The sequence below is a fragment of the Cupressus sempervirens genome, chromosome 10 (assembly GCF_028749045.1).
Source record: "Cupressus sempervirens isolate cs-2001-9-10 chromosome 10, ASM2874904v1, whole genome shotgun sequence".
In the NCBI taxonomy this organism is placed as follows: Eukaryota; Viridiplantae; Streptophyta; class Pinopsida; order Cupressales; family Cupressaceae; genus Cupressus; species Cupressus sempervirens.
In genome coordinates this window covers 518,031,356-518,103,444 of record NC_143127.1, presented here as the reverse complement: position 1 = coordinate 518,103,444, position 72,089 = coordinate 518,031,356, and positions in this window count along the sequence as shown.

Here is a 72,089-nt window from a genome sequence, read left to right as displayed (position 1 = left end):
TATAGTCCAACATTCTAAGTATTGGAAATCATGGAACAAATTTTCAAATACAATTCTACTTTTCTCAATATTTATTATATTCTAATAGTTTTTTTAATAGGAAGATATGGATGCTTACTTGAGGGATATAAAAAGGATTTAGAAATATTCTTTAGAGAAAACAATCAAAATTATTACAAAGAAAGATCAAAACTACTATATTTGTACTTATTTTATGTGGATCTTGTATTTGCACCAACTATAAATAAAATGAAACCCTAATCAAAACAATTGAACAAAGTAAAATTCATACTGATCTAGTCACCATTATTGTCATTTGATTACTGCTAACAACCACATCCTATATGTAAAATTGTTGTTTTAGTGTTAGCCCTAGATCTAGCTGCAAGACCCAAAATGAGGCAAGTGGTAAAGCTTTTGAATGAAATTGATTAATTAATAAAGGTATGTTAGTTTGAGCTTCACTTGGTTTTAAGAATACTTTAATATTCTCTACTTAACAAGGCCAACCACGTGAAGGTGGAAGCTCATATGGCCTCACTCCCTCCCCCTAACATCAATTTAAATTCCCCACTATCATCTAATTGTTGTTTAGTGTGGAGCCTGATCAATCCCCAAGTGGGAGATTGTTAGATTGTGGTGACTGATCAAGAAAGTATTGTACATACTTCATAAAAAAAAAATTTGGGCAATGGCCGACATATTATGGCCAACATATGGTCGAAATGTTATAACCCTAAAGCGGTTTAATACTTGTATAAAAGGGCTTAGGGTTGGGTATTTTTTATAATGTTGTGATATGAAATTGGTTCTTGTAGTGGTATTGAGCTGTAAGTGATTACGGATTATAATCAGGTTGTAATCACTAGATTGTAATAAGATCGGACTTTCTGTTTGGTGGACGTAGCCCAGGGATTGGGTGAACCACGCTAAATCTTGGTGCCTTGTGTTCATTTCTATGTGATCTATTATTTTTCTGTTATTGGTTATATTTGCATGTAGTTTTTATTTCTATCCGTAGTTTATCCTAACAAGTGGTATCAGAGCAAGGTTGTCTTTTAGTTATCCTTTGCAGGAAAGTCTCATGGTTAAGTGGGAGTCTCATAGTTGAGTGGGAGTGATGGCAGATGAGTGTAAGCTGAGGGTTGACAGGTTTAATGGGCAGAACTTCCAATTCTGGAAGATGAAAATGGAAGACTATCTATATCAGAAGGATTTATGGAAGCCGTTGGAAGGCAAAGCCAAGAATCAGGGAACTATGTCAGAGGCTGAATGGGATCTCTTGGACAGAAAGGCACTTGGAAGCATTTGGTTATGCTTGGCACCATCAGTGGCATTTAATATTACAAAAGCAAAGACGATAGAAGATTTGATGAAAACCCTAGCGACACTGTATGAAAAGCCCTCCGCTTCAAATAAGGTATTTCTCATGAAGCATTTATTTAATATGAAAATGGCAGAAGGAGGATCTGTTGCAGATCATTTAAATGAGTTTAATACTATTACTAGTCAATTATCTTCTGTGGGTATCAATTTTGATGAAAAAATTAGGGCTCTCTTGATTTTGTGTTCTTTGCCTGAAAGCTGGAATGGCTTGGTAATGGCGGTGAGTAATTCTATTCCTGGATCTAGTACCCTAAAATATGATGATGTGATCAATGTTATTTTAAGTGAGGAAACTCGTAGAAAATCCTCAGGCGGATCTACATCAGGAAGTGCTTTAAATGCACAAAGCAGGGGCAGAACGACTGAAAGAGGAAGTAACTCTGGAAATCATGGGAAATCAAGAGGAAAGTCAAAGGGGAGGAGATCTCAATTGAGAGGACCAAATGATTGCTGGTACTGTGGGAAACCAGGGCACAAAAAGAAAGATTGTTGGAATCAAAAGAAAAATGAAGGAGATAAATTAGATGGAGACAAGGAGGCAAATGTGGTAAGTAAAAAATTCGAAGAGGATGCTTTGCTTCTATCTTTAGAGAGTGTTGATGATTCATGGGTTTTAGATTCTGGTGCTTCATTTCATGCTACACCTCATAGAGGTTATTTCATTGATTATGTCCAAGGGGATTTTGGGCTTGTTTATTTAGGGGATAATGAACCCTGTCAGATTGTTGGAAAGGGAAAAATTAAGATTAAGTTGCAGAATGGGAATCATTGGCTACTACATGAGGTAAGACATGTTCCAAAACTAAGTAGGAATTTAATTTCAGCAGGGCAACTCGGTGATGAGGGTTGTGTAGTTATTTTTAATGATAAAAATTGGAAGGTTTCAAAAGGTTCTCTTGTAGTAGAAAAAGGTGGGAAAGTAGGCACCTTATATCTTTGTACAAGTCATATTGTTCCTTCTACTTTGATTTTTTCAGAGAAAAATGAATATTCAGGAACAATTACTGCAGTTGAGCAGGGAGAACAAATAGCTGCTGTAGATTCTGATACAGCGTTGTGGTACAATAGACTTGGGCACATGAGTGAGAAAGGTATGAAAGTACTTCATTCAAGGAAAGTTTTACCAGGTCTAAAATGTGTGAATATGGATTTTTGTGAAAGTTGTGTGTATGGAAAACAAAAGAGAGTGAGTTTTGTAAAGACAGGGAAGGAAAACAAAAAGGAGAAATTAGAGCTTGTGCATACAGATGTATGGGGACTGGCTCAGGTATCTTCCCTTGGTGGCTCTCATTATTATGTTACATTTATTGATGATGCAACTAGAAAAGTATGGGTTTATTTCCTTACACAGAAATTTGATGTATTTCAAACTTTTAAGAAATGAAAATGCTTGGTTGAAAATGAGACTGGTAAGAAATTAAAATGTCTCATATCTGATAATGGTGGTGAGTATTGCAGTCATGAATTTGAAGATTATTGCTCCACTAATGGTATTCATAGACAAAAAACTATTCCAAGGACTCCACAGGAAAATGGAGTGGTTGAACGCATGAACATGACTATAATGGAGCGTGCAAGGAGCATGAGGTTGCATGTTGGGTTGCCCTTACACATGTGGGTGGAGGTTGTTAATACTACAGTATATTTGATTAATAGAGGTCCCTCTACTCCTTTGGGCTATGGTATTCTAGAGGAAGCATGGACTAGGAAGAAGGTGAGTTATTCTTTTCTCAAGACCTTTGGTTGTGAAGCTTTTGCTCATATAGACTCTAAAAATAGAACCAAGCTTGAAGCTAAATCAAAGAAATGTGTCTTTGTTGGATATGGCATTAATGAATTTGGTTATAGGCTTTGGGATTTTGAAAATCATAAAATTATAAGAAGCCAGGATGTCATATTCAATGAAAAAGTGTTGTACAAAGATCTGTTGTAGCAACATGAGAAGAAAGAAGATGATTATGTAGTGCTGGATGATACTCTAAAAGCTGATGTTCCAGCCATTCCTCATGATGTGCAACAACAAATACCACACACACCAGTAAATGTTAGATGGTCAACAAGGAAAATTAGACCTCCACAAAGGTTTTCTCCCTCTTTGTATTCTATTTTACTTACTGATGTTGGTGAACCTGAAAGTTATGATGAAGCTGTGTAGGTGGATACTAAGATTCAGTGGGAGTTTGCAATGAAAGATGAAATGGACTCTTTGCTGAAAAATAAGACATGGGATTTGTGCAAGTTGCCTGCAGGTAAAAAGGCTTTACAGAATAAGTGGGTTTACAGGTTGAAAGAAGAGGAAGGAGGTAAGAAAAGATTTAAGGCCAGGTTAGTTGTAAAAGGATTTGCACAGAAAAAGAGAATTGATTTTGATAAGATATTTTCTCCTATTGTTAAAATGACTTCTATTCGTACTATTTTAAGTCTTGTGGCTACTAAAGATTTGCATTTAGAGTAGATGGATGTTAAAATAGCCTTTCTTCATGGTGATTTGGATGAAGAAATATATATGGCTCAGCCACAGGGTTTTGAGGTCAAAGGTAAGGAGAACTTAGTGTGCAAATTGAAGAAAAGTTTATATGGCTTGAAGCAAGCACCTCGGCAATGGTATCTGAAATTTGACAGTTTTATGCATGAGCATGGATATAACAAGTGTCATTCAGATTACTGTGTTTATTTTAAGAGGTTGGATGATGATAGCTACATTATTTTATGTCTATATGTTGATGATATGCTTATAGCTGGGTCTAACATGCATCATATTAAGGGGCTAAAACGTCAGTTAGCACATGCATTTTCTATAAAGGATTTGGGGGCAGCAAAACAAATCCTTGGTATGAAGATTTGTAGAGATAGGAAGAACAGAACCTTGACGCTATCTCAGGCTGATTATGTTGAGAAGGTGTTGCAACGTTTCTGTATGGAGAATGCTAAGTCTATCAGCACACCTTTACCTAGTCATTTGAAATTGACTAAGGAGATGTGTCCCAAGACACAGGAAGAGGAGGATAAGATGTCCAAGGTACCCTATGCTTCAGCTATAGGAAGTTTGATGTATGCTATGGTATGCACTAGGCCAGATATTGCACATGCAGTGGGATTCGTTAGCAGGTATATGAGTCATTCCGGATTTGAGCATTGGAATGCTCTCAAGTGGATTCTCAGATATTTGAGAGGGACATCCAATAAGTGTTTACACTTTGGGGGCTCTACTACTTATTTATAGGGCTATGTTGATTCAGATTTGGCAGGGGATATTGATACCAGGTGGAGTACTACAGGTTATGTCTTTACTGTTGGTGGGGCAGCCGTGAGCTGGGTTTCTACCTTACAGAAGATTAATGCTTTATCCACTACAGAGGCAGAGTATGTTGCTGCTACAGAGGCATCCAAGGAGATAATATGGCTTCAGTTCTTCTTGGAAGAATTGGGACATCCTCAGAAGGATAGTTATTTGTTTACAGATAGTCAAAGTGCCATTCATCTTGCTAAGGATTCAACTCTGCATTCTAAGACCAAACACATACAGTTGTGGTACCATTTCATTCGGTCAGTTTTGGAGGATGGATAGTTAAAGCTGGAGAAGATACATACCAATGACAATCCAGCAGATATGTTGACAAAGGTTGTAACAAGGGAGAAGCTAAACTCCTCTTCTGCTTCGGTTGGTCTTTTAGACTGAACATGAATAAAAGAATAGTAGAGTCCAGGATGGTTTGATCCGGTGGGAGCCCCATGTGGTAGTGGTATTGCTACAGGATCAGTCTCCAAGTGGGAGATTGTTGTTTAGTGTGGAGCCTGATCAGTCCCCAAGTGGGAGATTGTTAGATTGTGGCCGACATGGTAGCCGACATATTATGGCTGACATATGGCCGACATGTTATAACCCTAAAGCGGTTTAATACTTGTATAAAAGGGCTTAGGGTTGGGTATTTTTTATAATGTTGTGATACAAAATTGGTTCTTGCAACGGTATTGAGCTGTAAGGGATTACGGATTGTAATCAGGTTGTAATCACTAGATTTTAATAAGATCGAACTTTCTCTTTGGTGGACGTAGCCCAAGGATTGGGTGAACCACATTAAATCTTGGTGCCTTGTGTTCATTTCTGTGTGATCTATTATTTTTCTATTATTGGTTATATTTGCATGTAGTTTTTATTTCTGTCCATAGTTTATCCTAACACTAATTACATACTTCATTCATTCATTCATCCATTTATGAACTATAACATTCAATCAAGACAATCACATAACATTCATTAATATGAAATAAAACTCATTTACACACAATACTAATAAAGACTTCATTAATGCATAACAATATTCATTAAAATGACATAAAAATCAATATTAATATGCAACATTCATAGATAATTACTTAAAACATTGTTCTTTCATCATCCAACAAAGTTTATCGAACAAGGTTTATCAAAGAGCATTTTTTTAAAATCATTTCTTCTTTTTGTTTTTCTTAGCTTTCTTAAGGTAGAGGTTGATAGGAGCATCAACATCTTCCTCATTCTCCTCCTCTTGTGGTACATGTAATGTCAAATTATGATGCCTCCTCCTATTTTGAGGAGCAGGAGGTTATTGCTCTAAAGGGGGCTCTGTTGCAATAACAAGTAAATGGGCTAAATTGGCATACTCGTTTTCTTTTTTAGCTATTACAATTATTTGATTAACCACTAGAACATAACATGCATTTTTCTTACCTAACAATTCTACATCATGTACAATAACATTTTGATCTGCTGCCACCTCAACATGAGGAACACTTGGAACATGCTCCACTCCTTCACCATGCTCTAAAATATTCAAAAAAAGGTTACACATCAAATTATAATTGAATATATTAAATTGTATTTATAATTGTGTACTTAATTTCTAATAGAAAATTAATAGCTCCACCACTATGATGCACATCATGGCCTTCATCACACACAGGTTATGTGATAGGATATGCAAGTTGTAGTGAAATCTTATACGCATTGTTATGCAGTCAATTTATGTTGGAAACTAAAACCAAAATTTTTTTCCTCAACTATTCAATTTATTTAGTTTTTATTTAACCAATTTACATGTGTCTCATTTGATGCACTAGATTCTTGGTGTAGGTGTGCAACCACGACTTTATAGCCTTCCTTCAAGGCAAATTTTTTATCTTCATCTGTGAGCTCTACATTGAATTTTGTGCCCTATATTTTTTTCTTAATATTGCCAATTTTGCATGTATGATTTGATTAAACAAAATTATTTACAAAATTATATATATATATATATATATATATATATGAAATTCCATTGGTACTACTTATAAGTCAAGACTAAAGATTCATATAGACACCAAAGCCAAGTTTGTGGTGGCCAACCTTTTGTAGTCTCGCTTTTGTAGCCTTTGATGTGTCCTGTAGTCTATGAAAAGTTTGAAACATGTTAGATTATATATTTACAAAGATCACTAATTAGTACATAATTACATTCTACTTAATAGTATTACAACATACCTTATTTTGCCCTTTTCTAGTTCATTTCCTTTATCATGTAGCTTTATCTCTTTTGCATCTTCTATTATTTCATTATACTCCATCAATTGAATCATAGGAGGATTGTTGTACTTTGGGTTATCCTTTAGACCCCTTATGTATTGGTCCCTTACAGTCTTTACATGTTTGTATGCTCTTTTGAGAAGTAAGGTAGTGTCAAAAATGTGTTTTCCAAAAAGGTCCTCAAAAGATATAATGAGTTGATTTTTTAATTCAGGACCCTGTTCATTCCAGTTTTTTAAATTAAAAAATTGTTAGATCAATAACTTTAATATAGTACAATAAATGGAAAAAAAGAAAAATATTGTAGCAATGATATGAAACTATGTACCTTTTACATATGGTGGGTCCAAATAGCTTCAATGTCATATAAAAAAGATGATCAAAGAATACATCATTTCCTACAAAAAAATCATGGGATTATTAGTCCAAAATGAGTTATATATAAGTAAACTACAATTACACTATAAATAATAACAATTTTAAAGCACCTGGAAGATTTCATAATTTTAATGGAAACATAGTTTTCTTGTTCAACAATAATGTCCTTGTAAATGAACTAGTACTAGTCACACGTGCTGCTCCAGGAAATGTTGTTCTTTGTTGTTCTATCAACTAAAGGTCTATCTATTAGTGCACAAAATAGGTCTATGAGTATAAAATCCACCCAAAAAAAATAATAATGCATGATTAGCACATTACAAAATATAGAAAACCAATATTTTACTAGTTGTGCTTGACATAGTTGAAGGTATTTGCAAGCTCCTTGTTGCCAACAATGAACTTAGCAATATCGAAGAGATGACTAAAGGAAGCATCCACACTTCATCATGAGCTAAAGAATACATTGTTAGAAAAGACATTTGCAATGGATAAAGATCAAATGGGATACTAGCTAGAAGCATCTGCAAATAAAAGTTAAATGATATAATGTTGATGAAAATAAATAATGTTGCACTAGTAGGGCCACAATCTTATGTTATTGCTCATATCATTTCATAATGTGTACAACTATTGCATTCTTTCTTCTCATAGGAATACAAGAAAGTATTAATTAAAGAGAGTGTAATAATACTATAATTTTCAATAATATTGAATATATGGATTAAATATATATATTGAGTTGGCATAGATCTGACTAGTTCAAACAGAGGCCCAAGTATGGAATAACACTTAGTCATAACTAAATCTGCCTTAAATAAAATCACTGGAGTAATAATATTGTAATTTTCAGTGATTTTGTAAAGAGAAAGTGTTACTTACATGAAGGTTTACACTACAACCCTCACCATGTTGACCACACAGTCTCACAAGTGTCACAAAATCCTGTAGAAGAACACATAATATTTTAGATCATGATCCATAAGATTAATTACTGCTTACCTCCAAAGAATTGACTCTAAGTATAAATTCTTCTTTCAATTCCTTTTTCTCCTCGATTATGTTTCTCTCGAGGATAATTTTAAGAATTTCATCACTATATTTTTGTGTGAGTTGATGGGCCATGAATATGGAGTCAAAACTATGGGTAATGTCATCTAGAAATGACGCCTATGTTTCAGATCATATTTAATCTTCTATTTGCTTTCCTTATCAATTAGTATCAAGTTGTGACAAAATATCAGTAAAATTTCATCAAAATAACCCCAAAGCCATAAAGAAAAGAACATAATAATACGACATTTGTTTCTATATAATTTGTACAATTACAATAATTAAGGTTTTCCTTTGCTGAAGAAGGGTGTGAGCTAGTACATCCTCACCTATGCATTGTGGTGTATCCATGTTGTCCTATGAAAAAGATTAGTAATTCTTAGCAATTAGTAGCAAAATGAAAGTAATAGACTTGCCAAAAAAAATTATTAATAAAATAGTAGATTGTATATTTGAGTCAATATTAATTGGAGGCAATTGGTTTAAATGTTATATAATACTTGTGAGTTTATTCACATAGTATGTCACATATCATACTATATAATATGTATTACCCTACAATATAAAATTTATCTTAATATCATATACTATTATGTTTAATAGATACTAAACTAAATTATATACTACTATTATGTATCATAAATTTAAATTATTCTATTATACATTTTATTTAATATTACCACTCCCATGAGAGGGAATATTTTTGTATCTACACAATTCAAATTGTAATCTATTAGAAGCTCTTCCCTTGCACTTACTAATTTTATAGTACATACAAAAACATGATTTCTCTCATGTGCCTCAAATATACAATTCAACCACTTATTAGTTGATACAAGTCGAGAACTATTTATAAATCATGCAATATTCTCTATTGCTTTTGGTCTTCAATCAATATACTACATAGAAGAGAAAAATTACATGATGCATTCATCAAAATCATTGTATATTTTTTAATTCCTTACCTCTACTTTATGTGTGGTAGCTATGCAATATCATTGTATATATCATGATAGTAGAGTTCAAAACATAATAACTTAGTTATAAAAACATACAAGTCAAACAAATTTCTATACATAAATCATGATCTCATCATACTTGACATTGATCATATGTCAACAAACATTTCATTGATCATGTCATTGATTATCATCTCCATCCATGTCATCATCATCATTACCATCATCTTACTTGTCACTTTGATCATCATCATCACCACCACCATCATCATCACCATCATCATCATCATCTTCATTAGCATGATCATGATTGTCATTATCATCATCATCACCATCGTTAGCATCACCAGAATCATCATCATCATCATTGTGTAATAGTCATTTATGATCATTATTTAATTCCTCTTTTGATTCTTCAATATTACTAAAAAATATCTTGCCAACCTGGTTTATGTGGAAACCCAAAGTAAAACACTTGCTCACATTGGCTTGGAAGAACATAGGGTCATCTCCAACTGGCTCAAATGACCTTGTATTAATTATTATATATCCACTATCATGTTCAATAACAACCCTATTAGGATCATTTTGATTTAGCTATAGCCTGTACAATTTGACAAAAAATAGAACTAATTCAAGAATGAATTAAAGTCACACTCAAGTATAGTATCCAAAATTCCATAGTATCAATTTTTAAATTTTTGAGGATGTATGTCATTTCTAGACAAAATATTGGTGACTTGAAAGACTTCACTTATTCTAGAATCACAATTTTCTTTGTTTCATCTAACTTTTTAATACAAAATTTGTGGTTGTAGTAGTACATACCTCTGTGGTACTCCCCTTCAAATTTGTTAATAGAGTTGGGATCTCAAATGTAATCTACATGAATATTTGCTACAAACTTTGGAAGATATTCACTAATGTACACCATAGTTTGATATACCATATATCCATCCCTCTACCATAGAACCCTCAAAACATGTTCTTTGTCAAACCAAACCCTTCATTAATTTCAAATGCCTGACTAGTTTGTACAGGTCGACACAATTCAATATCCTCAACTTGATGTATGAGGTAATGTTCTTGAGCATTGACAAAAGTTGAAGGTAAACACTTTTGCATTTCACACATTAGCTATGAAATTTTTCTCTTCCAATATGTTATATCTTTTATATCAATTCCTTTAGATGATAACCACCTAAAAGAGATTCAACACACAAGAACATATAAAAGAGATTTCAAATAAAGATATACAATAGATTACATAAAAAGTAAAGCAAGTCATAAATATAATATATGTACAACAAATCTAAGAAATAACACTTATAACCTCATGTATTTTTCAAGATCATATATAACTTGTTTAATACTATTGTCAAACCAGCGTGAGAGGGATAGAGGTAGGACATTCTAAAATCATTAAAAAATGATCTTTTCAATATATTATGAGATAATAAATAGGTAATACATGCAATTTTACAAATATATTGTAAATAGATTAAATGACTTACCTTAACGAAGGTATGCCAAACATGTGTTTTCAACCCTGGCCTAAAATCACCTTTCTTTGATATAAGACTACTTATATTTGTACCAAATCTTATGCATTTTTTTTTTTTTTTATGAATTCTTTTAATGCATGACTTTGTTGCTTCGTTAATAACCAAGGAAGGATACTCATATTTATGTGATCTCCATTACTATTTGATTCAATAAAATATTTTAGCGTATGATTCGATTCCTGAATGTCATTATAAATTTTGATAATTTTTTCTTTATCACGTCCTTCATCAAATATTTTTCATAGTGCCTTTGTTACATTCTTTCTAATATCCATAACATCAAACAAATGCACGATTGAAGAATCCTTGTAGTATGGTAACATACTAAATTGAGTAGGATAACTTTTTATTCCTTTAGGAAGTTGGTCATTGATGCCTTGATGACCTTCATGAGCATCAATACCATCATTACTAAATAAAAGACTATCAAAATATAAATTTTAAACTTTAGACCACAAACTGGACATTACCTTGATGATTTTGTCGATCGTATTCCAACTTCCATAGATGAGGTGTCATTCTTCATACTCTTAATGTTGTCTCTTCTTTTCCATTAAAAAGATATTTTTTAGTAATTCAATACTTATTATTATAGTGGAGAAAATGCCTAAACTCATCGAACACCTTCTTTCATAAACTTCTTGAATGACAAGATTTCATCTTCGGACCACAAACTGGATATGCAATTTTTTCTTTGGTCTAAACACTTAAAAGATAATGTACAGTTATCATGCGCAACTTAAGTATACAAAAATAATATGTAAGAACTATAATAGGCTAAAAATATGTGACCTTAACAATATAACATACTACAAAAATGAGTTAGCCCAGGAGCATCATGTATTATCCATACAGACATTACATGGAATTGAAATTGTCTTTGTCCTATTGGTCTAGAGATGTCATACATAGTGACCTCATTCAATAACTTCAACAATTCATCAATAATGGTCTCAATATACATGTTCATATCTTTAACTTGGTGCTTACCTAGTAATTGAATGAAAATAAACATTACATAATTAATATGACCATTTTGATGCATTTTTTATAAATTAATTTCAATAACTACTAAATAAAAAATACCTAGTACAATCATTGGTAACATTATGTGCTCCCTCTTTATGGACATCCAAGGAGGAATATTATTGTTAATAACAAAAACAAGCCACACTGAGTAAATAGATCTTATATCTCCAAATGGATTGACATCATCCACTGCCAATGCAAGCTTGAGATTACGAGGTTCTTCTTTAAAGTGTGGCCATATTTCTTCTATCTCTTTAAATGCAAAACCATCTATAAGGATTTACATAATGTCATCTTGACTTCTATTGCATGCATGGTAATCCATAAATTGTGTCAAGCTAGTACACCTAAATAATTTTTCATGATGTGGAATAATGGGAATGTATCAAAGAATCTTGTGAGGCACCTTTTTTGTTATTTGATCTAACTGATATCTACTAATATGAAAATTAGGGCATTCTATTACAAATTCATGTTATTTATGATATAGAATGTGATCATTGGAACATGCATGTATTTTCTAACACTTCATTCTAATTTGATTCATAATGGTAATTAATTCTCAGTATAAACAAGGCAAAATGTTTGATGGTGGTAACAAAAACTCACCTATCAACTTGTGACAATAAATATAAATTGTTAATATAATAAATAGAAATGGTATGCTAATATTGAAGATGAAAAAAATGACATACCTTAGCATACATGACATTTCTACATTGGATAAACTATTCATAACCTTCAAGTTCACTAACAACCATATAGTAGAGAGAAGAGTTATTTGGGAGCCTTGGTATAGGGCTTGTGTGCCTTCTCAAGTGTAGGTATATCAAGACCATCTTCATCATCATTACTAGATGCGCTAGTACCATCTCATGAGCATATTCATCAACTGTGCTAATACCATCTTCTTCAATCATCTCCTTTGGCAAATTATCATCTTCTTCCATGGGAGTGTTATTCTCAACCTGGATATTCACACCTCCATGTTCCTCCAGTTGGAAATTCACACTCACCAATTGACAAAAATCATGGCCCCCTTCAACATGACCATGTTGCTTACAATGAGTATCGGTTGTTGTGATTAGAATTCTTCAATTCTTTAAACCCTTACACTTTTTGCAAGGACAATTACTTTGATCAGCTTTTCTTCAAAATTGAGACCACAATCTAGCAATTGTCTTGTTATTTTGTTCTGAGTTCATATTGCCATGTGTGATCTTTATTCACATGAAAATATATCTAAATTTTTTTTGGACATTTTGTACTTAATGTTTATATCTGCACATATGGTTTTGAAAGAAAAATTTGGTCACCTCGCTGAAATTCACCCATATTATAATCAATGAAAAGTTTCCCACTTACATAAAATTTCATTATTTGTGGTTAAAGATTTATTGTTAAGGAAATTTGAAAGGAAGAAAGGAGAAGAGTTAAAAGAAGCCAAAGATTTCATTACAAGTATCATCTCCCAAAATCCAATCACCAAAAAAAAAAAAAAAAGAATTTGTAGAAATGAAAGATGGAGAAGTAGAAGAGTTGGACAAGGTTCCAATAAACTCAAAATTGTTAAAACTTCCAAAAAATTAGAATTCTTATATGTTCAATGTACATAAATCCAAAGTGCGATAGTGGTGTTGGGGCTTATGGTCCTAAACAAGATGGTCAAACATTGAATTTTGGATAGATTAGGTGATTAATAAATGTCCAAGTTAACACATGGCAATAAGTCAATCTTAAGAATCCTAGAATGCATTTTAGGTAAATTTCTTAAATTCTATAATAAGGCCTATGGGTAAGTTGCAAGTTAGTCAATGTTGGTCAATGCTATGATTTGACCAAAAATCTTTAATTTTATGTGTTTTTGATTAAGTAAAATAGGTTTTAGAGGGGTGCCTAAAACCCACTAGTTAACAACAAAAGACAACAAAAAGATCAGAGCTAGCTACTAAACAATAGTTAACAATAGATCATAACATGCATCCAGAACTAAACAAAAGAAAAATAGCCACAAAGAGGAACAAATAGGCTCAAATCACCAAAAGCCAAGGGTAAGAAAAAAAATCAAGAATACCAATTAGGGCACCATTTCATTGACCAACTCCACAGCCTTGAGCTCCAATTTTCCCATGGTTTCTACCATGACAGTTATCAAATGAATGTCATCCAGAGAATCCTCCTTTTTCCTCTTCCTATTGTCTGATCTCCTTCTGTTGCTCGAGATCTCATCCTATAAGTAGTCATTTTCATCAACAACCCTAATTTCCTCATTGTCCTTATCCTCTTTCCTCCTAGTGCTTTCCTCCATCATCGAGTGCAAATATTTTATATTATCATTTAATCATTTGATAATATTGAGGCTCTAGTTAGCAGAACTATGGAGAGAACTCTCCATCCTTTCCATTCTTTTCTCCATCTCAGTTACTCTCACATCCAACTTGCTAATTCTATTGGTCTTGTCCTCCCCTTCCTTCCTTTCCTACCCCTAGATCATGGTCTTAATCTCTTCTATTTCATGGAAAATCCACTTAATAGGTCAAAAATTGTTCACCATATTATTGTGGGCATTATTTAGGAGGTTCAACCCCACGTCCCTAACATTATCGCTTAAAATCACCAAAGTTAGGTCGATGAGTTCCTCTAAACAAATTATTCCATCACTTTCCTCCAAGACCTCTAGCTAGATAAGTTCTCTCACTAGGCCCATCTTCATTGTAATAGTTTCAAAGTTCCTCCAAGTTGTTTTCCTACCCTTAGCACCAAGAGTACAAGTGGTTTTTTTTGAACCATAATCCTCTTTACTCTCCTCTTGAGATTCGAGATGGGTCTCCTTTCCCTTACCACATACCTTCTTAGCTTCCTTATCTCATCCCTTCCTCATTTTGGCTAGGTTGTCATCCTTCCTGCTTACCTGTACCTTATTGTTATCCACCTCTTTTACATCATCATCCTCATCTATTTACATCCGCTCTTCCTCTCCATTGTAATCCTCTACATAATTAACCTCATGCTTAATATTCCTACCCTTTGGGCCTTTCGTAGTCTTTTTCTTCTTTTTCCTACCCAAGTCCTTCATAATCTTAGCCACCTCCTCTTCGTCGTCTGAATGCATCCCATCACTATGCTCAGTGTCAGAAGGAAGGTAAGAGTTTTTTGTTTGCTTTGAGGACTCCGCTTTATGGTCTATAGCTATTCCATGGATTTGAGCCTTAAAGTGCTCATAAATAAGTAACAACAAAGCCTCATGGAAGGTCAGGTTAGCATATGATTTCTTCTTCAAACCCATGACATTCTTATTTGCAAAGAAGAAAAGGTAGTAGGGGATGGAGATTTTAGTTCCATACCTAAAGTGGTTTAGGATGAAAAAATGGTGGGTACTGATTCTATCATACCTAGTGTCAAGCGTAATGTAAGAGATAATCACCCTTAGAACAAACCACCAAAGTTTCTTTATTGAAGCAAGTTCATAGTACACACCAATCTTCACTAATTCTTTCATCTCCTTGGCTTCCTTAGAAAAGTATTTAACAACATTGATGGAAACTTTCTTATCCTTAAAGAATTTAATACCCTATGTAGGAGAATCAATGACCTCCATAATAACACCTTCCTTGACCTAGAATTCAATACTATCAATCTTCACCTTCCCATCTTTCCATGACTTAACCATAAGATTAGTGATCTTAGGATTCTAGCCATGTAGTTTCTCTATAAAAATCATGATGTCGCCTTCCCTTAGCTTCTCCCAGACCTTTTCCCTCCTCTTCCACTTCCATGCTTCACCCTTTGGCTCTCTACAATGCCTTTCACCCACCATGTTGTTGCAGAGCTTTGAAAAACTACTCTATGTTCACCAAGTGCGAAGAGCCAAAAACTGGTTATTCTCACTAAAACAATTCTTGCCTTTTTCCTTGGGAAAGAAATTGTTAAAAAAGTTACCAAATGCCTAGAAAATGTGCCACAAAGCCCCCTAATTATGATAACTCTTTTTTGGCCCATGCCAAGCTTTCATCATTATAAATGTAGGATTGACAACTTTAACTTTCATTATTACACTTTATGCTTCCCATCCTCCCCTAGATTCTCTAAATCTCAATTAAACTTTTAGCGACCGTTGAAATCCCGTCACCACTTGACCACTTGTATGACATGTCCCTTCTAATTGCCCCATTGGTTATCTAGTCAACAACCATGTTAGCCTCTTGGTATACATGTGATACATAGACCCTCTCAAAGTTGAGTAATATCTATTTGGTTTCTTCCATCATATTCTTAATACTCTAGGATGAGGGATGTTCACCCCTCAGGCATTTAATGATGTTATTAGAATCCCCCTCAAGGTAGAGACTTTCAACATCTATCTCTTTTTCCAAACTAGTAGTTTGAAGGGTAGCACAAGCCTCAATAAAGTGATTTGTTTGGTGCCCCAGAGAGAATGTAACCACCACTCTACCATACCCATGGTAAATTTTGATTACCCCTCCACTGCCCGTAGCTCCTAGGTTACCTTTAGCCACACCATCAATCCTATCTTCAATTTTATGTTTTTTAGAGTTCTCACATGATTTATCAAGTTTTGGTAGCATTTGAAGTGATTTGTTTGGAGATATTGAAATGTTGCAAAAATTGTCAAAAAGTTGTCATGCAACTTTTCTTGCAAATTTGGAAGGTCAACAGTCACAGTTGTGTTTTGATCAAACAAGTAGAGGTGAATATGTAAGGTCAAGAGGCTTGGCCTATAAACTAAATGTTCATTATAAGGTAGATAAATGAAATATGTTAACTTCTTATCTTCACAAATATTTCATTAGGCATGTGTGCAAAATAGAATAGCATTAAAATTTTCAATAAATGTTAATATATTTTTCTGTACTCATGAAATTGAATGATTTCAAATGTACCCACTAAAATTCAAATATTTTCACTTGTTATCTTCACACATATTTCATTAGGCATGCATGCAAAATATAATAGCATTAAAATTTTCTATAAATGTTAATATATTTTTTATGTGCTCATGAAATTGAATGATTTCAAATGAACCCACTAAAAATTATTATTTTTTGAATGCGAAGACTATGAACTACATAAATCATTTGCATGATCCCTTCACATTCAAAGTTGGAGCTTTAAGAAAAATGAGTAGGTGTGATGATTTTTTTAGATAGTAATTTGATAAAAGGTGGAGAAATTAGAAGAAGCCTAAATGTAATTGGATTGTAGTAGGATTGAAAGCCATAAAATGGTGCATGCTTTTCTTTTAGGAGATATATCATCTCGACGCTCATAGAAACAAGATATCTATTGAAAGATGAACAATTAGCTTGGGAGATGAAAGTAATTAGGTATTTCTAGATTCAATTGATACATTGCATCTAAATTCATCTCCAATTATGTATTGAGAGAAATTGTTCTTAGAGATGTAACCTAGGTATTAGAGGTTACTAATGATGCTAAATGGACCAAAATAAAAGATAATCTTGCACTCTCATAATTACATAATTGGTGGGAAAATTAGTATTGCATATTCCTCAACATTGGGTGATTATGTTATTGTTGTGGGAAATCAACAATTGATCTTTACAACCGGTTATACTATAACAAGACTCAATGGAAGTAAAGAGATTAGAAAAGAGGAAGCACTTGGATCAATGCTTCTAGATCAGTTGTTGAAACAAACAAACAAACAATTGCTTCTATAAATGCTAACTGGAAGAACTCCCCAGGTGGGCCTATCATTCAGTATGAGGTCTGTTCAAAACCTCACCTCCAATAACTCTTGTGGCACATGATGAAATAAACAATAAACACTTTTTTGCCAAATCTCAAGTTGGGGCATTGTGCGGGTAGCAAGCAAATCAAATTTCCATGAAAGAGCTCCCAAGAAAATCAAATAGCTATCAAATACCTCCCACATGCACGTAGAGTGTTGCCAAAAAACAAACATCATGAAATAAGAGATAATGGATCACAATTTTCTTTTTTTGATTATTGGGCATAAAAACAAAACAAAAAAAGGTATTGAAAAACTATCTACCCGATTTGGTCAAAATTTTAGGTTTAAATTTGACTTATAAAGTGTCTAAGGGATGATTTTAATGCGTTATTTTGGTTATTTTCAGAATTGGGAGCCTAGGAAAAGATAGGGAAGAAGAAACAGTGGAAAAAATTGATGTTCATAACATTTTATTTACTAGAACCGAAAATGGAGCAAGAATCAAGACTTTGCAGGTTGCTTCAATTTAAAACATCAAATATTATATTTATTTCACCTATCATGATTCAAATAGCTTAAACTTCACAAACTAAAGCTTAATTCCTAAAACTAAAATTGTTAAATAGTCAAAATTAACTTATCCTTTTTAAGCTTAATTTTTTGCCATCATAATACTTATAAATATTGCATTTACCTATATTTCTTGAACACATCTCTTACCTATACAAGAGTAAGAAGATCTTAGTGTATTCACACTATTACATTTATTCAACTTCTCTCCTATCAATTGGCAAGTGTAGTCATTCATTGAATGGTAGTAGATTGTAGAATTTAGAAAAAAAATTATGTGCATCCTTCCATTCCTCATCATTCTCCCAATGGAATTTGTATATTAAATAGTAACACCATGCTTCAAATCAACATTATGTCTAGACTCCAAAGGCTAGACCTTCATGATTCTCAAGTTGCCCATATTTAGTATGGGAAAGGATCTATACTAAGTTTCAGTGAGAAGATTTTATCATGTCATACCTAGGCTCACCATGCTCCAAAGATTTAAGAGGCTGGCAATTTTTTTATTCTCTTCAAAAAATTTGAAATTTATGTTAAATATCACAGTAACAAGTAGATACCTTCTAAACTATAAAACATGATTATATTATAGATAATAGGCATTCAAAATCTATGAAAAGCATATACACAATACATTGATACAATGACAAACAACCATACACACCTAAAGAGCACAAGTTATGATTCATAAGCTTGGATCTATGTCAAGTTTTAGTGAAATGATTTAATCTTACAATGCCTAAGTTCACCATGTTTCGAAGAATGAAGAGGAGGGCATTTTTCTTATTCTCTTTAGTAATTTTGAAATATATGTTAGATATCACAGTTACAAGTAAATACCTACTAAACTCAAAAACATGATAATATCAAACATTATAGGTATTCTGAATCTACCAAAAGCATATACTTAATACACTAACAAATGAGCCCTACACATCTAAAGAGAAAAAGTTACAGTGCATAAGCTTGCAAAAAAGGTTAGCAAGTCCAAATACATGATTGGTTACATGGACACAACATAGCTGATATGGAGCCTCCCGTGGTTGTAATAGTTGTACCAAATATCTCAATCCACAATAATCTCTAATTGAAATCTCGTACTCACCATGGGGAAAAATAATTGCTTTAACCCTAAATATTTTTGTATAGATTTTTTCTATGCAAAATTTATATAGTTCTGCAAAATAAAAATGCTACATATCATTCCATCCTATAAACATTTGTAAGCTTTGGGCAATAGGAATTTACCTTAGGGTTTTTTTATGCCGAGAAGTGTTCCTATACAGTCCAAGCATAGATCAAAAAAAAATCCCATCACCAAACAAACTCCCCAAATAACAAAATGATGAATAAGATTTTCTTTTTTTCATTATGAACCCGATTTGGTTTAAATTTCAACCAACTTAGACATAAAAATCTTAATTTGGTCAAAATTTTGACCAACTTGGGCATAAAAACAAAACAGAAGAAGAAATCACAGTCCAATATGGCCTTTGATCAAAAAACAAGGGGAAATGTACTAGTGTCCAAGAGGATTATGAAAAGGAGCTTGAATATCAAAATAATATCACAAGCACAAACATGATCTAGTAAATGAAAATAATATAGGCATAATAATGAGTATACAATAATGATTTTTAAGGATTTGGGGATAAAATATTCCACCTCATATTTTTTGAGAATATTTCATCCTTTGAAACACACAAGGAAAAGGAAGTCATAATGAAAGAATTAAGTTGAGGTGGGTAGTCACAAAGTTTACAAGCTTGTACCAACAATGGACTTCCCTTGGATGAAATAGAAGTTTTTCATGTGTGAAGCATGTTAAAATCTGCCCTAGAATATCTCTTGTAGCTCAAGGAGTTTCAAAAGCATTCCAATATTTTTACACATGATCAAAAAGTTTGAGGAAAGGAGGTTATTATAGCTTCAAAAAAATAAATGTCATGGTGGCCACAATAGTACAGGCCTGTGGACTATCTAAAAGAGTGGTAAGAGTACTGAGAATATAGTTCTTGCAGAGGAGGTGCACAAGTATAAGCTAAATTTACAATTTTCCTATCAAGATTTAATTTTTTAGTTTTTTGAGATAAACTCATTAACCCATGTTTCATGACTAGTGATTCACACAAAACCCCTCTCATGAGAATAAAAAGAACATTTAGCATTCACTGGACATAGCTGATGCTCATAGAGGTGAAGCACCAAGACTCCCTAGGAGGTCACCCATCCCAATACTACTCTAGCTCAAGCACACTTAACAATCAAGTTTTCTCGATGGTTAAACCCACTCTAGTTGTAAACCCATTTGCAAAACCTCACCAAATGTTGTATCATATGAACCTTCCATTAGAAATCCCCAAAAGCTCATCAAGTGATAAGGAGACATTTTCCTCAAGTAAAATTGTGATATTGCTATTAAGATATAACTGTGTAGTTTTGAGCCAATATCATTGACCCGTTAAACTTCATTCATATGCATATGGGTGCTATTGTACATCTTTTCATAATCAATTACACAAATCTAATTGACATCTTGTTACAAAAGGAAAAAAATTATATGTTACTCAAATTAACTAGATTCTTATAGGATCCATATATTTTATGGTTTCATAATAAAATGATCACATATATTACTATAGGCTACACCATTACACCCTCTTTTGCTGCAAGCACTAGTAATATTACAAGATGGGTATTATTATTAATTAGTAATTTTGGATAATAATTGCCAAGATAATAAGTTTGTATTTATTTAACTTGGATAATAAAGAGTAAATGTGGAATTATACCACTTCTGTCATCTATATTTAAGTGTCAATATGAATGCAATTTACGTAGGCATCTTGGATATCAAAGAGCCAATACATTAAGATAATAATGTAGGGAGAAAATTTACATAGTTGTCTAACATAATAAATTATTAATATGCATAATCATCTTACTTAGTCATTTGAGAAGAAGTTTATTTACTCATATTTTGGATTATAAAGAGTTAATTATATTGAAACAAGTTACTTGTCTTAGTTATAAAAGGGTTAATTTTTAAATTCATTTACTTATCTTGGATATTAAGGTGCTAATGTAAAAAGCTATTAATTACCATCTTAGGTATCATTGGGAATGTGCACATTCATTTACTTACTCATCTTTAGTTATGGCATGTCACAGCATAAGGATGATGGCTTGACTACAAACAAAATGTACCAAAGGAAAAATAAATTTGTCATTTTTTAAAGATTTGTAAAACACTAGTTTTTTTTTCTTAATATTTTTGTTTTTATGGATCACATCACAAAGATTATGAAGAACAAATTCTATAAATTTCAACAAAATCCATTGTATAGTACATTTTGCTTAACCACATCCCAGCAAAACTAAAAGTGAAACTAGGTGTTACAAATTCAAACCTTACAAGCACATCATATATATACTCCATCTCCACAACAAGAAATTTTTTTAACCGAATACTAATATTATGAAAAGTGATGATCAACATTACATAAACACATTTCAATTATACTCCACAATAATCTAACTTCAAAAAGTAGTTGTAGCATGCTGCAACATAAAGGGGACCAGATGATACACATTCAATCTTCCAAATACACATCAAACTTTCCATCTACACAAGGGATAAAATTGTTAACCCAAAAACAAGACATAAAATGTCTATGAAACTAGCAGTAGCAAATAACGAGTGATGTAGATACAAACTCATATAACGTAATCATAGTATTTGCATCATACTCCCAAATATCAAGGCATGTGTGTTATTGAATTGGTTAAGCCTGAGGCTACCATGGCAAATTTTTAACATCTTAGGTAGGAACAATGTATTACAAATAGAATAAACACTCTATAAATGGACTGAATCCTATGATAAATGAAGTGCTTATAACGAGAAAAGAAAATGGATGAATATATTCTGAAAAAATATATAAAGATCCTGTTAAGAATAAATATCTATAATTTACAACTTCAAATTTTTGTCATTTCAAATCCTTATCCATTAACTAGAGGGAAATGAAGAAGCTCACACTCTTTTTGACAGTTTTTTGCCTTGAGCTTTCCTAACCATCCATTTAGTTACCATTATTAACCATGTAGTAGGCTAACAAATTCATTACAACCATGTATTGCCTTTTAATTGCTTACACCAACTACTATTAGAACCAAGGTTTATAATATATTTAATACAAAAAATAACTTAATACCAAGCCTAGCCAATCATCTAAATATTAAAAAATAATTATAGGCTAACCATTATGTCCATCTGTAACATGATCACGAGAAATATAGTTTCCACCTTTAGCTCTATCACCAAGACTAAGATCTATAATAAACTAGTTAATAAATTCCATCTCACTCTGTTTGAGCATATCCTTGTGTATCTCAAGATATTGGCAAGACACAATATCATCTTTGTGAATCAGGATCTTTCCCAAACCTATCCTTGGAGATTTCCAAAGAAGCAACAACCTGTGACACAATATGAAAGTGTATGAGTTTACAAGAAAAATCAATAAGTTGTCTCCCCTTTTGAAAAATCTCTGCATTTCTTTCCTTCCAAAGAAACTAAAGAACTTCACAAGTAAAGACATACCAATAACTGTGTTGGAAATATTCAAAATATAATAGGTTACTGAGAGGGGAGGGGTGAATCAGTAACTTCAAAACTTTAAATAATTCAGAACTTTAACCATTCATCATTCATTCATCTAATCTACTGTATAAATGAGAAATCAAACATCCATAACACATGTACATAGTGATTTGGTGACCCAGAAACCTTCCAAATAGAAAGTAAAACTGGGGTGGGGATGATACCCACAAAACTTCGTTACTGCAGTATGAAGTTGGCTAGTTAAGGTTTACATTGAGGACTTCTGGTGATCTGCTCTATTAGGAGCACAAAGGACTGCTAGGTCCACCTTGTTAGAGGATTTACAAACATACACTGAAGTATGCACTATGTTAGGAGATTTATACAAAGACTGTTAAGTCTACCCTGTTAAAGGATTTACAAAACTGACTCACCTGTTAGGATGAAACAGTGGATCTACTTACAAACTTGATTTTTTGATTAGATCCTTGATGTATTCATCACCTTTTGTGACTGATAAGTCTTTACTACTCCTTGTAAACCTTGCTGAATACTCTGCTCTTTTGTTGATTCGCTTTCATTCTTCTCAAAACATTACATGTCTCTCTTGATACTCTTCACATATCATTCCATACATACATGCTTGCAAATGATATAATACATTGCATATATATACCATTCCAATAATTACAATTACAAGGTTGGCTAAAACACAAGTGAACAAAATATTACTGAGTTGGCCAAATAGTAAATAACTCGAGTTCACTGAACTGAATCAGTGACTTTCTAATACTCGATGTCCACTGCATTACTTGGCATCATCATGCACTCGGTAGAAGTGAAGGCTCAGTCCATACTAATCACCTGACATAGTTTTGAACTCGGTAACCATTGGAGACTCGATAGATATAGTATCACTCGGTAAGAACTGAATCCTTTATTTACCTTGCTTTCAGTCGGTAAACACTGTGCTTGCATTACTCGGTAGGCACTACAATTTCATCACTCAGTAGACATTGTGATTTCATCACTCGATAGGCACTATGCTTTCATCACTCGGTAAACACTGCTAGATTGCACATTCACTCAGTAGCTATACTTAGCTTGGTTAATAGTTGAATGCTCGGTGTGAACTATGAAGCTCGGTTAACACTTAGAATGCTCGGTGTGAACTGTGAAGCTTGGTGTAAACTGCTTAAGTGATGAATGTACAAGGTAACTACTAAATGCTTGGTATACATTGTAGACTGAGTGATGAGCTCGGTAGCTATACTAATACAAATAAGTGTTGTAACTAATGGAAATAATAGCTTAATGCCAACATAACTGTTCATTTTCAAATCGAAATCATTCACAAAACCAATAAGCACTTCACTCCAGGAAAGACCTGGCCTACTACTCCAGACAATGGGTGATCCAAATAAAATAGCCTAGACACCCCTAGAAAAAGTACAATAAAAAAAAGGTGCTCAAAGGTCTCATGGACAGAACAAAAACCACACAAAATAGGAAAACCATGACCATTAGACAAAGTATTACCCACAAAAAGTTTCTTCAAAAGCAACAACCATCTAAAACAAGATTTCTTGGGCTCACACCAAGAATGCCAAAAAAGGGAAAAAATAAAAGGCCATATATCAGCTAAAACCCCCAGCCCCCCACCATGGTTAACCTTGTCAAAATAGATCAATCATCTTTAAGCATTATGTAAATATGCCTAGAAGAAACATTAAAAACATGATTTCCATCTGATATTCTGCATAAACTTATTTGAATTCATAATATGTCTAGGAAAGGCTTTTCCTAATGCTTTATTAATGATTGAATAAGTCTTCTTTTGAGAATTAGGATTGTTGAACTTGCTAGCAATCTCATTCTAGAACCCTAAAATATTGTCAACCAAAATAACACCAATGGTAGAAATGTCATATCTATTCCAGTTTTTTGTAGAACAACTCTTTGTCAATGTAAGAGGTTTACAATTAGCTTCAACACCCCACCAAATAGATCTATCCAAAAAAAAATATTTAGGAGGGCCACCAACTACATCCCTGAATAGAATAAGTTTCCTAACCTATGCCCATACCTTCCACAGAGACTCAAAAACTTTAGAACCAAACACTGATAACTCAAAGTTCCCAAAAACTTTATCACAAATCTGAACATTTTGCCAATTTTTCCCTTTTTTATTAGCAAATCTAGAGATATTATTTCTAATCAAAACCTTCCATGGTTCATCTCAACTCAGAGCTTGAATGATCCACTTAGAATCCAATGACATACCTTGATCTTTTGAATCAATTATCCTAAAACCACCCTTGTCTTTGGGTAAAAAACACCACTCCCTTTAACATGGTGTCTTTTTTTATTCCTTAAGTCATTAGACCATAGAAAATCCCTCATAATTCTTTCTAGACTATTGCTCTGATATTTGGAAAATAACCAACCTGAAAAGAAATATATGTGATGAGAAGATAACACTTTTTGTACCACTTGAACTAGACCTCCTAGAGATAATAAATTTGTTTGCCACTTCAAATATTTCTTCTCCACTCTAGAAAAGAGCCACATCCACATATCTTTAGTAGATGGCTTCATGGAGAATGGGATACCAAGATACCTAATAATTTCATTAGGTCCCAACCATTGCCAACCCTTATTCCCCACCCAAGTTGGATGTGACACCGACCATCCAACAATGGATAATTTTGCGGAGCCACTTTGGCCCCATATATGTAACAAAAATATGTAGTCTATGGAACATATTATCAAAATTCACATCATCCAATCCTATGAACAGGGTAGTATCATCAACAAATTAAGCATTAAGAAAAACCTCTTGATTGGGTAGAGTAATACCCTTGATAGGAGGTCCTAATTGTGAAGCTTTGAGAATATAAAATAATGCATCAACAACAATTAAAAACAACAAGGGATCAATTGGACATCCCTACCTTATAGATCTTTGAAGAATAATCTTATGAGTCAACTCTCCATTAACATCAATAATTATAGAATAATCATTAAGTAATATTCTAATCCATCTAAAAAAACTAGGAGGGAATCCGAAAGCTTGCAACATCCCCATTACAAAAGGCCACTCTACTTTGTCATAAGCTTTTTTGAAATCTAACAGAACCATTATTGCATCCTTCCCATCATGTTTAGCCCAATGCATTTCTTCCCAACTAGTGATGATATTTTTTAAAATAAACCTACATTTGATGAAACCACTTTGTGTGGGAGAAATAAACTCATAAAGGAGCCCCCCAATCCTCCTATCCAAGATTTTAGCAATAATTCTGTATGAAAAAATTAATAAGGTTATAGGTCTCCAATTCTTAACCTCTGATTTATCCCCACTTTTTGGTAACAATTTAATAACCCCTTTATTGATGTCAGCTCCAAGTGAGCCAATCTAGTAAGCACTCTCATACAATTCCATCAATTCAGAACCAATACACTCAATATTATGCTTATAAAATTCAGTAGGAACACCATATCTCCCAGGAGCCTTATCATTAGCTAGATAAAGAATAATCTCCTCCAAAGTGATGAGTCTATCCAGTTCCATAGCATCCTTACTACTAATCTTTTTGGGAATAAGCTTAAGAAAATTGTCTAACTCTTGCTTCTTAGCATCAATGAATTCTAAGGTAAATAGACCTTTTTATAAAAGCTATAAAAAGCATCCTTAATGCAGCTAGGATCATTATTTAGATTACCACTAACTTGAACTTACTCTATCATCTCCTTCTTGTAGTGCTTGCTCTCGTTCACATCTTTTTAGACATATTGTTGTTATCATTATCAGACTATGTTAGACTAGTTTTATGTTGATGGATTAGTAGTATTGTTTTGACACTATCAGACATTATGTTATGGTTTCAGTTGGTATATGATGAGATCATTTAGACTTTACATTTCATGTATGCATGATGATCATTACATTATTTTCAGTTATTGTTGATGATTAATTAGATGGTTTATTATCTCATGTGCTTTATTATGGATACTTATCCCATACTTGCATGTGTATGGTGTGCATGTTTGTTCATATTGTATGGTGTTTCTAATGTGGTTAAGGGAGTCATAGTCACCTGCTAGTCGGGATCTACATGATGCACCACTTCCTGCCATTGCCTGTTTAGCTTAGCATTATATATATTATATGTACATGCATGGTTTTTATGCAGGTTGCAGGTACCAGGTATCAACTTCCCTGAATTTCCAGGATGAGCGTACCCTATTACATTATCTCAATGATAAGAGAAGGGAGATAAATTCTCAAGTCCAAATCTCAAACCCTTAAACCATTTGTCCTAGTGAGGTAGGACAAGTATCTGGATATTTTACCCACCGAATGTGTCGGATGACATATTTTGTGATTTTTAACCCTTTAGACTAATTTTGTATGAATTGTTCTATGATGGGTTTTCATATTTTATCTTGAAGGTCTATGGTGAATTTTCTATTAATTAAGTCTTAATAAATAGATTTAATTAATTAATTAATTATTTGGAAAAAAATAAATATAATATCATGATCTTTGATATTTTGATTATAATTAATTAAATGAGAATTAAATAAAAGAAAATTAGAAATTAAAATTAATAATAATTATAAAATAATAATAAAGTAATAAATAAATAATAATAATAAAAGTTATAAAAATTAAAATGAAAGTTATATAAAAATTAAATAGGATTTATAAGCTTGCTTAAGAGTTAACGCATCTTTTCATTCCTCATATGTCAACAACACGGGGGTTAGTGCATCGATTAAGCACATGGTGTCTACAACTTTATGACTCATCTAGAAGGTTGGAAAAGACACATGCTTAGTTGGTGACACCTTCTAGATTTTTCTAGAGACATTCTAGGTGTTTCCTAAGAGCTCTTTATATTCAGGCATTTTCAGAAGCTTAGACATAGCGTTTGGAGAGCGTTTTGGAGCATTGGAGGACTCAGGAACTTTGGAGAAGAGAGGAGCTTGCTCTGCGGGTTTTCTGAGGGAAGAGCGAATTAGCATCAGAATCTGGGTAGATTCTTGTGATTTTACTTATGTTATTTATGTATCTTGCACTTCTTGTCTTCTTTGTGTCTTCCATATGTCTTCTGAGGATTTTCCTATTTTAATTGTATGCATTCTCAATATGGGTAGTTAAAATTTATTTGAGAATCTTTATATGCATAGATCTAAAGAGGACACAGGGCTAGGGTTTAAATTGTAGCCAAATCCATTAGATGATTTATTGAATAAATTCTGAGACCAAATAGTCTATAGGAAAATTCTAAAAATTGGAATCTTTAAATAAATTGTGTATATGTTCATTGTAAAATATACATGTTTATATTTCCCACAGATATATATGTATGTATGTATGTATGTATGTATGTATATATGTATGTATATATATATATATATCTGTATATATATGTGTATATGTATATATATGTGTATATATGTGTATATATGTGTATATATATATATGTATATATATGTGTATATATATGTATATATATGTATATATATGTGTATATATATATATATGTATATATATATGTATATATATATGTATATATATATGTATATATATATGTATATGTATATGTATATATATATGTATATGTATATATATATGTATATGTATATATATATATATATATGTATATATATATATATATGTATATATATGTATATATATATATGTATATATATATATCATATATATATGTATATTTATATGCTGTGATACTGGATAAAATTTTGCGTATATTATATATATATATATATCTATATATACACACATATATATACATATATACATTTATATATATATACATACATATGTGTATATATATTTATTTATTTATTTGGAAAGTCGAATAACTTACCGCAGTGAGAATTCATTAAATTGCATTGCGATTTTTTTTTTCGCATTTGAGAAACGTTATTAAAAAATGCTATATGAAAAAAAAATTTAAAATTTTATATATGTTGGGCGGGCGGGAATCCAATGCCCCACCCACCGTAGGCCTGCAAAGATCGCAGAGTACCTACAACCGCAGTGTACCTGTAGTGCGGTTACTTTAATTAGCCCACGCGATTTCTTTTATAAATCGCAATGTATAAAGTTGTTAAAAATTTTATATATTAAGTTATGTGCAGTTATCATGATATGTTTTGATAATTCAATTTTTATATTTCATTTTTATAAAATTTTATTATTGTATACTATAATATATGTATATTTTGTATATATATGTGTGTGTGTGTGTGTGTGTGTGTGTGTGTGTGTGTGTGTGTGTAAGTATATGTATATTAGTTATAAATAACTATTTTATTTAAAATGATTTTTATAGATGGACCATTTTGTAAAAGATAAATGTTTTAAAAATATGAATAATAATTTATCAATTATTATTAAAAAGAAGAGATATTAATAATTAACTTAATTAAACTTAGTTTAATTAAGGTTAATTATTAGAACGTGTTATAAGTCAAAGTTTTGAAATATGCAAATTTTGTTGATAATATTGGATTCATTGGGAATGTCATTTTTCAAACAAGTTTATATAAAAAAAATATTGTTAGATCAATTAGAAAATTGAGTCTAATGGTTCTGGGGAGAAACTTTTATCTATCAAACAAATACATGGGTTAGGTAAAACGTGAAATTTCTCCACTTGATATCTAGATTGAAAAACGTAAACTGAAACCTCCACATTTAAATTCAAGTATGTAATTTTAGCAAAACCAAAACATGTGTTTGCATTGTATTTTGTTTATGCTATTGTTTTGGGTTTTGGGTTGACTAGTGTTGACCAGTTATAGGATGTCTACCAAAGGCTTGGGGGTTATGTGATTGTGATGTCATGATGACATTTTAATCTCGATCTTTATAAACCCAACCATGGTTATGTGATGGAATGCTCTATGTAATGTTTGTAATTACTGATTGTTATAGTTGAGATTCTTATGTATGAGACACTTGACTTAACCATTTTTGGTTCATCAATCAGTTATCCTTGGTTTATTTTCTAGTCGCCATGATGGGATTGAAATGTGTTTTATGATGTCATGTTGTGACATGTCTGACTTAACCATTTTGGAGTCTTCGATCAGTATGATTGAGATATACTTTGGTTATTGAGAACCAATGGATACTTTTGATTATCAATGACACTTCACTTGCCAATAGAGAGCTGTTGTGGTCATGATTTTCTATGGATGCTTGTTCATGGAGATTTGATGCTTTTATGCATATTTGATGATTTTATTATGGATTATCTTTTGTGATTTTGAGATTTATGATTCCATGAGCTTATGGTAGGTTATCTGCTTGTAGTGTTAGGAAGTGGCTTGCAATGGGGGCCAGGGCCCTAAGAGGCTACCAGGGTAACTCATTGTAAGTTGGTTAAAAAGTGAAAATATTCACACCTAATACTAAATAAATGAACCTAAAAAGATAATTGTTTTGTTCTCGCCCATGCCTTGAGTGCCTGTACAAACTAGGATGGGAGTAGAGAGAATGCATGGTTGCGACCTTGCATTCCATAGTATGCCTCATCAGTATGAGAGGATACTAGTGGTCACATGAGGATCAATATGGACCCGTGGAGTTTAGCCAACTGCCAAGGTAACTTGTACATGATATATGCGATGACACTTTCCTGCTTGCATAGTAGGTTCCTACATGTCTTTGTGTGCCTCTAGGAATTAGATGTCGGTTTTGTGTGATGAAACCTTTGAGTTAGTATACTTTTAGGATTCCTGGACTTATAGAGATTTATGCTATGTGTTTTGGATAGCCTGTTTGGGACTTGAGATTATCTCCTCAGCATGGTGGGAGTGGACCAATTAGGTACCACGCGGTCGGGTGGTAGTGTTTTTCCACTCTTATCATTTGAGATTCATTGAGACATTGTGGTTGATGCGTCCTTCATGATGGTGGATATGTATCCTTTCATTGATGATTAGCATATGTTAGATGATGTTATCTTATGCTTTTATTTGCATGTTAGATTAATTTTTGCATATGATATAGTATATGTTAGGAGTGACATTCCCACTATGTTAATACCGATGATCTCTTCGATGATTTGGAATGTTACGCATGGAGGGATGGCTAGGCCCACGATGGTCTAATGATGCTATTAATGGTTGGGAGGAACCGTGCACTTAGTTTATTATGTTTGATCTTTATGATGGATGTTTATATCTTCTATGATGATGTGTCATGTGTATCATGTGATTATCTTTACTTTGATGTATCTTGGATTAGAATAAGATGATGTACCTTATTTCACATATGTATATTTTTTTAAGCTTTTCATACCCTGTGATATGTACAGTGGATGATTGAGCATTCAGAATGTAATGTATAAACATTGGACTTATCATTATTATTTCATGTGGTTCTTGTATTAGATGGTTTCAATAATGTTAGTTGATTTGGATGTAATTCAATGTTAAGGGATCCTTAAAGAATGTAATCTATTATGTATGTCATTGACATTGCTATTGCTTCCATTATGGTGCATAAGATATTTGTGGTATTTATTTTTTTTATTATTATAAAAAAAAACTACCAAACTTAGTGAAATTCTAGGTTAATTCTTTGGATCCCTTGGCGGGGAATTACACTTCTTATGTTTAGCCCTGATGATACTAAAAAAATATTTAGAACCTTTATCTCCTTCCTTCATCCATTTCATCCTAGCTTGAATTTTCTATCCTCTAATCCTATATTACTAAAACTTTCTAAGACGAGCTTTAGTTCATATAAGTTTCTCCTCTAAATTAGGATCACAACCCTTGCTCTGAAGATCTCTTTCAATGGAATTTTGATAGAATTTTTCCAAGAGTCCACTAGAAGGCTCCATCTATCCCTAGGATTCAACTTAGAGCTACACAACTTACAAAGATATGTCACCATATGGATGGCCCCATCATCCTTCTCATTATTTAATAACAAAGTGTTGAGTTTAAAACCATTTTTAGATTTCCTAGTGTTATCAAGCCCACTGTCAATTATAATATTTACATAAATTAAATGATGATCAGATAGAGATTCAAGAATAACACTAACATGATTATGACCACCTATATTGGAAACACTAAACACAAAATCCTCCACATAAATCCTATCAAGCTAACAATAGACTCTTTTCCTACTAGACTGATTATTGCATCAAGTGAACTAGATATCAAAGAATCTTTTCTTTTGTTGAGCTATAGGATCAACAATTCCATATTTCCTCTTGAAGCCAAACCAGAAGTAAAACTCGTTACCTTTCCAATAGTGTGCAGAGCCTCCACTTTTATCTTCCTTAATCTCTATCATATTAAAGTCACCAATAAAAATCTAGTGAACTTTAGGTAAGTTACAAGTTAACCACTCCCATAATGCAGCACACTCTTTATAATCATTAGGGGCATAAGTTTTGCATACCCCAATAAGCCTTTCATCCTATTTAAACGAAACCCACATAGCTCTGTGACATGGAGAGAACCCATTCTCAACAATCTTGTCAACCCAATGTAGGCTGACCATGATAGCTAACCCACATTTACCTCTGGGATGATTACAGTAAAAACCAAGGGATTGATCTCAAATAAATTTCAATATGCTATGGGCTTAAAACCCAACAATCTTAATTCCCTATAAACAAATAATATCTTTTAGTTTAAGATTATTACACCACTTTCTAACCAAGTATTTTTTGTCAAACATCTCTAGAGCACACACATTCCAACTATGTAAATGTATCATTCATGATGGAGAGATTTAGGTTTATTATAAAATTTGTTAAAATAATCTGGCATCTCATTACCACTCTTTCTATTCTCATTGGAAATAGACTTTCTTTCCACCATTTTTCTCTTCTTTTTTGCATTCTTATTAATAACATTTGTAAATGGTTCTTCCTCCATAACAACATCTAATTTACCACTACCATTCCTAACCACCATAGATTTTAGGGCTTTGGCTAGGCTCTTACCCCCATTCAAGGATCCATTAACGCTCCTCCTAACACCCTTAGCTCTGACATTAATGGTATTAAGAGCTAATTATTGAGCATTAAGCTTAGGGGGAATAACACAAACCTCTACACAACCACTATTAATGACCAAAGGAGATACTAGCTAACAAGAAGCTAGGGCTCTAGAAGAAGAAAGGCTTAGGGAAGGGACAACCTCAAATTCAATTTCAAACAACAAATTATCCAAATTGCAAACTTTACCAACATTTGCAGTCTTGGAAACTACCTCACTGACTGACACACCTTTAGAAGAATTAACAAATTCAACATTAACATTAGTTCTAATATCCTCCATTGAATCATTACCAATACTATCATCTTTTTTATAATTTCCTTGTATATCACCATTTTTAGGATTAGCTTTAGCCAAAGACTCAAATCTAGGATCTTTCAAATTGACAAGCTTGGACAATCCTTCTTCGTATGGCCATTCAGTTACAATGAAAACATGAACCAAGGTTCCCTACTAAAGAGATTTCTCATAAAGAAATTTCCTCTTCTAAATTCATCAAAATAAATTCTGGGAATTCAATATCGTGTGCTAGGGCAAGCAATATTCTAGCATTTAGATGAGGTAAGGTGTATCTCATGTTCTCAACCTAAAGAACAGAACCTAAAGGTTGAACAATCTGTGGGATAAATGGCTATAATTTTGGTTGCAAATTCTTAATCTCAACCCATCTAGGGGGAGAATGAGCAACTACCTACTCAAACTGACCTAAATTCAACCATTGATAAGCCCTAAATAGTGACCTACCAACATTCCAATAATTGTTCTTCAAAACTCTCTCCTACATTCCATGCATTTTAAGAAAAAAGACCTTTTTGGATCATTCTACAGAAACTAACTTGAAATCCCTAGTTTCCTCCCCCATATATTAGCAATCCAATCATCAAAAAACTTACCAAAAGGAAGAGACTCTTTATCAACACAAACAAAGAAAATGGAAATGTCCTTCGATCTTTTCTATTCCTTCTTAATAGCAACAACCATATCTTCATTAGGAGATAAAGAAAATTTTTTGAAATCATTAGGGATAGAATTACTAGTTTCACCATTTTCTCAGAATCCATCCTTAGCTAATCCTCCTTCACATCTACCTCCATAGGTTGTGGGCCTTTGACATCCACTAACTTTCTCCACTACAACATTTGGGGTCAAATTGTGACAACAATTTACAACGGTGGTGTAATTTGTGATCATTTTTTTTTTGCAATTTTCTTTGACAATATCACAATACCAATGTTGGCATCGTAATTGTGATGCCCTCGTGAGCATAAAACAAAACAAAAAAAGAAACATGACAAAAAATTTCCATTTGTTTTGATTTTGGAGAGAGTTGCACATGAAAGAGGTGGAGGGGTATGAACATTGTCGTAGCACCCTTGTGATTAGTGCATTGGGTTGTTGTGCCCTCACAATCTCTACATTTAGTTTCCATGCTCTTGCTTTGCAATGTCATTTTCATGTCATGTCCTTGCTTTTTGATTTCATTGTCATGTCGTGCCCTTGCTCTGCAATTTCATTGTTGTCTTGTGCCCTTGTGATCTATGTACCCTAGCTCTTCAATTTTCTTCAACAATGAGAAGGGGTACGTATGTAAAAAAAAACATTATTCTCCTTGTAAACATGTATGTCTTTATATTTCCTTCTAAACATGTATCTCTTTATATATTTAGAGAGATCTTTTTCAAGGTGCTTATTACATATATGATCCAACTGCATACATATTCGAGAATCCAAATAATAAATTAATAAAACTCACTCAACCCATGCTAAGTGACTTACCTCAAGATCTTGCACAAAAATAATGTAGACCACAAAAAATGGGTCGAGTTTGCAAAAAATTTTAAAAAACATATCATAGAAGATATTTTAAGAAAGAAACAAGCCATAACTAGTTAAATGGGTCTAGTTGCTGATTAGTTGGGTTGATATATACATATATTTAACTGGGTTATGGCATCTACAAGGGAATGAGCCTCGTGATTATGCATATGTGTTTGGTGCATTTCTTTCCTATGATATATCTCTGCATTTCTTTGTTGTGCCCTTGCTTTTTGATTTGGTTTCCATGCCTATGTTTCATTGTCATGCCCTTGCTCTTTGATTTTGGTGTCATGCCCTTGCTCTACGATTTTGTTTCCATGTCATGTCATTGCTTTGTGATTTCATTGCCATGTTGTGCCCTTGCTCTATGATTTTTTTGCCATGCCCTAGCTTTGCAATTTTCTTCAAGGGTACGTAAATGTTGGTTTCTTTTCCTTCTAAATAGGTATCTCTTTATATCTCCTTTTGAACATGTATATCTAGAGATCTTTTTTAAGGTGCTTATTACATATTAGCTACACAACATAAAAATTGTTCCATCTGCATACATATTTCAGAATCCAAATAAATAAATAAAAAATCACTCAACCTATGCTAAGTGACCTACCTCAAGATCCTCCACAAAAATAATGCAAATCAAGAAAAATGGGTAGAGTTTGCAAGAAATTTTACAAAAACATATCATACTAGATATTTTTAGAATAAAACTAGCCATAATCACAAGGCTCATTCCCTTGCAGAAGCCTTTGCTACAATGACATTACCTCTAAACCTTGCAAACAATGTTGAAGTGGTTCCCAACTTTGAAACACTCTTATAAGCATTTGATACTTGGGATCATTGTAGGGAAATTGTGTCGATACTTGAAACACTCTTATAAGCATTTGACATTTGGACTGTAAATTCTGAAAGGCACTTGCAAGTGATTCCAATGTCATAGTACCTACCACGACACTTTCCTAGATTCTATCCAATGGCTCCCATAATATCCTTTATGTTGTTTAGCTGTTATTTCTACCATGTAGTCTATTTGTAAAGCCACTCCTTCTCGTTCTCTTTCTAAAGACGCTCCTTCTCCTTTTCCCTTGTACCTTAGATTTTGATTATCAAACTTTTGAATATTTGTCTCAACCTTATTTAAAATCAACTTCATGGTGTGTTGTAACTCTGGCATACGTATTTGATCATCGATAGCTTTCATTTCAATATTCAAGTTTTCAAGATTGGTCAACACCCTGACTTGCAGACCTCTCATGTTAAGCACTTTTTGTACTATTTCAACAAAATTTTCTTGCTTCTAAGCTAACAGTTCTTCAAATGCATTTTCTTGTAAAATATTAATTTTGTTGAACAATTGTAAGCTCTTAGAAAGTGCATTATTTTTTTCATGTGTGTGTGTGTGTATAGAAAGATCTTGTGGATTGTGGATTATGGATTATAAATAAAAAATGAAAAGAAAACATGACATTAATCATTCCCCATTTGTTTTGATTGATTGTGGAGAGCTGCATGCAAAAGAGGGTGGAAAGCTCTAAATGAGGGTGGAGAGGTCTAAACGTTGGTGGAGATCAGTGGAGATCTAGGATTTTGTTGTCATTCTCTTGTAATCTCCATGCCCTTGCTCTGCAAATTTCTTCAAGGGGAGAAGAGGTACCTATGTAAATGTTCTTTTCTTTTATTTTTAAACATTTAGATCTCTTGTTCATATATAATAGCTTTGTTAGATTTAAAAATAACTGATTATGATGATTGTATGCATATGTGCATGTATGTATGTAAATAGGTTCATTATGTGAACTACTTTACATGCATACATACACAATTGCATAGTACTTGTGTTAAATTAAATTAATCATTCATGTCTTGGATTCACACAAGCAATTATCCTTGCATTCAATCACATTTATTCATACCAAACTAAGTATGGAAAAATCAATACTTATAGATTATATTACCTCTTGGTGATTGAGTAAAGATCTCATGCATAATATCATCCAAGTAATGATTAGATGCATTCACATTAAGTCATAATAGGATTGAGCAGATGATCCATTTATGTTACTTCATACTCATTTTATTGAACATTTTGTTTAACATAATTAGTAATATTAGAATTATATAGTTACAACTAGTATTCTTGTTTATTTTATTCAATCATATACATTTAAGACTATTATTTTTCTTAAAATTAGACTATATATTTGTTATCACTAAAACACAAATATAGATCTCTAATAGCTATCTTTTTTAATTTCAAGATCTTCATATTTAACATGAAGAGTTTTCACTATTGGACAATGGAATAGCCACAATGTGAATCCACATAACTCATGACTTTTTCCACCAAATTATTATTTTATTATATTTTTTTCCTTCAAAAATATTATAGGTAAATGTTCTTATAATTTTCCATATATTTAATAATTTTTCACTTATCATTTGAGGTAATTTTTTATTATGAGATAGAGACATCTATCATAAGGATGGACATGCCAATTTTGATCATCCCCTTTCAAAGTTGATTCCCTTAGCTAATTAATGAAACTAATTGCAAATAACACCTTGATTTTTTGCAACTTGCCTGATCAGCCATTCACACAAATGAATCATCCCATATCCATAAACAACATCTAATCTTCTCCTCTAAAGACCCAATACATGGAACCATTATCATCATGTGTAGACTCACTCTTCTTAGACAAATTTCAATTGAAACTATTCATACCAAACTAAGAATGCAAAAATTTGTACTTACAAATTATATTATTTATTGGTGTTTGAGTAAAGATCAAATACAATTTTCCAAGGTGATAAAATTGCATATGCAGATTACTGTATGTATGTATCTCTACATCTTGTTGTTGTGCCTTTTTTATCTCTGTATATGTATGTTTGTATGTATGTATATACATATATATACATATACATGCATACATACATACATACATACATACATATATATATATATATATATATATATATATACACACACACACACACACACACACACACACACACATATATATATGTATGTATGTATGTATATATATATATATGTATATATATATATATATATATATATATATATATATATATATATATATATATATATATATATATATATATATATATATATATATATATATATGTATGTATGTATGTATATATATATATATATATATGTATGTATATGTATATATATATACATACACATATATATATACATAAAGAGAAGCTTCTCTAATCACCTACTAGGGAAAATATAAAGAGATACATGTTTAGAAGGAAAAGAAAAGAACATTTACATAGGTACCTCTTTTTCTCTTGAAGAAAATCACAGAGCAAGCACTACCACATTTGGGCCCGAACACCATAAATTACACTACTATTGCAAATTCCTGTCGCAATTTGACCCCAAATGTTGTAGTGTTGCAAAGGGAACAAAGATGACAAGGGCACGACACGACAATGAAATCGTAGAGCAAGGGCATAGAGATCACAAGGGCATGACAACAAAATAGAGAGATCACAAGAGCATGGCAACAAAATCTTACATCTTCATCGATCTCCACAAAGGCATGATAACGAAATGCAGAGATCATAAGGGCACAACAATGAAATGAAGTGATTACAAGGGCATGACAATTAAATCTCCACCAACATTTGAATCTCTCCACCCTCTTTCGCATGCAACTTTCCACAATCAAAACAAATGGGAAATGATTTATGTCATGTTAGGACTTGAACAAAGCCAATGATAAAACAAAGCCCATATTTTAGAATCCAAACAATAAAACAATAAAACTCACTCAACCCATGCTAACTAACTTAGCTAAATATCCTGCACAAAAATAATGCAAACTAGGAAAATTGGGCAAGAAATTTTACAAAAAAATATCATAGTAGATATTTTTAGAAAAAAAAAAGCCATAACCTAGTTAAATTGGTATAGTTGCTGATTAGTTGGGTTGATTACAAATTCCTGTAGAACTGTCGTTAGATTAGGTTCAATAAAATGAACAATTAGTTGTTCCTAGCTAGCAAGATCAAATATAATTTTTGAAGGTGATAAGATTGCATATGCAGTTGTATGTATGTATGTATGCATATATGTATATATGTATTTATGTATGTATATGTATGCATATATATAGAGAGAGATCTTGTGGATTGTGGAGATCTAGAATTTTTTCGTTGTGCCCTTGTGATCTTTGTATATGTATTTATGTATGTATGTACATATGTATAGACACACAAACACACACACACACACACACACACACACACATATGTGTATATATATGTGTGTGTATGTATGTATGTATATAAACAGAGAGATCTTGGCACAACAAAAAAATAATAAAACTCACTCAACAAGTAGCATGGCCACAAGTATTGTCACAAGCTTTTAAACATAACTATATAAGGAGTGAGTTAGGATGTATATAGGTTAATCTTATATTAACTGTAAACTACAACACAAAGATTGCACTAGGGTATTATAATATTATAATTATAGAAAACTATCTGATTCACCCAAGTGGGTGTATGATGGCAAAGAGTTGTATTAGGTGAGTAAAGCTCACTAGTAGTTATAGGATTGGTTGGTAAATTCTTCATATCTCTAAATTGGTTGAAGTCTTTCTCTTGCAAGATTTCCCTTCTCCCTAGAGTAGGGTTGGACCACTCCCCCATGTCTCTCGTGGTTGTTTCTCTTGAGCCCAGAAGGAATTATCCTTTTTAGTTTCAAAAGATGTGGATTTCTCATCCAGATCTATTGAATAGGATATCCTATTGGTGGAGTATGGAAGTGGAAGGAACTATTAAGTTTGGAATTGCTAAGAATTTGAGTAATGTGAAACGGATGATTAAAATCTAGAACAAGATAGATTTTGGCCATATCTTTTAGGAGAAAGAGGAGATTTCAGATAAGCTTAGCTCAATTTAGGATTCAATACAATAGGATGGGTATATTGATTAGAATAGGAATATTGAAATGTCTATTCTTACTGATTTGTATAATATTATAAGTAAAGAAGAGAATTTCTAGAAACAAAGATCAAGAGTTAACTGGCTTAAAGAGGGTGATAAAAACACCAAGATTTTTTACCTCTCCACTCTAAAGCATAGAGCTAATAATAGGATTTCAAGAAATAAAAAGGGCCTAGCTATTTTGAGTAGGGAGAATGATATTTTTGCTGAAGTTGTTTTTTTTTTCTCTTCTCTTCTTTCCTGGGACCCCATGTTATCTGTGGTGGATCAGAATGAAATAATGTCTTGTCTCCCTCAGATTATCCAACCTCAACACAATAAAATTTTGAGGGTGATTCCTAAAGCTCAGGAAGTGAAACAAGCTTTGTTTTCTTTGCCATTTGATAAAGCCCCAAGGTCGAATGACTTTCCAACTTAATTTTTTTCAATTTTATTGGGAGGTGGTTATGGAAGATGTGGTTAAGGTTGTTCAAGAATTTTTTTGGGGCTAAAAGCTTTCTTAAAGAAATTAATTCTACTTTCCTAGTTCTTGTTCCCAAAGTTTCAGGGGTTAATTGTATGGAGCAATTTAAGCCTATAAGTCTTTTTGATGACATAAGAACTTAACGTGATAGATGAAGAAGGAATCTATAACTCATTTGATGAAGTGGAAGTCACTTTTGTCAATGATATGTTGAGTTGTGTTAGGGTAAAGAGTGATTGGACATTTGATGTATTTGATGTAGTCACAACCAAACTTGCTGAAGCTACCTCCTTACTTGATGTTTTCAAAGGTTTTCTCGAGGAGTGAGGAAGTGAAGCAATGACTACAGTTGCTATCTTTACTGGGTTAGTCTCCTCATCATCTTGCTTGCCTTCCTTGGTAGCTTCTTCACCTTGATCCTCTTCTTCTTCCTTGTTATCAAAATGAGTTCTTCAACATTTTCTTCCTCATCATTCTCTATATCCTCTTCTTCATCAACATCCTTTACTTCAATTGGTTATTCACTTGGCTTATGAAGATGATAAACATTTTTCCAAGTGTTTGTAGCATTCTTAACTACATTCTATATATCCTTAATCAAAATTAAGCAAGTATTAAATCTTAGAGTCATTTTCTCTTCATTTTTCTTTAAAAACTCTTTAACCTTAGCATATGTTATGCTTGGTAGTAGCTACCTCAGGGTTTGTGCATATATGTCTTTTACTATTTGCATTGCAAAATCCCATCTTGGCTTTATTTTCTCTAATAATTCATTAGAGATTTGAGAGATGATCTGGTCTAGTGAGTACTTCCATTTGCCCATTTTGGTCAACACCAGTTCTTCAACTTGTTTCAACTCTACCTTTTGCCTTGTCTCATACTTCAAAGATTTGAAATTTTTTATTCTAGCACCTTCTTCCATTTGCTTCAATTTCTCTTAGAAGGTGGGAGGGGGTCCGCTGAGTACAATGTCACTTCTTTTCTTCTGTGACCTCCTTGTGAAGACTGCAACGCATGCCTTTGCAGGCTTGGTGATGATCACCTTGCCCTTTTTCTTCAAAGGTTCTTCTTCTTCTTCTTCTTCTTCTATTTTTTCTTCATCCTCTATTTGCTCTTCATCTTCACCTTTACCCTTGATTAACATGAGAGATGCACTAGATTTTAGTTTGGCTATCCTCCTCTTTCCTTTGTTAACCACTTGAGGTAGCTTTATTTCCAGCTCTATTCTTCCCTTTGCCTCTTCATATGTACAAAAATAGGGGGCCTTGGGATCCATAGGTTCATTGATAAGGGCTTCAATGATATCCTTGGTCTCATCAATGTTTACCTCATAACCAAGAGGCTTGACGCACACAATTCTAGGCTTGAATGCTTGGATGTATACCTTATCACAATCAACCATGAAGCACACATCATCCTTGTAGTCCTCAACTAACTTCTTAGGTATCCTAAACCTATTGTTCATTTTTTCTTTAAACACATTGAAGTATTTTTCCATGATGTTGACATAGTTTTCTCCCATTTCTACAATGTATTGATTCATTTGGTAGAATACTAGCACATCTTTTCTCTAGACTATAGCTCCTTTGGAAGGGAAAAACTTTTGCACATAAAAGAATAAAAATGTCAACAAAGAACTAAATTTGCACAGGTTATACTTGGATGTTCTAAGTCTTTCCATATTCTTATTGAATTGCCTCAATGACAACTTGAAGAGGTCATAAGACAGGTTTTTCTTAACCACTTTATATGCCAAGTCTATAGCTTCACAGGATACATTGTTAAGATGGCTTGAACTATATATCTTATGGGCTATAACATGTATTCCAAACTTTAGTTCTGCATCTGTAACACTACTTATCTTCATGCCTCTGCCATCCCACTCAACTAGGGTTTTCTTTTCCAATTCAACTTGACTTAGGGTTTTGGTGGTTTTGGCTTTGGCGAGCATGGGAAGGCCAGTGATTTGATGAATCATTTTTTTTGTTATCAATATTTCCTGCTCCAACCATAGTTGACCATTGTACACCCGATTAAGAGATATACCTAATCCATTTTATTTGAAACTCTCGAGGCATATGGGGAATGTGAGTTAGTCCTTTTGTTTCCAAATGTTGATGCTCAGGTTTCAGGGTTCCATTAACACACAACTGAGGTAGGGCATCATCCATCTCAAGAGTACCAATTTCTTGAATTGCACATTTGAAATGAGTTTTAATGTCATTGACAAGTACCTTGGGAGGGATTTGAGAATGAGCTCTGCTAGGGTCTAGGGTTTCTGCAACTACGGGCACAAGCTTGAAGTCTGGCACCTTCCACTCAACACCTCAAACCAACATATCTAAACCTTTCCTAACCTTGATGCTACTTTTGATGCTATTTTTCTTGGTAGCTTGAGAGGACTTTGAAAACAATTATAGGAAATTTGCTCAAGTCGCTTGATCGCATAGAGAATAGATTCTTTGCAATAGCTCTTTTAAAATTTATGGTGAAAAATGAATTTTTGTCCATGCCTTTTGTCAAAAATTTTCCATTAATGCTTTGTAAAAAGGTAGATGAATTAATTTAATGCTTGATAGGATATCATCCACTACTCTGTATTGATCACTCAACAAAGTCTCCATGACTCAGTAACCATAACTGCCTTCATTACTCCTGACCTTGCTCGGTAGAGTCTATGACCTGACCTCACTCAATAGAGAAGGTAACTCAGTACTAAATGAGACAAATATTTCTCAATGATTCCTTTGTATCTTGAATATGGATTTGGATCTTATTTCCTTTCAACTGGAAGTGATTCTGATGTCTTCATTGATAGCCTGGTTCTAGTTCTTCCTTAAGAACTTAATTAGGAATAGTAGAGTCACCCAATTCTTGAGTGACTTGACCATCATTACTCAAAACACTATCCTTGGTAGACTTAGGGATCCATTGTTGTCTCATTTGCTTTCAAATGTTATCATTTTTGGCCTTCTTCACATCTTTAATCTTACCAGTAGTCATACAATTCTTGACAAGATGACCAAGTTTTGTACAAATGAAAAATCTTATAGTGGTATCTCTTTTCCTCATATGATGTTTAACATAATTCATACCAATGTGTCTATATTCTCCACAGTAATGACATCTACACCAAGTATTGTAGTCTCATCCAAATATTTCTTTCACAATTTGTTCAGCAAGATTCTATGTCTTTGTTTTGCATTCTGATGCCTTGTATCCATGTTTCTTGCATTTATGATAGTTGCCTTCAAATTTTGGTTTCTCTTTGCATTCATTAGCCTTGTGACTATGTTGATTGCAATTGTAGCATTTTCCATTGAATTTTACTTTTCTATTACTCCAACATTTGTTAGATGTATGACTAATCTTACCATAGTGATTGCAAGTAGGTCTTTGATTCCTATGAGCACCTTGTTTGGAGGATTCACCTTCTTCTTTGTATCCAATTCTTGTTTTTCCTTTCTGCCTATAGAGGTTTTGCTCATTCAATTGAACCATGTTTGCTTGAGATTTCACCATCTTTCATTGATTTTCTCTCAATGTTTAGGTCATTTTTCAATCTTTCACTAATTTTCTTTTCAGATCTCAGCTCATTTCTTATTCTTTCATTGACTTGTCTTTCAAAATTTAGATCATTTCTTAATCTTTCATTGATTTCTTAAAATTTAGTTCCTTTCTTCTCTTCAAGGATTGGGAAAGTTACTCCTTGGCTTTCTTGAGTTTGGCGATGGCCATTTCTTGATCCAATTTTTCATTGTCAATAGCTTTGTCAAGTCTGAATATCTCCATGTCTTTGATCTTTGCTCAAGCTATTAAACTTTCTCCTAAGAACCACAATGCCCTGATACCAATTTTTAGAAATATTCAAGACTATGCTAAGTTACTAAGAGGGGAGGGGTAAATCGGTAACTTCTAAAACTTCTACTAATTCAATTGTTAATCCATTAAACCAATTAGTATTTAATTCATCACATATGATCTAATTGTATGCATTAGAAATTGAAAACATGAAAGCATCCACAACACTTGAACACAAAGATTTGGTGACCTAGAAACCTTCCAAATAGAAAATAAAACTAGGGTGGGTATGATACCCACAAACTTTAGTACTACAGTATAAAGTTGGCATGTTAAGGTTAACATTGATCACTTCTAATGATCTGCCCTGATAGGAGCACATAGGACTACTAGGTCCACCTTGTGAGAGGATTTACAAACATACAATGAAGTATGCACTCGGTAAAAAGATTTAGAAAAGACTGTTAGGTCTACCTTGTTAAAGGATTTTGACCAATTCACCAGTTAGGATGAAGCAATAGATCTCTAATTTGCAACTGAGTTTGCTGATAGAGAATCCTTAGTGTATTGATCACCTTCTGTGATAGATTTGTCATTGTTGCTCCTTGTACTAATATGGCCTTTGTAAATCTTCATCTGCTACTTATATTCACATTCTTGCACTTGCCTTACATATTCATTACATGTCACACTAGATATGATACAATACATCACATATATATACCTATCCAATTTACAAAATTACAAAGTCGGCCATGACACAAGTTAACATAAACATTACAAAGTTTTCCCATATGAAGATACTCGGGTTTTGAAGATTGACTCGATGAGGTTCTAATACTTGGCATTCACTGTCACTGCTTGGCATCATCATGCTCTTGGTAGACATAGAAGCTTGGTCCATACTAATCACTTTCAAGTAGTCTTGAACTCGGTCTACACTGGTGACTTGGTAGGTATTGTGCAACTTGGCAAACACTAAATTACTTGGTTACCATGAAGTGGCTTGGTTAACACGGTCTTTACATTGCATGAACTGAGAACTCAGTAGACATTGCAATTCTCGGTAACCACTGGCTTCACTTCACATGAACTACAAACTCGATAACCATTGATAAACTTGGTATACACAAAACTACTCGGTTTGAATTGCTAAACTTCACACTAATTGAATCTGCTCAGTAACCATTGGAGTTGGTCCAAAGGTCTCGGTAGCAACTATAGAAGCTCGGTGGCTATTGAATTACAAAGCAAACACTGCAAACTATTCAATGAGCTCGATATTTATACAAAATCTAAATAAGTGTATGTCACTAATAACAAATTTGACTAATGTGTCAACAATTTTATGAGATCCAAATCTACATTTGGAACACATCAATTACATTGACAATGTTAGTACATTTGTAGAAAATGATCCATTTTTCTCAACATGGTTTCAGATCAAGGCTGCAAGTGTGATTTTCAAAAAGAGAATACCTTGGTCTCTACTTTATACATCCTACATTGATTCATCTTTATGATGTAGTATTGCTAGCATTCATGACAACTATAGATATACACTAGAATGACCATAAAAAATTTGAGGAACAATTATATTTGAGCATTATAGGAATCTATGGAGAGGATATTGATGTCTTGGGAATACATGTTAAAACTCATAAGCATCCAAACTAGTTGCAAAGAGTCATATCTTAATTCATTTCAAATAAGAAAAGTCAATATTTGATTATATTTATGAGATATTAATTAAATGAAAGAATTATAAATAAAAGATTTAATTAAAGTTCTAATTTTGGCGTAATTATATTTATTTAATTTAATAATAATTTATTTAAGATTTTTATTTTAATAATAAACTCTAAATAATATTATTAGTTAAAGTAATAAATATATTATTAAAGACACCTTGTGATTTAATAAAAGTGAGAAAGAATAAATTTAATAAAGTTTATTTTAATTAAAATGCAAAAAGCTTGCACATGAAATTAAAATAAAATAAAATAAAAAATAAAAAATAAGAAGGTTTCGCGTGATTGTAAAATTGAAACCCTAAAGGGAGAAGGCTCTTTATAAAGAAATCAAAGTTCATTTCTCCACACACAAGTTTGGAGGAGCAATTTTTTTAGAAAGAGGGTTTTCAAAAGGATGGGAATGACTTGCAAGCTTTGAGCATCTGCTCAGTTAGCATCAGATCAAGGTAGGATCTTGTTGAATTTTGTGCAATAATTTCTTGTTTAAAATCTCTCTGTCTTCTCCATGTTTGAATGGATCTATTTTTAGAATTTAATTTAGGTTGAAACTCTTGTATTAACATTTACCATTCTTGAAAACATCTATTAAAGAATTTAAGATTTGGAAATCCTTGTTTAATGAATTTGGGGATTCGTAATTTGATTGATTGGATTCGGGATGGGGTTTGGAAAAGAATACCAGTACTTTAAATTTAAGAAATTTGATTACTTGTATTTATTTTTCTATTAGATCTACACTGAGAGATTTATTTTTAAAATATGTACATTAATAAAAAATTACCACAGTAATTATTTGTTGTGATAATTTTATCAAAAACTGAGATTCCATTCTTTATTACTAAAAAAATTAATTTGAATTATGCATACGAAATGGGGGGTCATTGTTTTGGTTTTTGTTATATATATATATATATATATATATATATATATATATATATATATATATATATATATATATATATATATATATATATATATATATATATATATATATATATATATATATGTAATGGGATTGAGGGTCATTACTCCACCCATCCCATGTTTCTTTATAGCCATAGCTGCTACGATAGCCAAGGTTGCCTAAGCAACTGAAGTTGTTGTTGCAGCGGCCGACGGGCCTAAAAATGTTCATGGATTTCTTCTTCATTTTTAATTAATTTTTTTTAAAAATAAAATTTTATAATTTAGTTTGTTTAATATATAATTAAATGATATTATTATTATTAATTTTAATAAGTAGTTATTATATTATGTAATTTAAATATTTATTATTATTAATTTAATATAAATATATTATTCTATTAATAAGATAATTAATATTTAAATATTATTATTAAATTACGATAATAATATTTAATTACATTAATGGTTTAATACTTTTTTTTAATTAAATATTTTATTAATTACTTAATTAAAAATATATATTTAATAAAGTAAATTGATATTTTAATTCAATTGGGGAAATCAGTTGTTTTTAATAAACTCAATTCAGTTTTAATATGAAAATCATTTCTAAATACTAAGGAATTTTGGAATAGTTGTGGACTCGAAAACCTTAGCAAACATGAACTTGGAAAATGAAAACTTGAACCCTATTTTTAAATCAAAATCTTATGTTTTCAAAAATAAACAATTTATGAAACTACATTTTTTATATACTTGATGTGATGTATGGGTTACTAGTGTTGGGGTTTAGGTTTTACTTAGCATGTTGACCATTTAGGATGTATACCAAAGGCTTGGGGAAATTTGTTTTTTGATGATGCTATATATGTATATTTGGTCACAATCTTTTATACCCGACCATTGTGATGTAGTCACGTATTTTCTACGATGAGTTTGATCAATTGTTAGTTAGTGCTTTCCAATTGCTTGTATAGAATTGAGGTGAATGGTATGATTTTCCTAGTGTAACCTTTGAGTTTTGATCAATATCCTTTGATGCTTTTCAGTTACTTGTATAAAATTGAGGTGATTATTATGACTTTCTTGCTGCAACCTTTGAGTTTTTGATTGGTTATCATTTGGTACTTTCTAGTTGCTTGTATAGGACTAAGCACTAATACATTTGACCCCATTTTTAGACCAAAATTTTCAACCATCTAAAAAAATGGGGTCAAATTGGTCGTTTTATGTAGGCAATGTATATAATTTTTTAAACTAGAAGCCCGTGTTGGTTGAAATTTTGACCAACACGAACTTACACTTTCTCGAAATTAAAAACAAGGTCTTTGCCGCACCAATGTATATAAATTTTTTAAGTAGAAGCCCGTGTTGGTCAAAATTTTGACCAACACGAACTTACACTTTCCCAAAATTAAAAACAAGTCTTTGTCACGCCCTAATTTCAGTCTTGTGTGACCGAAAGAAAGGTTGTGTGGTTAATGTTGGTCAAATACTGCATTTTGTGGCGCCATTACATGCAGAGGAAGGGTTTGAAGATTACGTGCCATGTTTGGGAGCTTCAGTGCAACCTCTGCCTGAATAGTAAGGTTCTATCTCTGTTATATCTCCTCTTTTTTGTTGTTCAGCACATCATCTTCAATGTGATTGGAATTCGTAACATATAATTTTCCTCAGCAGCTCCCACCTTACATGCCTTGCATGGATGTTCTATTTATTGGTTTGGGAGTTTTATTTTCACTGCTAGACACCTCTATTTTAAGCTGTGATCTTCTAGCCATTGGCTAGCTTCATGGTGGATTCCACAACTGTGGATTTGATGCTTTGGATTGGCATGAAAGGTTTTCCAAAGCTTTAAGAGATGCAAGCTTTGATTCAAGTTGCCTTGATTTCAGGATGTCAACTAAAGCCTCTATTACATGTGCATCAATTAATGACTCTCTACGGCTATCATCAAGATCAAATTTTGCAAGAGCTTTTGCCATTTCCAATTTTGATTCAGCTGACCCCCTGCAAAGGCGATCAACCACTGGCTTGCACCACTTTTCCATCACCATAGCTTTAATGTTTTTCGGAGAGTCTGCTAGTTCATCTAACATTTGTTCAATTTCTATTCCCCTATTTAAGCATCCATCACCTACATCATAATGCAAAAAGCTATTGAGATAGCTGATAATGGATTCTTTGCTTCTCACAATTACATAATAATTTCTATTCAACACTTATCCATAAAATGAGAATCTGCCAGTTTGAACAAGCCTTCAAGCAATTGTGATACTGGTGGCCCCACTATATTGGCTTCTCTTTTGACTATAGCTCCTCAATTATTCAGTGCCTCTTTTCCCTATGTTTCACTTTTAATTGTTTTCATAAAAATTAAGCTTGTAGAGTCTTCAAGAAACCGTTTAGCCAATGGGTGAAAGAATGGCAAAATTATAGAAAAGAGACAGTTCAAAATAATTCACAAAATTAAAACTATGCTAGAGTTTGTATAAACTGATACAACAATTATGTACCCCATTTTCTTCAATACAGATTCTATTCACAAATAAAACTTATCTACATCAATTCTACCCTTGTTTATCCAATGTGCTCACAAGTTTGAACCTCTTCACATTGATGCTAGTGGCATTCACGCCAGATCACTTAATGCTAATAAAGTTACAGACCCTTGCCAGTGTAGTTATGGGTTTTGTCTCTTTTAATATGTGTAGAGAATCCTCTTTCATTAGATAAAAACACTCTTATGATCTCAAATCAACCTTGACTGCTACTGTTCCCAAATTGGGACTATTTAAATCCGATGTAGAACTAAAACCAAATCTTGAAAAAGAAACCGGTATCATAAAGCATACCCTAATTTCATATTCAAACATTTAACTTCTTGAAACCAATAACCGATACCAAGAATTGACTTGGAGCAAAACAAAATTGAGATCTTTGAAATTGTATTGTAATTGGTGATGACTTCAATCACAACTCTCTTTTAAACTATTGTTAAACCATTTCATACTCATCGTGACCAGCCACCAAGGTAAGAATAGAGAAATTATAGATAGCTTTAGTATCTTCAAACCAAATAGCAATTAGTGCAGGTTTTGAATACAATATAGTTCCATAAAATTTGTTTACTCCATCTATGATGATTCAAAAATTTTAGAACATAGAAATGTGCATAAGAACAATGAAGAAACAAAAGATCTGAACAGAATTAAATTCTACCATTATTCCATTCCTGATTACATTGTTTCTCCACTTTCCTTGATTCTCAAATCTTCTCATACTACTACTATTCAGAAAAATTATATATATTCCTCTCGGGTTTCTTTAATTACATATATCTAAAGATATTCAAAAGAAGGTAACCCAATAACTAATTCTTAAAACTGACTTTTAACTTCCCACACCCAACTCATTATAATTCTAAATATATTAAAGATACTAGTAAAGTATCTTGGAGTTTATTCAAAACTCTTAACTTATAACCCCCAATTACATCATTAAATTAACTATATAAAACTAAGACTCATCCCAACATTATTAAAATAATCATTTAAAGTGCATTAGAATCCCAGATCTTGAAAATAATTGGAATCTCTGGATGCCCCTGTATCGTTATGCCTTTGCCTTCTTCCTTGTAGCTCTTGTAGGTCCCTATTTAGCTAGTTTTTCTAGCTTTGCAGTAGGAGGAGTCCGATCTCCTTGTAACCTTGTGAGGTTAAGGAGTAACCTCAACTTTTATTGCCAAAATATCAGGTGTGTCTACCACCTCTACACTCTTCGTAATGTTGTCCTTGATTGGTTTTATGCTTGTGCTTCCCAATTGAACCTTTATTGAAACTTTGCTTCCCTTCTTCATCACTTCCCATTATTTTTTGATAATGCCCTCCTTTTTCCTAATATTTTCCACAAATTTCTCTACCTTAATTTTTCTAGATCATTTGTATAATTATTCCCTTGTCTAAATTTCTCGTTATAAGTCCCCCATTTTTATGCTTCCTTATCTCTAGGTGAGACCAACATAACCCCAGCATGTTTTTCAAGAAATTCTTGGCTAACCTCATACCCTAACAAAGTGGTGAGGGAGTTTTATAGTGGTCATCTACCAAACTATTTTAGCTAGGGATATGATGAAATTTGCGGGGGCAAAAATACCATAAAACATTAAAGTGACACATCATGCATTTAAATTTTTAAAATTTCTTAAGTTCATAAAGATTTTAGTCAATATTTTATATTGTTTGATGTGTAGATTTTCATTTGAGATATATAGTACCACAAACATAGCCCACTTGTGCCAAGTGCTGCAGTAAAAAACATATAACAAAATCCCAAATGAAGAGAAGAGATATTTCTTCTAATTTGTCTCCTTTCCCTCCCGCTTGTCTAACAATAGCTATAACCAATTATCAGCTAAGAACATATATATAGAACTAGTGATGCCCACCCCCACTGTAGTAGTGAGGCCTTATTTTTCAGCATGAAGCAGGTGAAGATTCCCAGTTATCGAGTGCATAACCCTACCACAAACTTGGCCACATCATCAAATCTTTGTTCAATAATCTCTTGCCTCTCCTGTAGTTTCTTAAAGCTTCTCTAGGGTGAGATAGTTCTCTTCTTGTTTCTGGTTTTCACCTTCAGGAGTCACTTGGGTGTCCTTGACCTAACACTGCTTGTCTTTCTCCTGCTGACATGGAGGTGAAGTGAAGGTCTCTCCCTTTTCTCCCACCCATTTTTAATTATCAGGATTATTTGTAAGTTTTAGGAAGACCCACAATAATATAAAAAATGCACCGACACTTACTTGGAATCCAAGCATTCGATATCGAGTGGAAGATGGACCAGACTTCTTTTGCAAGAAAATGATCAACACTATATAATTAGAGAAAGGGAGAGTCCTTGCATGTTTTCAATAGGTACTCTGTGTCAGGTGCTCTATCTACCATTGTATTGGACATGGAAATCAAGGTGTGCCTTAAAGAAAAAACAAATCTTTTCCCTTCTCAAAAATAGACTAGATTGAACTCTCCATTAATCTCAAGTATTGAGAATAATACTTAATTGTCCGTGAGATACCTATTAGACTAGTGCCTAGACAAGAAAATTTTAAAAAGTACTCTCATTTAGCTGGTCCATTAATCAGTGTAAAATGTAGTGTGCCAACCACATTTTTCCCAGTTGGAACATGGCAATACAACAGCGCACACTTCCCATAATTTATGTGCACTTATCAATCATTCACAGGTCCATATCAAAAATGTTATATTCTTGTTTGGCATTCAAGCATTCATTACAGACAAAAAGATATCGCAAACTTATCTTGCAAAAAGCAATTAAAAATTACATGATAAGCACAGTAACTTTTTTGACCAGAAAGCATTGAGATCAGTTATGAGTTACTTTATAGAGCAAAAAATCATCACACCACCAAGCATTGCAAACCATCCGAAATAAGTTGGATAGGGGAAAGTAGAAATGTACAATCTTTGATAACATATTAATGGTTTTAGGAAATCAAAAGCAAAAAATATTTTGAGCCATAAGGAAATGCAAATGAATACCCAAATCAAATACTTTGGCCCCTATAATTTGATTATAAGATTACACAAATAAAAGCAATGTATTTTTTAAATATTTGTAAGTAGTGCAACTACTTATGTGCTTCCTTTTAATTTACTTTTTATACATAAAATTAATTACATTTTAAACATTATGTGATGTTTATCTAATAGCATGTACAATATGTTCAAGCATATATTTTCCTATCTCTTAATAACAAGACATTAGACTATTAATATGATTGTGACAAATTTGGAACATTATTTGAAGAGGATTATATTCTATGAGATAGTTTTGGGAGGATGATATGATGGACTAGAGGAAGAAAGTGATTTATTATTTTATTTAGGATTTTATTATTTGGATGAAAAATCAGAGGATGATTCAAAGTATTGACACAGAAAATACAATACAATTGAAACATTGATGCAAAAAGTTCTCATTCGCAACCCCTGTAATATCCTAGTTATATAATAGTGCTTTAGATAGTTATTAAAAAACATATCTTCTTTTCAAGCTCTCTATTATTCTGATGATGGATTCTCAATTTATGCCAGTGCAATACAAGCATCTGATTTGAAATGTCAATGCAAAAAAATTCTTCTCCCTTAACTCTCTATTATACTGACGATAGAATGTGATTTAAAATGTCAATCTAGAAATGTTTATCTCTGACTCTATATTATACTAATGACAAAATGGGATTTGAAATGTTGATGTAAAAAAATTCTTCTATTCTAACTCTGTATCTTGATGATAGAATCTAAGACAACGAATTACACATTACTTCATTTTATGTTGCATGAAAGTTGGCCCTACATAAGTGCATTTAGAACTTTTCTGTGATACTGTACAAAATCTGCAATATAGTTACTCCTCTATTTGAGAAGTATTTTTAGAAATCAAAGGTGTTGTTGATGTGGTGACTATGATGAGGGTGCAATAATAATGTGTGGAGCTTGACCAAAGACCAATTTTGCATATAATAATATGAACCATCATCTTCTATTATTTAAGCAGCACCGAAGGCCAAGCTTAGATGGATTTATGTTGCTTCACTAATGTTAGAGTAGAATGAGAGTTCTAAAGAAGTATTAGCCACAGATCAAGTTGATAGTACTAACAGATTTACAACAGTTATTCCAAAAAACAAAATTTTGGAAGCTACAGTTAGTTCATATTTAAATCTCCAGATCTCCCCAAGCTCATCAAGCTCATTAAAAATAAGAGTATTTGGATATCGTGTCTCACCACTACAAACCATTATAATTCTACCATTGTACATTAAAATTCTGAAGATCTGATGCAGTTTACCTTGCGTCCTCGGTAGAACCCAGAGATACTTGATATTGCCATCTCTATTCAAATCACAGACAAAGACATATGTCCCGTCTTTAGAAACCCAATAGATTTTCTGGTTCTGCATGAAAATACTTGTAAAAAGCCAATTAGCATATATTCATAAGACCTTCTTTTCTTGAAGGGAGCATCTCTTATTTCCCTTCTCTTATTCATAGATTTATAAATCAGAACAACAAATTTCTTACTTCTGACAAGGTAAAGATTTCCAATTATAAGGGTTACCTGATAGGTTTTTATCTTGGGATCATAGTTGAGATGAACAGCCACATCATCATTATAATCTTTTATGTAATATGAAAGTTTGGTTTCTTTGTTCAGTCTTACATCTTCAATATAATGGGACTGCATAGTCAGTGGATTGACCACTTGAAGGTTCCCATTTATCTTACAGCTATACGCCAAGAGGCCTCCATCTTTAGTTCTTAGACACCACTACAAGTCACTACATCTCCAGTCTTCATTAAATATCTACTTGTACCTTTGTCTTCTATTGACATCATAGAAAACAAGACCTTTGGAAGATCCAATGGTTTCGTCATAAAGTTCCATCACCAACCACCTTTTTGCATTGCCTTGCTCGCATAGATTGTGAAAGTAAGCATATCCAAAAATAGTACGTTGCTATGAATTAGAAACTATTTGCATTTGGAATAGTGTGGAGAGGAAGTTTGCAAAATATCAAGGTCAAAATTTCCTCTAGAATATGACATGGAAAAAAAAATTCTTCCCTTCCTTCTACTCTTTTGTTTGATCCATCATCGCTGCTTGATGAAGCCTCCCCTCTATTTTCTATAGCATTGGCCTCATCTATGAAATCTGTATGCTTACTGGTTCTATCTTCAATGTATGAGCCTTCTTCAAGGGTAAGCCAATTGGCATATGGTTCAGTTGATCCAAAGTCACCTTCATTTGGTGCAGTCATTGCCTTACCTTTGTTGTATGGAGACTTGCTTAAGCCTTCGCCACTCCCCTCATTCTCTTAACTCAAAATGTTATCCAAGCAGATTTTCTTCTTCTTAATATTTTGGATGAACCTTGAATCATCAAGTTCTTCCTTTGAAGCCATCTTTGTACTCAATACCCTAACAAAGTGGTAAATGGACTTTATGAGGCATTTATGTTATAGTGATATCATTTCACTTAAATGACAAAATTTTCATTCTTTTATTTATTTTTGTACAAATATTTGTTTTAGAGGACATTTTTCAAACTTTATTTGAGGTTCAATGTGAGATTTTTGGGGAAGAAGTTATGTTAAAATGTTTTCTCAATGCTTCCACATCGTTCCATCATTTTTTTCATAATAACAATTGTGGATCTTAGGTTCATACAAAATTTCTAGATTCAAAAGAGGATGCATGGCAACATATTTGTTTGTGTCTTGGTAGACCTGGAAGCACCTACTAGGATGTCAAGGTAAATGATGAACACTGAAGGCCTACTCTAAAAGTGGATCTCTCCTCTTTAAGAGTGGTCTTAGTCAATAATTCCATATGAATATGTTTTATTTGATTGAATTAATTTATCACTAGTATCGACATGATACCTTCATATCATTTGACTTCTTAATGTGATTCCTTATCTTCTAATTCCTCATATTGGTGCACATCAAACTACAATATTTTCCAATATCTTTCTTAATATAGTAATGGATGACTAAGATCCCAGATAGCAATGGATGACCAAGTTGTTACAGCGAGTATCCACCAATTAGTGCCAAGACTTTTGAGTGCTCTTAAAGGATTTTGATGTGCCTTGTTCTTGCTGACTTGCTATGCCCAATTCAGGCAATATGATTGACATAAGAAAGTAATGCCTAGCTTAAGATGGCTAGAAGTACGAACTACATAGCTATTTATACCATCAGCTGAACATGTGGAAATTATACATACCAAACATCTATGCCTTCTAGAATTATAGGATCATTTTAGTTACATTTGAAAACATTAATCAAGAAAAACCATATGTGCAGATATAAACATTAATCACAACATGTCCAATTTATTTGCAGATATATTTTCCTGTGAAGAAAGACCACGCTTGACAATATGAACGCTGAACAAAATGAGACAATGGTTGTATTGTGGGCTCAGTTCTGAAGAAAACCTAATAAATGTTATTGTCCTTGCAAGAAGTGTAAAGGCTTAAAGACTTGAAGAATTCTAATCACAACAGCCCAGAGTCATTGTAGGCAACATGGTCATCTTGAAGGGGGCCACAATTTTCGTCCATTGCTAGATGTGGATTTCCTACTGGAGGAACATGGAGGTGTGAATATCCAAGCTGAGGATAACACTCTCATGGAAGAAGATGATAATGTTCCAGAGGACATGATTGAAGAAGATGGTATTGGGGCAGGTGATGAAGAGGCTCACAATGATGGTACTAGAAAATTTGATAATGATGATGAAGATGGTCTTGATATACCTTTACTTGAGAAGGCACACGAGCCGTTATATGAAGGCTCCCAAACAACTCTACTCTCGGCTATAGTATTGTTGGTGAACTTAAAGGTTATGAATGGTATATCCAATGTAGCAATGTCACGTATGCTAAGGTATGTAATTTTTGTCATCTTCAATGTTAGCATACAATTACTATTCATTATATTAACAATGCATATTTGTTGTTGTAGGTTGATTAGCGAGTTTTTGTTACCACCATCAAACATTTTTCCTCGTTCGTACCGAGAATTATCTAATATTATGGATCAGATTGGAATGAAGTATCAAACAATACATGCATGTCCCAATGATCACATTCTATATCATAAACAATATGAATTTGCAGCAGAATGCCTTGATTGTCATAGTAGTAGATATCGGTCAGATCAAATAACAAAAAAAGTGCCTCACAAGGTTCTTCGGTACATTCCCATTATTCCACGTCTTCAACGGTTATTCAGGTGTGCTACCTTGGCACAATTTATGGATTACCATGCACACAATAAAAGTCAGGATGACATTATGTGAATGCTTGCTGATGGTTTTGCATTCAAAGAGATAGAAGAAACATGGTCACACTTTAAAGAAGAACCTCGTAATTTGAAGCTTTCATTGGCAGCGGACGGTGTCAATCCATATGGAGAAATGAGATCTGTTTACTCAGTGTGGCCTATTTTTGTTATTAATAATAACATTCCTCCTTGGATGTCCATAAAGAGGGAGCACATAATGTTGTCAATGATTGTGCCAGGTATTATTATCATTTTATAGTTATCTAAATTAATTTATAAATAGTGCATGAAAATGGTCATAATAATAATGTAATGTTTATGTTCATTCAATTGCTAGGTAAATACCAAGTGAAAGATATGAACGTGTATATTGAGCCCCTAATTGATGAGTTGTTGAAGTTATGGAATGGCATCTCTAGACTGATAGGACATCGACAATTTCAATTCCATGCAATGCTTGTATGGACAATACATGATGCCCCTGGGTTAACTCATGTTTGTGGTATGTTATATTGTTAATATCACATATTTTTGGTCTGTTATAGTGCTTACACGTTACTATCAAATGTTTAAGTTGCCATGATAATTGTACATGATCCACTTCTACATGATCTTATAGGTCTTCAGACAAAGGGAAAATTTGCATGTCCAGTTTGTGGTCTGAAGATGAAATCTCGTCATTCGAGAACTTTAAGAAAGCAGGTGTTTGATGAGTTTAGACACTTTCTCCACAATAATCATAGGTATCGAATTGCCAAAAAACATCTTTTCAATGAGAAAGAAGAGACATCATCAAGGCCACGAAGAATGACACCTCATTTATGGAAGTTGGAATATGATTGACTAAATTGTCAAGGTAATATCCAATTTGTCATTCGAAGTTTAAAATTTGTATTTTGATATTGTCTTATATTTACTAACGTTGTAATTGATGCTTGTGAAGGTCATCAAGGCATCAATGACCAACTTCCTAGAGGAATGAAAAGTTATCCTACTCAATTTAGTAGGTTACCGTACTACAATGATCTTCCAATTGTGCATTTGTTTGATGCTATGCATATTGGAAAGAATGTAACAAAGACACTATGGAAAATGTTGGATGGAAGGTGTGATAGAGAACAAATTGCCAAAATTTGTACCAACATTCATGAATCCAATCATGCACTAAAAGCTTCCATTGAATCAAATAGCAATGGAGACTACATAAATACAAGCGCCCTTCCTTGGTTATTAACAGAGCAACAGAGTGATGCATTAAAAGAAGTCATAAAAAAAACAAAATTTCCAACAGGATTTGTTGCAAATATAAGCACTCTTCTACCAAAGAAAGGTGATTTTGGGCCTGGGTTGAAAACACATGATTGGCATACCTTCGTCAAGGTAAGTCATGTTCTCTATTTACAGTATATTTGTAAGATTGAATGTACTACCTATTGCATTATTTAATAATAGATTGAAATGATCATTTTTAATGATTGCAATTCGTCCTACCTCTATCCCGTCCACAACATATTGACAACAGTATTAAACAAGTTATATATGATCTTGGAAAATACACGAGGTTAGAAGTGTTTTTTCTTAGATTTGTAGCTTTCTCTTAAATCTATTGTATAATTTTATTTAAAATCTCGTTTATGTGGTTTTGTGTGTTGAATCTCTTTTAGGTGGTTATCATCTAAAGAAATTGACAAAAAAGATATAAAATATTGGAAGAGAAAAATTCCACAGCTTATGTGTGAAATGTAAAAGTGTTTACCTCCAACCTTTTTCAATGCTCAAGAACACTACCTCATACATCAAGTTGAGGAGATTGAATTGTGTAGACCTGTACAAGCTAGATCAATGTGGATGATTGAGAGGCACTTGAAATTTATGAAGGGCTTGGTTTGACAAAGAGCACGTCCTGAGGGTTCTATGATAGAGAGATATATGATATACTAGACCATGGTGTACATTACTGAATATCTTCCAAAGTTTGCAGCAGATATCCATGTAGATCGCATTTGGGATCCCAACTCTAATGACAAATTCAAAGGGGAGTACCTGAGGGGGAAAGGTAGATTGAGGAGGGTGAGAGGTAATTATAAGTTTTTTTATTGTAGTTTAATAATAATTATTCATCATCAATATATATAAGTTGTTTCTAACTAGTGTAATTGTCTTCTTTATAGTTGGTCGTGAGTGGGATGCACTACACTTGTATATTGCAAACAATCTTGATTGGATGACGGTATGGATTGAGCAGTCTCAAGAAAATGGTCTCTCATTAACATGGGATGGTGTTGTATCGTTCGTTAAAGAAGCTCATCATAATGGAGATCCCAATGTTACACAAATGGTACTTGATCTAATATATGGCTTAAGAGATACAAAAGTACGCATAAGATTACTAATCATCACACATAAGTTTAATATCAACTCACAGATCGATGCAAATAATCATGACATGTTTGAATAATTGCAGGTCAAACACCACAAAGCTATGTACTACCATGGCTATAAATTCCACACAAAAAATTCAAATGAAATGAAGAAAACATGTGATTTTGGGATAAGTGTTGTCTTCGCGGTCACCAATATTTCATCTAGAACTGACATACATCCTCAACGATCTGAAAATCGATACTATGGAATTTTGGATGATATACTTGAGTGCGACTTTAATTCATTCAAAATAGTTCTATTTGTCGTCAAATGGTTTAGGTTATGATTGAATCAAAATGATCCTGATAGGACTGTTATTGAACATGATAGTGGATTTACTATGATTAATACAAGGTCATTTGAGCCAGTCGGAGATGAGCCCTATGTTCTTCCAAGCCAGTGCGAGCAAGTGTTTTATTTTGGTGTTCCACAGAAACCAGGTTGGTCATTTGTTTTTAGACATGACCCAAGAGGAAGGCCGGTAAATTATAATGTGATCAAAGAAGAAGAAATTGAAGAAGCAAAAGAGGAAGTAAATGATTATCAGGAACAACAGTTACCCAGTGGTGAAGATGAAGAACATGGTGATGATTTTGGTCATGCTGACAATAATGGTGATAATGATGATGATGATGTTGATGATGATCATGATCATGGCGATGATGGTCATGATGATGATGGTGATGAAGATGATGATGATGGCAATGAAGATGGTGATGATGGTGAAGAAGATGGTGGTGGTGACGACAATGATCAAAGTGAAAAGTACGATGATGGTGATGATGATGATGATGATGACATGGATGAAGATCATGATGATCAATGAAATGTCCAGCTAGGATCAATGTCAACTATGATGGGGTCTTGTACGACCAAACTTTTCTTTCTAAACCATATGTGCACATATAAACATTAAGTAGAACATGTCAAATTTTTTTTAGATATACACATTAGTTACACTAAATTTTTAACTTAAGAAAAATGATTTACATGTACAATCTACTTTATTATTAATATTTTTTTTTGGTAAGTCTATTACTTTAATTTCGCTACTGATTTCTAAGACTTACTAATTTTTTTCATAGGGCGATATGGATGCACCATCTCAGACACCTTTAGTAGAGGTAAACATTAAATATTGTAAATTTTAATGTTAATATAGAAATAGATGTCGTATTATTATGTTCTTTTCTTTGTGGCTTTGGATTTGTTTTGATGAAATTTTACTGATATTTAATGTCACAAATGATAGGAAAAAGCTAGAATGACCGCTGATCAAATGCGATCTGAAATATGAGCTTCATATCTACATAACATCACCCTTAGGACTGACCCTGTGTTCATCACCCAGCAAATCAAGCAAAGATACACTGATGAACTTGTTAACATTATCATCGAGGGTGACAAAATTGAGGAGAAAGAGGCACCAAGAACAGAATTGGGCCGTAAAATCCAATCTTTGCAGGTAAGCAATAATTTGACTAAAGCAATAATAGAAGTTCAATAGATATGAATATTTTATACTATCTTATGGATCTTGATCTCTAATTTTATGTGTACTTGTATAGACATTTGTGCCATTTGTGACATCACATGGTGAACATGGTGATGGTCGTTGCGCACAACCTTCGTGTCAGTAGCACTTTGTTTGTTTTCATCAACATTATAACAGTTACTTTTTTTTTTTGGACATTTCTAGCTAGTATCCCATTTGATCTTTATCCATTGCAAATGTATTTGCTAACAATATTGTATTCCTCAGCTCATGATGACGTGCGGACTCCTCCTTTGGTTGTCGGTCCATTATTGCCTACTGCATTGTTGGCAACAAGAGCCACGCAAACATCCTCATCTATACCCACTAGAATTGGTAAAACCTTGTTTTGCTAGATTTTGTAATGTATTTTTACAAGTTGATGAAAAATGAAGTAGCATATCAGTGCTTAAATGATGTCTACAAAAGCCTGCATACACACAAACACATGCACACACACAGGACACATACATACATACATACATATATTGTACTACGTAGGCAAGATTTTGTGCTACTTTTTGAATTAATGTCAAATCAAAGCCAAAAAAATTATGAACGCACCTCTACAACTAAGCCACACACTTAGCAATCATAACAGTACCGTACGGAATCGTACAACCCACTGTAACAGCAAAATTACCAGTAAATCAGAGGTTTTTTATTCGTTTTGTCTAAGCATCAACTACAACCTGATCTCCCTCACCTTCTAAGATCACACATGATATATATAGAGGCCTATAGGACCATTGGAACAACCAAGTATCCATTCCCCAACTTAAAACAAACAATAACAACTTTTAAACAATACCGAGCAACATTTTTAAAAGTTGTCAGCAACTTTTATATGCAACTTTATACATTTTTGCAAATCTGACTACCTAATGAAAAAACATTTTTGCTAGTCAATTTCTTCAATTTGATTATATCCATAAGTATGCTTTAATTCATTTGGTGTCTACTTTAATTGTCACGATGTTTCAGTTGACAGACTAGCAGAGAGCAGTACTGCTAAAGTTGATCCATTTCCTGGAGCAGTTCGTGTGATTAGTACTAGTTCATATGAAGGGACATTATTGCTGAATAAGAAAACTATGTTTCCGTTAAAAGAACGAAAGCTTCCAGGTGCTTTAAAATTGTTTTTATTTAAAGTGTAAATTTAATTTATTTTTATATTACTCATTTTGGACTGATAAATCCTTTATGTTTTTGTAGGTAATAATGTTTTCTTTGATTATCTTTTTCATATGACATTGAGACTATTCAGACCCACCATACGTAAAAGGTACGTAGTTTCATATCATTTCTACATAATTTTTCTTTTCTTTCATTTACTGTAATATATTAAAGCTATTGATCTAACAATCTATTTGTTTTTAAAAAGGTGGAATTTAGAAACCGTGGAATTAAAAAATCAGCTCATTGCATCTTTTGACGAGAAATCTGGAAAAGACATGTTTGACAATGGCCTACTTCTCAAAAGAGCAGCAAAGCATTTAAATACTGTGAGGGATCAATATAGAAGGGCTCTTAAGGATAACCCAAAGTATGATCATCCAGCTATGATTCCACCAATGGAGTGGAATGAAATAGTAGAAGATGCAAAGGAGAAAAGGCTATGTGAAGATAGAGGTAATGAAGCAGCACAGGGAAAAAAGAGGTATGTCATGATAGTATTAAGTACATTGTAATCATGCACTAATTATTCATATTTGTAAATATATAATCTAAGATGTTTGAAATTGTTCATATATTGTAGGACACATCCGTGGCTACAAAAGCGAGACTAGAAAATTTTGGCCAACACAAACTTGGCTCTGGTGGCTATATGAATCTCCAGTCTCGAGTTGTAAGTAGGAGCAATGATATGAAATAAAAAATTTTAATATAATGTTGCAAAAAAAAATTTAGTGAAACCATACATACAAAATTGATGATATTAAGCAAAAAATATAGGGCACAAAATTCAATGTGGAGGTCATAGATGAAGATAGAAAACTTGCCTTGAAGGAAGGCTATAAAGTCGTGGTTGCACGCCTACGTGAAGAATCTATAAGCCTTGCCCAAGAATCCAGTTCACCAAATGATATTTCACAAGTAAATTGGTTAGATGAAAAGTAAATGAAATTGAATAGTTGATCCTTTTCTTTTTTGGTATTAGTTTTGAACGTAAATTGACTACATAACAATGTGCATAACATTTTATTGCAGCCTTCATATCCTACCACAGAACTTGCTCATGACGAAGGCCATAATGTGCATTATTGTGGTGGAGGTATTAATTTGCTATTGGAAATTAATTATGCAATCAGAAATATGAAATGTTCTCCTTCCATTTATTGTCCAAGCTTGGTCTTATCCAAACATATATTCTATGCTCATATATTCTTCGCTATTTGTTGTTTATTAAATCATAGTAGTTTGCATTTCTTGTATTATGTATTTAGGGTATTCTTGAGCAATGACAACTAGGTTTATAGATTGGCAAGGCAATTTATTATATGATTTGGAACATTCAAATAGTTTTGTTCTTATTTCTCTAACACTACTTTAAAGATTATCTCTGGTTGCTGAAACATATTCATTATTTTAAAATGGGGATCTTTAAGCTTTTGATTGGTAGTTGATTATGATTTCCAACTCTGTACTTTGATAAATCATTTGTTCTAACAAATTTCATAGAGTAAATATTGTGATATTGCTATCATGATTTAACTGTGTAGTATTTGAGTCAAATTTATTGACTCATATTTCATGTGCAGTGCTCAAAATGAATCCATCACTCATGATAATATATTTTTTAATATTTCAGAGCATGTTGAACATCATGTCGAAGGAGTGGAACATGTTCCAAGTGTTCAACATGTTGACGTGGCGGCGGATCAAAATGTTAATGTACATGATGTGGCATTGTCAGGTAAGAAAAATGCATGTTATGTTGTACTAGTACTTAATTATAGACTGGTAACAGTTAAAAAAAGAAAAAGAGTATGTCAATTTATCCCATTCACTTGTTCTTGCAACAGAGCCCCCTTTAGTGCAGCAGCCTCCTGCTCCTGCAAAGAGAAGGAGCCATCGTAATTTGACATTACACGTGCTAGAAGAGGAGGAGAATGATGCAGATATGGATGCTCCTATCAGCGCTTTTCTTAAAAGAGCTCATAAAAACAAAAAGAAGAAATGATGTTTTAAAAATCTTCTTTGATAAACCTTGTTGGATAATGAAAGAACTTTGTTTTAAGTAATTATGTATGAATGATGCGTATTAATACTGATTTTTATCTTATGTTAATAAATATTGTTATGTCTTAATGAAGTCTTGATTAGTATTGTGTATTAATGAATTTTATATCATATTAATGAATGTTATGTGATTGTATTGATTGAATGTTATGGTTCATAAATGGATGAATGAATCAATGAAGTATGTAATTAGATGATAATGGGTACTTTAGATTGATGTTAGGGGGAGGGGGGTGAGGCTAGATGAGCTTCCACCTTCACGTGGTTGGCCTTGTTAAGTAGAGAATATTATAGTATTCTTGAAAGCAAGTGAAGCTCAAACTAACATAAAATGGACACTTCGCATGTGGTAGGTCTAAAATGATCCACGACTACTGCTGCCCATAACATGAATTTGTGAAATACATTTTGATATCACCAATTTCAACACTCTATTCGAAGCATAGGAATGTCCTATAGTCTTAGCATGAATTTTGAGCAATGCCCCAATCCAGATTGCCTCAGAAGTGGCTAGAAGAAGCCTGCACGAATATGAGACTATGAACTCTCCCCGCCTTGGCCAAGAAGAACTTGCCAACTCTCTACTATTATGGCAAACTACAGAGTGGTGTGGTTGGTTTTCAACCAACCAATAAGTTCACAATTAAAGGAATGAACCTTCCTTCACCAAGGATTGCCAAGAAACAATCTCAAGTGTACCAATTTGATCAATGCTCCAATCCTTATTGAGAATCTTGTCCCAATCAATCTCTAGATGAAACAGGGACACAAAGTGACTAGTCAAATTTTGAATAACACCTAAACGTCTGAAACTTTCATCCTTATATCTTCCAAGGTCACTCCAGTGAATCCCAACTAGTTCCGTTACTTCTTGTTGAGAAATCCCAACATTGACACCCAATCAAGATTGATCCCCAAGACCAATGCATCACATGAAGAAACTACATTCCCAAGCGCCATAACAAGCGCAATGCACTCTTAGTCTATGATGCAGAGGTGGTGTGTGGTATCCATCTTCTTCATATGAGATAGAAAATCCATTAATTTAGCAACAACTCTTTACTCCTATGTCCCCTCAAGGACTTACCTTCCAGGCTACCCCAAGTGCACTTAGAGTTTCCCAAACACCATAACTTCTTCCAAGGCTTCAACCTTCATTCTTCCTTTGTGAATCATCTCCTCATGGCCTTTCCACCATGTTCCATCCATCCATTCATTTTGGCCAACTAATCTCTTACCTAACATTCATATCTAGCCTTAAAGCTAGTAGCCCTCACCAGTCACTAATTTGGATTTCTCTCCAATAGTTCCCAAACAACTACAAAAACTAAAACCTGATTAAGATACCCTTTTGGGATCTATACATCCTCCCTAAGTTTCAATATCAACTCTTTTGGACCATACCCAAGATCCGATACCCCTAGCCTATCCACAATAGGCCTAATTCTCCAATTTTACATAGCAAACCACAACTCCATTGAACCCTATGATTCCAAAGGGTGAAACAGTCCTTCTAGGGGTTAAGAAACAATATATTTTCAAGATTTTAAGGTTCTACCCTTTACACAACACATTTGCCACCAAACCCTTGGTTTTGGGGTCACTAATCTAGGGCCTATTCAACAGGACCTCTAACCATATCACCAGAACAAAATAATTGCATAAGCACTTCATAACTGATCCCCCCATACGCATTTGATCACCAAACATCTTCAATCTCGAAGTAAATTACTTTTAATATGACTAGTGTCTATATTGGTATGTACGGAATAGTATAGAAATTCTACGGACAACCAAGAATTGAATAAAATTTTTGAGTTTTCTTACCCTTATTGACGACCTTATTGAGAAGACATGCATATATTTTCATGGAGTGGAAAGAATATGGAGCTTTGGAGAGGTCCAACCATAGCTGCAACAACAATCTAAGGATCCAACAATGTAAAAATACTAATTAATATATTTATAATTTGATATGGATTATAATTAATAAATATTCAAAGAGATAATATAAATGAGGGAAAAAAGGGTTGCAATGAAGGGAGAATTGCAAAGGGCATCCTTTTGCAGTAGCAATAAGGGAGCACTATTGTAAGAGCCCATTATTGCAGTAACTTAGGGAGAACGACTAACAACACACTCTTACTAGTATGTTCCCAAGGCTACAATAAAGGTAGAATCGCTAGGTCACCCTACTGTAGTACTAGTAGCTAAGGGAGAAAGTCTACGAGGGAACTCTACTACTCTGTGATTAAGGGAGAATTACGAGGGGATTCTGTTGTAGAGGTAGATGAGGGAGAACCACCAAGGGCACCCTATTGTTGTGGTAGTTAGGGGAGAAATGCTTTCAGGAACCCTACTACATAGTGAGTAAAGGAGAACTGCGAGGGTACCCCACTACAAGGCAAATATCTCATCTCTCAAGGCCTAGGAGAGGTAGAACAATCTTCTAAAGAAGTGTTGGATATACTTAAGGCCTTAAGGAGAGAGGAGTTGTGAGGAGACAATATCATAGTTGGAGGTTGCTCCAAGTTAATTGTGAGACAAGTAGAGCCCCAAGAAATCCTCCCACAGGGATTAAGATTCTGATCACAGACTCTCCCATAATAATTGGGAAGAGATAAATTCTCTCCTAAGAATTATCAAGATGGATAGACAGAGTAAAGTATATCCATAAGGCCTTTGAAGGAGAAAGTTGTAACGAGATCGTGACATAGCTTGAGGACCATTCTAGAATGACTATAAAAGACAACTAGGCTTGACCATAAATTAGATTCACTAGTAGAGAATGAGTATACATTTAGGCAACTAGTGGGCAACCTTATCTATCCAACTGCTACTAGACTTGAGACCAGACGTGTTGTTAGTTACCTTTCTTGCTTCATAACAGCCCCAAAGGATGAACATTGGGTTTTTGTGAAGCATATGCTGTGAGATGTGAAGGGCACTCCTGATTTTGGCATTCTGTATGGTATAAGTCAAGGTGCTCAAGTCATTGGTTATACAAATTTGGATTGGGGAGGTTTTATTGATGATTGAAAGTCTTCTTTTGGGTATGTTTTCAGTTTGGGCATAGGTGAAGTCACATGGACTAGCAAGAAGCATGAGACAAATTCACTCTTATCTACTGAGATTGAATACAAAGAAATAGTAAATAAACTTGTAATGCAGATTGTCTTTATTGGATGCTTGCTGATTTGTCTATGTCTCAAGCAAGCCCTACTCCCCTCTTCTGTGATAATGAGGGAGTTCTAAAGTTCCATGAATGGACCAAGCATGCAAATCTTCATTGTCACTACATCTGTTAGCTTGTTGAAGATGGAATCATGATGTTGTAGTATGTATGCACTAAGGACAACACTGCAAACTCCTGACCAAGTCTCTCAATCCAGAAAAGTTTATCAATTTTAGGGGCCAACTTGATGTAATTGCTAGAATGACCATTAAGGGAGGGTATTAGAAATTTTACTATTTTTAGTCTCTATATTTAGCTAGATCTAGTCAATGGTCATTTATGCTTTCTTTTTAGTTTTCTTATTTAGTTCTATTTTTAGACATTGTCTTGATTAAGAAAACTTTTCTTTTTTGTTCACACTATTATTAGCATTTGTAAACTCTATTTAAGAGTTCATTGATTTTATGCTTTGGTCTAGATAAATGACATGTTTTTTCTATTTTCTACTAGTAACATTTAGCCGGATTGATCTAGAAGGAAAGCTTGTCATGGGTTATCGAAAGGCTTCTGATACTATATTAAACTAGGTTGGCTTTCCTGGTTATTGGACTTACAAAGTAATGAAATGTGAAGTTATGTCATATTTCTTGTCTTAAGTCTGACTGGGTTATATGTTCATTATACAATTTAATCTTTCATATTATTATTTTGTGTGCTTTATTGATTATTACAATAGCATTTGGGTGCTTTTCCAATATTTCTGTTAGAAAAGTAGAGCACATAACAATTTGCTTGATGCATTGATGTCCTCTTTTCTTATTTTAGGAAGTTCAACCATCAACATCAGGAATTGGGCCATTTTTCACTAGCACCCTTAACTCTGCAAGTAAAAAAAAAAAATTAGGCTATACACTTCCTTCAGTCAATGTAAAAGAAGAATCATTTGCAGAGCCTCTGATAGGTCAAGTCAATACTCCAAGCACAAGCTTTAGTTGGTATAAAAGTGACAAAGCTGGAGGCAAATCCAAAGATAGTTCAAGTCAATCCTTGTTGGCACCAAAAAAGAAAAAAAGTCGCAATCTTTGTTCCAAGAATAAGAGACTTTGCATGGAGAATGGTGATGTGTTTGAATTGAAGTTGGCATGGGAAGAAGCTCAGGATTTGCTTCATCCTGCTCCAAAAGTTGTACCTAGCATTGTCATGATTGAAGGGCACGAGTTTGAAGAATATGAGGTATGGAGGCTCAGCTAGGATGGGTTTTTAATTTCATTAAACATAGGACGAGAAATTGTATGGACACTCTTGTCAGATCCTTTTATAAATTACTTCAAAATTAATCAATAGAAATAAGTAGAGCTGACTTACTTAGATTCCTTAACATTTCAAACATGTAAATATTTGATTTCAAATGCCCTTGCAATTGCTAAATCTGAAAATCCAAATATAAGCCAATGAAAAAGCTATGAATTCATCTAATGGGGCATCCCTTCTGTGTGAAATCATAATTTTAATCTACCTCTATATTTCTTGTTTTCTGCCTAATATAGGTGCAACTTTTAAATATAGAGTAATGAGCTGCAACTGCAAGTATTGATCAATGCTTTTATAATAATTGTGAGACTGGAATAAGATGTTTTTATTTAAATTATCAATTCTATTGTGTAGTTTTGATTTAGAATAACTAAGACTCAGGATAATAGCAATGATTTGAGCATTAATGAGGCAATGATGCATGTCTATAATAAAGGGTATGTTAAATATTGGTGTATTTAATATTTAAGGAGTATAGTACAGATTGCTTGTGCAGGGAATAATCAAAACCCACAAGGATATGCAGTGTGTTCAAGGGCATTCTGATCCAAATTAGTATAATCTAATGGGATGTAAAAATGAAGGTTGTATACAAGGAAATATTCTAAAGAGCAGGTTAATATCCAACTCTCCAGATCTTGTTGAATTTGACCTTTTTTCTTTTAATTTAAAGGCATTTCAATTGTTTGAGTAACCATGCCACAAATGGATTAACTATACCAAAAGGAAGAAATCATATTAGTGCTCATGTACAAGAAGAGGTCAATTGTACCAATGATTATTACAGTCAACAATGATAGATAGGAAAAGGAGTGAGTACCTATTGTGAGGCTTTCACACTATCGCCCCATTGCAAATGGGGTTCCCTTCTTTTTTCTGTGGTAGTAGCTTAGTGGTCTTAGGTGGTGGAAACCTTCAAAGTCTTCAAGTCAAAGTGATGAGTTTGGGCAACTTTGATATGCTGGATAGTCAAGTCTTTCAGGGGCATGGGTGAGAGTTGGGCTAAGCTAGCCAGGGAAATAGAGATGAAATCAAAGGATTTGTGATGAAATGAGTCAAAACCTTTTGAAAATTCTTCTTCCAATTTCAATTTCATCATAGAAAGTAAGGAACAATTGTGGGAGGTAACATTGCTAAAGGTGCGCTGAATCCTAAAATTTGGCCAAGTTTGAAATTTTTAAGAAACTCCCAAAATCTACCGTATTATAACTCTTATGAAGTTGAAACCTATTTCAAACATCCTAACAATATTTATGTAAAATATAACTTAGAGTGCAAGAATACTTAAATGTTATATTTTATATAAATCACCTCGCTTTTCAGGCTAGAAAAATTGAAGTGACAAGTTGGGATTTTTAACATGCAAAACAAGGCCAAAAATCCTAGGATTCTAGGATTTCCACCCTTACAAAATCCTAGCTTTTCAAAAACTCCACCTAGTTTTAAGAGGTATGTCTGTTGAGTTTTAGAGGATTGCTGTAAATGTATTTGCGCTGCCTATGATTTATGTACTTTTTAAAGGCAGCGATGTATCACATTTATATGGAGAATAAGCCAAGAAGAGACATGTCGCAAAAAATTAAAGAATGGATTTCACAAAATAAAAATGCAATGTGCTGTAACATATAACTCACGAAACCATAATCAGGAGCTGGTGATAAATTGAATGGTTGTATGTTACTGCATGTGTGGCACCTTTTATGCTGAAATCAATCGTTGTATTATTTTTGGCATTTTAACCTTATGGTGTTATATAATGTGTAATGTAGATCAAAGTTAAATATGTAGTTCTTTGGCAGCTGAAGACCACATTGGACTGCACGGATGGCATCCTTTTCAAGTTTAAATCAATTGGTGTCAATTTTCATTGTAACTATATGTTTTATACTTTTTGCAATTTAGATTAATGTTAAATTTGGAGTTCAAGTGCAATAAAATAAGCAATGGGCACTGTATGGCACACATGCAAGGAGTTACAATTTACCGTGGCTATTAGAGAATACAATGAGTGCCTGTCACGATAATAACCAATAGTATTCCACATTACACAAAGAAGTGAAGTTCCACTCAGTGGTAGAGAACTGCACACATCAGAATATTGCATGTGGGGTGAACTTTATGATTTTACATTTTCAGCTTATTTGCATGCTATTTCCATAGCTATACATTTGAAGATTGGCAACATTAGTTGGCTTTTGATTTGCATGCTTTTATGCAAAGTCTTGTTGAGTCTATTGGTGCAAAAATAGTGACAATCACTTAAAATCATTTTTGTTGATGTGTAAGGGCATGACATAATTTGCTTCATCAAATTGTAAATGATGACACGCACACACAAAAACTAGGCAAGGTTAGTTTCTCCATTCATCAAACCTTGAGATGAATAGATTTAAAGGCCTGGAGCAAAGATGAAGGATGACAATAATCCAAATTGTTTGCCCTAGGATGATGAAATAATGTTAATATCATATTCTTTGAATGATATAGAAAGTGAAAAATGAATTGATACTTTTCCAATTGTGGATGGTAGAGAACTTGTGCTCTTGTAAGAGGTCAAAAGTTCAAATCTGTACTGGGGAGGGGTTGTACACCTTATATTAAAAGCATTAATATAAGCACAATAAGAATAGCAATTGACCAAAGAGTACTGTCCTAAATTCGAGTAGTGTTGAGGCAGAGCATGCTTCGAGTACTTGAACGGTAGACTTGGTGAGCTGACTGAAAGAGTCAACTCATTGAGGTGACTAGGTGGGAGTGACTTGGCGAGCTGACCTTCAGAGTTGACCTAGGGGATGGGCTTGGTGAGAAAACATAAAGAGTCAACTTGGTGAGTGCACTTGAATTGTCGGCTTGGCGAGCAGACTTGGGGACTTGGTGGGACATGTGGGCGAGCTGACTTGTTGAGGCGACTTGGTGACATGAATTGGTAGGTTGGCTTGGCGAGCTGACCTTAAAGAGTCAACTTTGTGAGTGTACTCGAACAATCAACTTGGTGACATGACTTGGTGGGCTTGGTGAGCTGACCTGGCATGCGTACTTGAATAGTAGACTTGGTGAGCTGACTTAAAGAGTCAACTCGTTGAGGTGACTCGGTGGGGGTGACTTGGTGGGCTGACCTGGAGAGTTGACCTAGGGGGGCAGACTTGGTGAGCGTACTTGAATTGTCAGCTTGGCGAGCTAACTATGGGAGTCAGCTTGGCAAGCTGATATGGTGAGTCAACTTAAAGTGGCAACTTGGTGGTGCAAGTTGGTGAGCTAACTTATCGAGGCCACTTGGTGAGGCGACTTCGCGAAGTGACTTGGTGAGCTGACCTACTAAGTGTACTTAAAGACTAACCTTGATGAGGCGCTTTGGTGGGGTGACTTGATGACAAAACTTAAAGTGTCAACTTGGCGTGTTGACCAAGTGAGTTTACATGGTGAGCGAGCTTAGAGAAGCAACTGTATGGGGCAACTTCGTAAGCACACTGAGTGAGCCCACTTGCTGGGGCAAGGTGGTAAAACCATTGGGTGAGTTGACTTCATGAGCTGACTTAATGAGTCAACTCGTTGAGGTGACTGGGTGGGGGTGACTTGGTGAGCTGACCTGGAGAGTTGGCCAAGGGGACAGACTTGGTGAGCGAACTTAGAGAGTCAACTCGGTGAGCGTACTTCAATTGTCAGCTTGGTGAGCTAACTTGGCCAAAAGCTGGCCCGGTGATCTAACATGGTGAGTGGGCTTAAAGTGGCAACTTGGTAGGGCAAGTTGGCGAGACGACTTAGCGAGGCCACTTAGAGACGTGACATGGCGAGCTAACTCAGTGAGCAAGCTCGATGAGTGGACCTAAAGATTGACCTTGTTGAGGCATTTTGGTAGGGTAACTTGATGACCGAACTCAAAGAGTCAACTTGGCGAGCATACTAGTGCATTTGGGTTCAT